The sequence below is a fragment of the Bos grunniens genome, chromosome 10, assembly GCF_055505025.1.
Source record: "Bos grunniens cultivar Pamir isolate PY7600 chromosome 10, Bosgru_T2T1.0, whole genome shotgun sequence".
In the NCBI taxonomy this organism is placed as follows: Eukaryota; Metazoa; Chordata; class Mammalia; order Artiodactyla; family Bovidae; genus Bos; species Bos grunniens.
Window position 1 is genome coordinate 30762616 of NC_141174.1, and position 72089 is coordinate 30834704.

The following is a 72089-nucleotide window of genomic DNA, read 5'->3' on the forward strand; positions in this document are numbered from 1 at the left end:
ATGGTAAAGAATCTGCCTGTATTCAGGAGGTGTGGGTTCAATTCCTGGGTCAGGAAGATCCTCTGGAGAAGGAAATGGCAACCCACTCCAATATTCTTGCCTGGGAAGTCCCATGGACAGAGGGGCCTAGCGGGCTATATAGTACATAGGGTCACAGAAAAGTTGGACACAACTTAGTGACTAAACAACAAACTATAGACAGAGATGAGAGTACTTAAACATAAGAGAACAGGATGAGAGAAAAGGGCTAGGATTGAGCCTCAAGAATTTAGTGACTGAGTAGAAGAAGATGAATCTGAAAGAGGAGATAGAGAAATTATTAGACGTAGGAGAAAAAAGAAAGTAAATACTGTATTCTAGAAGCCAAGATGTAGAATTATTAATTCTTACTTTACATTTGAGGAAGCTGAAGCTTTGGTTAGAAACTTGCCCAAAGGTTTGACTTCACAAATGACAGAACCAGAAGTTGAATCTCTGTCTAACTACAAAGACTATTTACAGAGTTGACTGGATGTGTACAAGAAGTGGGCTAGTGATAAAGAACCTTTCTGCCAATGCAGGAGATGTAAGAGATGCAGGTTGGATCCCTGGGTTGGGAAGATCCCCCTGGAGAAGGGCATGACAACCCACTCTTGGATTCTTGCCTGGAGAATTCCATGGACAGAGGAGCCTGGTGGGCTATAGTCCATGGGATCGCAAAGAGTCAGACATGACTGAATTGACTTCGCAGGCATGCACACATGCATAGATAATAGGATACAGCTGGAAATACAGATTTGGGTGTTTTAAGCACATTTTGAATGAATAATCCAACAAACATATAGAAGAGGGGTAGAGTTAAAGAAAAAGCAAAGATAAGAGTCTGTAGTTGGGAAGTGATGGTGAGAGGGAAAGAAGTAGAAGCCAAAATCAGAGGGGCAGCTAAGAGAAATGGGAAAGTAATTCTTTTAAGAAAGTATAGTGTCTTAGAAGTCAGGGTTAGGGTTACAGAAAATGTTAATGGGACCAAGTACAGGAAAGAGGAAAAAAGAAGGGAAGGGTAAGACTGAGAACATACCATTATATTTGGACTAAATTTTTTTTATTATCTGAAAAAGCAGTTAAATGTGTTAGGGTATAGTGGTTGGGTTGAAAATCAATGAGGAAAGGAGTGGAAAGGAATTGTAAGCAAGAGACATGTTTTTAATTGATAAATTTAGCAAAGTAAGAGTAGTACAGTGTAATTTTAAGAGGCAGCAGTTTTAAATTAAGAATTTCTTTAGATTCTGATTTGCATGGCGCAAGAGGGGAAGGTGCTAATAATAGGGAGAATTTTAACGATTTGTCAGGGAAAATGTTTACGTGCATCAACATTCTATAAATTTTCAAACAGAACATTATATTTCATTGAGATTTAGAGGGGAGAATAAAATTTATTATTTAAAACTCTTCAGTAGATGGAATATCTTCATCTTTAATGCTTTTCCAGAAGGAATTTCTGGAATGGAATAAGGGGTAGTGGAGTTGGTAGAACTCAGGTGTATTTTTATGAGAGTATATTTTATAAGGATATACATAGATGTGAGTGTAAGTAAATTGATTTCCAGATCTCAATAAGGTGGTTTTTCTAGGTCTCCACAATTTTACATAAGAAAATCTACTATTAAATTGAAGTGGATCAGCTTTTTTTATCTGTCAAGTTTTCTTAGCAGTCATAGCAATGCAGTGCCAGCAAGACTAATGATAATTTAGCCTTTATGTCCATTGTCTCATACTTTCCTAAAAAGGGATAACTAATAAATATAAACAAGTATAAGAACAAAGCTTCTAAATCTCTTATGTCATCAAATTTACATTAAATTAGCCTTGATGACTCACTATCATTGATACTAATAAGCACAGCATTATATCACATTATAATAAAACTGGTTATTGCATATATGATCTGAAGTACTTAAGAAAAATCTCTGAAAGTATCTTTTTCATTTTAATAATCTGTGAAACAATTTAGGTGTAGGGAATTGAGAAAATTATTTACATCATTTTCACCGGGAATAATCCCATTGGCTAAGGAGCCTGGCAGGCTACAGTCTATGGGATCGCAAAGGAGTACTTCGTGGCTAAACAACAATACAAATAATGAAGGCAGTTTGGGGGGACTATTTGTCTAAATCATTGTGAACAAGTTATAAACCATAAATAAGTTATAAGTTATAAAGTGAATTCTTTATTTCACCTTAGATATGCAAGGTCTAAGAGTATAAATTACAAAGACAGCATTTTGGAAAGAAAATATTAATGTACATTTTATTTGAAACTAAACAAATACCACTCTCAAAATGTTTGTTAAATGAAAATGTATTTGAATTCTTAGACTTGCTTTTCAGCGAGTTTTGAATCCTGAATGCGAAATTGAATTTTGACGATTGATTCGAGTGGTTTTTGTTGTCATGTTAAGGTTAATGTCAATTTTATTGCTCTTCTCCGAAATGCATTTTAAACTGTTATTTCACAAAAGGAATGGCTAGTCTTAGGGAAAGAAAACAACAGCTCCCGACGGGTTTCCTAGCCTGGGTCTAGGGCTTCTGATCCCAGCAGGTCTCGGGCGGCGGGATGCTTGATTCTCGCTTCGCGGGGGAGGGAGGCGTGAGCGCAGCCGCGCCGGTCTCGCGGGGAGTCGGACCTTGCTTTTCAGCGCGATCTGGAGCTCCGGCGGTGGGCTTCGCGCGGCTGGGTGGGGCCGAGCAAGGTAGAGGCGGGGCTCGGACCGGTCTGTGTGGCGATCTGCTGTCGCGTCCTCGGCTCTCGCCACCCAGAGTAGAGTGTGGGATCCGGGAAGGAAGGGTGGGCGTTCGGGTCCCAGAGGGGGTCACTGTGAGGTGCATGGGGAAGAACTGTGGATGGCGGTTATTCCGAGGGCAGGCGGCCATGAAGGGTTTGTGAGGCCGGAGGGCCCTGTCCCCGGAGTGTGACTGGAGGTTGCGTTCTGGGGGCTTTCCCGGCCCGTGGCCTCGCTTTCTGCCGCACTGCAGCTCGAGGCTTCGGGGGTCGCCGGGAGGCTGGAGTGTCGGGGACAGTCTCGGGTGAAAAGAAGCGAGTAGTCTCTGAAGGGAGTCGGCGAGCAAACTCCCCGCTTAAGAACGCGCGGGAAGAGTAGTAGCTCTTCGACTCTGTGGTGAAGAGTGGTCCAAACCCCGCCTCAGGCGTTTGTTTGTTTGTTTGTTTGTTTTAACGCGACTTGGTAGTCCAGTAAATACCTCCACTTTTAGATTCTTGGTGGTAAATTCGCAAGTGTCAAATTGCACGGTTCCTGTAGGTTTTACCTAGCTGTTGGTGAAGGAATTTCAGAATTTTGCTACACGTAGTACTCACGCCGAGAAAGGACATTCAGAGATGACCGTTTATTGTAAAGAGCATGTCCTTTGGAGAAATCTGGGTGTCTGTGGACTCCAGATTATTCAGTGACTTATGGCACTACCATGTATAAACAATTGTGAACTTTTAGTAATGCAACGACATTCAATTTACTATGTATAATTGTATATATTTATTTTAATATATATAACGACATTCATTTTTTTAAATGCCTGCCCAGTACCGAGATGAAGGTGTCTCTTCCATCCATATTTTTCTGTAATAATACTCTGTCAAAAGGTTTTTAGAAAATCCTTCCTTATTATTATTATTTTTCTTTTTAGCAAAGTGTCCAAGATGAATGACAGCCTATTTGTCAGTCTGGACAGACTTTTGCTAGAATTTGGTAGGTATAAAATGAAAATAAAGAAGTAGGTAACAATTTGTATTATTATTTGACATTTGAACAATGAAATGAAGTTACAAAAAAATTATTTATTTTAGTTTTCCAGTATGAACAAGATATAAGTACTAAAGAAGATATAGTTCAGCGAATTAACAGTAAGTAGTTTTGCATGACAAAGATGTTTTACTTTTTTATAGAATATAAGATGTTATGCAGTTGCTTGGTTTAGGGTAATTTATAGTTGGCATTAGAGCTCCCCCTTCTATCTAGTGAATAATAATAAGCTATTTACCCTAGCTAGTTTTTCAATAGTACATGTCGGTATTCTGTATTCAGCATTTAATTATTTTGTGTTTAGGAATTTTAAGTAGAAATCACTCATAATTACATAAAATTGAAAATATTTTTTCTTCAATACAGATTATTTCAAACATTTGAGTAAAAAATTTTAAGTATTTTTAGAAATCATCAAAAGTCAGTGGCCAGGATTAATGGATGCCACATTTTCAGGATTGCTAATTATTAAAATTAATATTATGAGTAGAATGATAAAGCAAATTATATAAATGTAGTGTTTTAAGATCCTACATAAAAACTATCAAAAGAAGCTACAATCATTATTTCTAATAGTTCTGAAAGGTTTAATAAATTTGTTTATCTTTTCTGTAACAAAAGAGAATAGGGAATTAAGAATTTGTTTTAATTTTTTAAAGAAATTACATTTTATTTTTATCTTGTGTTTACTCACTAGTGACAAAGAAATAAGTGAATTGAAGATATATTAAATAATGACTTGGAATTGATTAATAGAAATTTCACATTTGTCAAAAACAACTCTTAAGTTAGTATCATGTGAATAAATGTTTACATGAACTCATAACATCATAAGATACCATTGATCTTAGACATTTCTTAATCTAGCCCTCTTACATTAGAGATGGAACGGGGGACATTTCTCTTCAATCTCAAACACGACTTCTTAGCTTCTGGGTCTAGGACCAAGCCTGACTGGTCCTGTGCTCTTTAGGGCCCTTCCCATCTCAAGCTTCACTTCCTGTCCATTCTTTGGTTCTCCTTTTTTAGGTCAGTTGCCATATCTTTTTTCCTACTGTATTTGTTTATTTTTAATTTATAATTTCTCCTTAAGAAAATAAATATTTCTGTTTTCTAGAATGCTTTGAAGATATTAAAGAATACAAAGCTACTGTTTGTAAGATACATGAAACTATAAATACGACAGATGAGGAAATTGGTCATTACTGTAAACATAGTAAAGAGATCAAAGACAACTGTAGTAAGTGAGTATTTTAAAGAAACTTTCAATAATTGTCATTAGATTCTCTTATTCAGGAGTATTGAGTTCATAGTTGAAGACACTGTTGCTTGAAAGAGGTATTTTATATTGGACTTCCCTGGTAGCTCAGACGGTAAAGCGTCTGTCTACAATGTGGGAAACCTGGGTTCGATTTCTGGGTCCGGAAGATTCCCTGGAGAAGGAAATGGCAACTCACTCCAGTACTCTTGCCTAGAAAATCCCATGGACGGAGGAGCCTGGTGTCCATGGGGTCGCAAAGAGTCGGACACGACTGAGCGACTTCACTTCACCAATATTAGGAAAATGATGAATCAGGTCTTCAAATTTCCTTGTTACAAGACAATGTAAAAGGGAAAACAGAAGGTTCAAAAGAAAGAAGTAAGTGTTGTAAGTGAGGTGAAAGTCACTCAGTCATGTCTGACTGTTTGTGACTTCATGGACTATACAGTCCATGGAATTCTCCAGACCAGAATACTGGAGTGAGTAGCCATTCCCTTCTCCAGGGGATCTTCCCAGCCCAGAGATTGAACTCAGGTTTCGTGCATTGCAGGCAGATTCTTTACCAGCTGAGCCACAAAGGAAGCCCAAGAATACTGGAGTAGGTAGCCTATCTCTTTTCCAGAGGATCTTTCTCACCTAGCAATTGAAGTGGGGTCTCTTGCAATGCAGGCGGATTCTTTACCAACTGAGCTATCAGGAAAGCCCTAAGATCTCTCTAGTTCAAATCCAGTTAGTATAAATATAATATTTTGAATAATCTAGACTCAGTATAGAAAATTCCTATTAGATAAATGGATCTAAAATAATTTTCATCTTTGAATTTTCAAGATCTTTTTGTCTAAGGGAACTAGCCCAAAATTAGTAGCTTTTCAAAATAAAACTATTTAGTATCTTAATTCTTTCAGTATAGTCTCACATCCTATTCTAATATTTATATCTATTAATATTATTTAAGACAAACATTTTGAAGCAAAGACTTGTTGTTTTTTTTTTTACTAAGACTTGTTAATGGAACCTAATTGTATGATCAGGTACTTACAAAAATAAAGTGTGTTAGCTTTCTGTATTTAATTTTATGTGGGCCACTGTCTTTGTATTAAGTACTAAAGAATCATACCTGTTTTAAAATGTTTTGTTATTTTAAAATTTCATAAGCTTTTTGGTTTCCCTTATTACTTTTTCATAGTCGTTTTAAATAAAAGTGACACATGCCTAGTATAAAAATTCAAAGAGTATACAAATATATGGAGTAAAAAGTCTCTCCCTGTCTGTAGTCCCCACCCCGACCCTGTCCTCTTTCTTATAGGTAATCACTCTTAACAGTGAGCACCCTTTCAGACCTTTTAAAATATACATTCAACACCATTACTACGTATGCTTATTTATATATCTACCTGTATTTCTGACTTTGCTTGTATCAAAAATGCAATCATACTGTTCTGATTTTTCAACTTGTTTTTAAAATTTAACAATATGTAATGTAAATGGTACTATACATGTGATGATTGTGTATAGATTTCATTCTTTTTTTAACAGCTCCATAGTATTTTATAGTATTGATGCATCCTAAGTTACTTAATCATTCTCCTATTAATACACATTTTGGTTATTTACAGTTATTTCCTATTATAAGCAATATATACAGGTCTCCTTCCATATTTCTAGAACTGCTGCTATAGAATGAACTCCTGGAAATGGCATTGCTAGATCAGAGAGTATGCATGTTTAAATATTTGATAAATAATTCTAAACTTCTCTCCAAAAAAATTATACTAACTTATACTTTCACCAACAATATATGAGAGTTTCTATTCCTCACAACCTTGCTAACACTGAAATTATCAATGTTTAAATTTTTTTTTTGGCAGTATCATTAACAAAACACTATGTACTGTTCAACTTTTTCTTTGAGGTATACTGCAGTAGGTTTTACCAGTTCAGTTCAGTTCAGTCGCTCAGTCGTGTCTGACTCTTTGCGACCCCATGAATTGCAGCACGCCAGGCCTCCCTGTCCATCACCAACTCCCGGAGTTCACTCAAACTCACTTCCATTGAGTCGGTGATGCCACCCAGCCATCTCAGCCTCCGTCGTCCCCTTCTCCTCCTGCCCCCAATCCCTCCCATCTGGGTATTGTTTTTGCTTTGGCTCCATCCCTTCATTCTTTCTGGAGTTACTTCTCCACTTATCTCCAGTAGCATACTGGGCACCTACTGACCTGGGGAGTTCCTCTTTCAGTATCCTATCATTTTGCCTTTTCATACTGTTCATGGGGTTCTCAAGGCAAGAATACTGAAGTGGTTTGCCATGCCCTTCTCCAGTGGACCACATTCTGTCAGACCTCTCCACCATGACCTGCCCGTGGTTTCCCTCAATTAGCTGCAGTGGGTTCTGGAAAATTACTGGTAGTTTCTCCTTAGAACCTACTGTGTTCAAGATGTACTTTATACAAGATTATTCTCTGCTGGGTTCTGAGGACAGTTAGTAGGATCTGTTGATTTTAATGCACAAATACCTCTAGTTCATGATTTCAGCTTGTGGCTAAGTGATTTAAATGTGAAATATGAATTCATGAAAGTATGAGAAGACAATATAGGTGACTATAATCTTTGAGAGAAGATCTTTCTATGTCATCAAAGGTAGAAATCACACTGGGAAAAAATGGTAAATATACATAGAAATTAAAAAGAAAAACACCTCAAATTGATACAAAAAGCAAAAAGATAAAGTAGAAAAACATCAAAGAAGGGTTAATTTTAAAAATATAAAGTGCTTGTAGAAATTAGTAATAAAGAGCCAAAGCCCCATTAGAAAAAATGGGCAAAGACAGTAAATAAGTAAATACCAAAGTGAAGAAATGTATGTCTAATGAACGTGTGAACAAATGCTCAATCTTACTAACGATCAAAGACATCCAAATTAAAGCAATAATATTATATATTATTGTACATTATTTTGCCTTTAAGTTTTACAGAAATTTAAAGAAGGTTAATACCTGGTATTGGCCAGGAAATAAGAAAATCACCTTGCTCACACAATGTAGGAATATGTTGTTGTTGTTGTTCAGTCACTCAGTCGTGTCTGACTCTTTGCAATCCCATGGACTGTAGCATTCCAGGCTTCCCTGTCCTTCACCATCTCCTGGAGCTTGTTCAAACTTATGTCCATTGAGTTAGTGATGCCGTCAACCATCTTGTCCTTTGTTATCCCCTTCTCCTCCTGCCTTCAGTCTTTCCCAGCTTCCCAAGAGTCAACTCTTCACATCAGGTGGCCAAAGTGTTGGAGCTTCAGCCTCAGTTCTTCCAGTGAATATTCTGGATTGATTTGTTTTTAGGATTGACTGGTTGATCTCCTTTCTGTCCAAGGGACTTTCAAGAGTCTTCTCCAACACCACAGTTGAGGCATCAATTCTTCAATGCTCAGCCTTCTTTATGGTCCAACTCTCATATCCATACATGACCACTGGAAAAATCATAGCCTTGACTAGACGGACCTTTGTTGGCAAAGTAATGTCTCTGCTTTTTAATATGCTGTCTAGGTTAGTCATAGTTTTTTTTCCAAGGAGCAAGTGTCTTTTAATTTCATGGCTGCAGTCACCATCTGCAGTGATTTTGGAGCCCCCCAAAATAAAGTCTGTCACTGTTTTCATTGTTTCCCCATCTATTTGCCATGAAGTAATAGGACCAGATGCCGTGATCTTCATTTTTTGGATGTTGAGTTTTAAGCCAGCTTTTTCACTCTCCTCTTTCACTTTCAAGAGGCTCTTTAGTTCTTTGGTTTCTGTCATAAGGGTGGTGTTATCACATATCTGAGGTTATTGATATTTCTCCCTGCAATCTTGATTCCAACTTGTGTTTCATCCAGCTCGGCATTCCCAGTGAAGTAATCTGCATATAAGTTAAATAAACATGGTGATAATATACAGCCTTGATGTACTACATACCCAATTTTAAACCAGTCCATTGTTCCATGTCCAGTTCTAACTGATGCTTCTTGACTTGCATACAGGTTTTGCAGGAGGCAGGTAAGGTGATCAGATATTCCCATCTCTTTAAGAATTTTCCACAGTTTGTTGTGATCTACACAGCAAAGGATTTTAGCACAGTCAATGAAGCAGATGTTTTTCTGGAACTCTCTTGCTTTTTAGATAATCCAATGGATGTTGGCAGTTTGATCTCTGGTTCCTCTGCCTTTTCTGAATCAGAAAGTTCCCAGTTCACATACTATTGAAGCCTTGCTTGGAGAATTTTGAGCATTACTTTGCTAGTGTGTGAGATGAGTGCAATTATGCAGTAGTTTGAACATTTTTGTCATTGCCTTTCTTTGGGATTGGAATGAAAACTGATCTTTTCCAGTCCTGTGGCCACTGCTGAGTTTTCCAAGTTTGCTGGCATATTGAGTGCAACATTCACAGCATCATCTTTGAGGAATTCAACTGGAATTTCCAACACCTCCATTAGCTTTGTTTGTAGTGATGCTTCCTAAGGCCCACTTGACTTCACATTCCAGGATGTCTGGCTCTAGGTGAGTGATCACGCCATCGTGGTTATCTGGGTCATTAAGATCTTTTTTGAATAGTTCTTCTGTGTATTCTTGCCAAGTCTTCTTAATGTCTTCTGCTTCTGTTAGGTCCATACCATCTCTCTCCTTTATTGTGCCCCTCTTTGCATGAAGTATTCCCTTGGTATCTCTAATTTTCTCGAAGAGATCGCTAGTCTTTCCCATTCTATTGTTTTCCTCTTTCTTTGCATTGATCACTTAGGAAAGCTTTCTTAACTCTCCTTGCTTTTCCTCGAAACTCTGCATTCAGATGGATATATCTTTGCCTTTCTCCTTTGTCTTTCACTTCTCTTCTTTTCTCAGCTATTTGTAGGGCCTCCTCAGACAACCATTTTGCCTTTTTGCATTTCTTTTTCTTGGGGATGGTCTTGATCACCACCTCCTGTACAATGTTCTGAACCTCCATCCATAGTTCTTCAGACATTCTCTCTATCAAATCTAATCCCTTGAATCTATTTTTCACTTCCACTGTATAAGTGTAAGGGATTTGATTTAGGCCATACCTGAATTATGGCTAGTGGTTTTTCCCACTTTCTTCAATTTAAGTCTGAATTTGGCAATAAGAAGTTCATGATCTGAGCCATAGTCAACTCCTGGTCTTGTTTTTGCTAACTGTATAGAGCTTCTCCATCTTTGGCTGCAAAGAACATAATCAGTCTGATTTCAGTATCGATCATCTGGTGAAGTCCATGTGTAGTCGTCTTTTATGTTGTTGGAAGAGGGTGTTTACTATGACCAGTGCATTCTCTTGGCAAAACTCTGTTAGCCTTTGCTCTGCTTCATTTTGTACTCCAAGGCCAAACTTGCCTGTTACTTCTTGACTTCCTACTTTTGCATTCCAGTCCCCTATAATGAAAAGGACATATTTTTTTGGATGTTAGTCCTAGAAGTTCTTGTAGGCCGTCATAGAACTGTTCAGCTTCAGCTTCTTCAGCGTTACTGGTCGGGGCATAGATTTGGATTACCGTGATATTAAATGGTTTGCCTTGGAAACGAACAGAGATCATTCTGTCGTTTTTGAGATTGCACCCAAGTACTGCATTGTGGACTCTCTTGTTAACTATGAGGGCTACTCCATTCTTCCTAGGGGATTCTTGCCTACAGTAGTAGATGTAATGGTCATCTGAATTGAATTCACCCATTCCAGTTCGTTTTAGTTCACTGATTCCTAAAATGTTGACATTCATTCTTGCCATCTCTTGCTTGATCATTTCCAATTTAACTTGATTCATGGTCCTAACATTCCAGGTTCCTATGCAGTATTATTCTTTATAGCTTCAGACTTTATTTTCACCACCAGACACATCCACAACTGGGCATTGTTTCCACTTTGGCTCAGTCTCTTCATTCTTTTTGGAGCTATTTCTTCACTCCTCTCCAGTAGCATATTGGGCACCTACTGACCTGGGAAGTTCATCTTTCAGTGTCATATTTTATGCCTTTTCATACTGTTCATAGGGTTCTCAAGGTAAGAATGCTGAAGTGGTTTGCCATTTCCTTCTCCAGTGGACTGAACTCTCCACCATGACCAGTCTGTCTTGGGTGGCCCTACATGGCATGGCTCATAGTTTCATTGAGTTAGACAAGGCTGTGATCCATGTGATCAGTTTGATTAGTTTTCTGTGATTGTGGTTTTCATTCTATCTGCCCTCTGGTAGATAAGGATAAAAGGCTTGTGCTGCTGCTAAGTCGCTTCAGTAGTGTCTGCTGTGCGACCCCATAGACGGAAGTCCACCAGGCTCCCCTGTCCCTGAGATTCTCCAGGCAAGAACACTGGAGCGGGTTGCCATTTCCTTCTCCAGTGCATGAAAGTGAAAAGTGAAAGTGAAGTCGCTCAGTCGTGTCTGACTCTTAGCGACCCCAGGGACTGCAGCCCACCAGGTTCCTCCATCCATGGGATTTTCCAGGCAAGAGTACTGGAGTGGGGTGCCATTGTAGAAGCTCCTTGATTAGAGTTACTGGCTCTGGGGCAAACAGGTCTTGCTCTGATGGGCACGGCCATGCTCAGTAGATTTTTAATCCAATTTTCTGCTGATGGGTGGGGCTGTGTTCCCTCCCCGTAGTTTGGCCTGAGGGCAAACTATGGTAGGGGTACTGTAGCCATGAAATTAAAAGACACTTACTCCTTGGGGCTTCCCTGGTGGCTCAGATGGTAAAACGTCTGCCTGCAATGCGGGAGACCTGGGTTTGATTCCTGGGTCGGGAAGATCCCCTGGAGAAGGAAATGGCAATCCACTCCAGCACTCTTGCCTGGAAAATCCCATGGACAGAGGAGCCTGATAGGCTACAGTCCATGGGGTCACAAAGAGTCGGACACAACTGAGCAACTTCACTTTCTTTCACTTTACTCCTTGGAAGGAAAATTATGACCAACCTAGATAGCATATTCAAAAGCAGAGACATTACTTTGCCAGCAAAGGCCCGTCTAGTCAAGACTATGGTTTTTCCAGTAGTCACGTATGGATGTGAGAGTTGGACTGTGAAGAAAGCTGAGTGCCGAAGAATTGATACTTTTGAACTGTGGTGTTGGAGAAGACTCTTGAGAGTCCCTTGGACTGCAAGGAGATCCAACCAGTCCATTCTAAAGGAGATCAGTCCTGGGTGTTCATTGGGAGTGCTGATGCTAAAGCTGAAACTCCAATACTTTGGCCACCTCATGTGAAGAACTGACTCATTGGAAAAGACTCTGATGCTGGGAGGGATTGGGGGCAGGAGGAGAAGGGGACGACAGAGGATGAGATGGCTGGATGGTATCACCGACTTGATGGACATGAGTTTGAGTGAACTCTGGGAGTTAGTGATGGACAGGGAGGCCTGGCGTACTGTGATTTATCGGGTCGCAAAGAGTCGGACATGACTGAGTGACTGAACTGAACTTAACTGAAAGAGTCTCTTGATGAGGGTGAAAGAGGAGAGTGAAAAAGTTGGCTTAAAACTCAGCATTCAAAAATCTAAGATCAGGGCACCTGGTCCCATCTCTTCATGGCAAATACAAGGGGAAAAGTGGAAGCAGTGACAGATTTTCTTTTCTTGGGCTCCAAAGTCACTGCAGACAGTGACAGGTGCTGCCATGAAATTAAAAGACACTTGCTCATTGAAAGGCAAGCTATAACAAACAGAAACAGTATATTAAAAAACGGAGACATCACTTTATCTACAAAGATCTGTAGAGTCCGTTTTTCAGTCGTCATGTACGGATGTGAGTTGGTCTGTAAAGAAGACTGAGCACCAAAGAATTGATGCTTTCAAATTGTGTTGGAGAAGACTCTTGAAAGTTGCATGGATTGCAAGGAGATCAAACCCATCAATCCCAAAGGAAATTGACCCTGAATATTCATCAGAGGGACTGATGCTGGAGCTGAAGATCCAATACTTTGACCACCTGATGCAAAGAGCCAACTCATGGAAAAGACCCTGATGCTGGGAAAGATTGAAAGCAAAAGGAGAAGGGAGTGGCATAGGATGAGATGGTTAGATAGCATCACTGACTCAGTGGACATGAATTTGAGCAAACTCTGGGAGATGGTAAAATAAGGGGAGCCTGGAATGCTGCAGTTCATGGGGTTGGTTCATAACCAACAAAGAGTTGGTTATGATTTAGCAACTGAACAGCAACAACTCTATAAATATTTACTCCAATAGAATTTCTTAACCAAGATCTTATAAGTATGATGAGAAAGATAGCCTGATGCCAACACTCTATACAACATAGAGTGTTGCAGAGTATATTCCGGAGATGTCATTGCAATACACAATCCAGGCATGTCAAATTTGTTCCTTCCCTAGTCATGGTTCCCAAACAAACTTTATGTGAAAATTAGTGGATGTTGACATTCAAACATGTATACAATTGCATGTATGGTCATAGTGGTGATGATGGGAAATGGGAATGTTTTTCTTGATGTAAGCTTATTTTCTCCATGAAAGGAAAGATTGTTTAAGTGGTTACATTCATTTTTATCATTTCTTCAATTTATTATTCTTAGATGCTAATTATAGTATTTTTTTTTCCATAGCTGGAAGCCAACATGTGATGTATTTCATAAACATGAAGACTACATGCAGGAGCAATTTATTATTTATCAAGAAACTATTGAAAAAGACAAGTACAGTATAAATATTAATTTAAGCTTATCAATTCTATAAGTTAGTTTTAATAAGACATTATTTGTAAAAATATTAATTGAAAAATGTACACAAAATTTTTTAAAAGTAAATCCACTGTTTTGGACTCTTTGGTTGTCATTGTTGGCCTACCTATTTGTTATAAAGCTCTTTCTAACCTTGGATATATTTAAACGTGTCCTTAGCATAGTAACTATCAGTAGGAATATAAAGCAGAGTGCTTCAATTAATGTTTTTTATGACTGAGTTGCTATGGTCAAACACCTTAAGGAGTAGCCTCTTATAAAGTTAGCTTATGAGAAAATTGGAATATTGGCTTTAAAAGGGTATTTTTATATAAAATTTGTGTTTTTCAGTTGGTTAGTGGGATATTATATTCTGATGGAGAAATATTAATATTTGTATGGGTTTATGATGTGTTAAATCACTTGGTTTGGGGAATTAAATGTAGTTAGTGAATATAATGAAACAAAGTGAGGAACTTGGAACACATTATATAATAATTTCACTTAATTAAAAAAAATTAAATGTTTTTATTTTTAACATAATTGGATAAGAACAGTATCAATTTTATTTTTAATTTTTATTTTATTTTTTTTTACTATTTCCACCCCCCCCCCCCAGCTTTATTGAGGTATAATTGATGTATGACCTAGTGGTTTTCCTTATTTTCTTCAATTTAGGTCTGAATTTTTCAGTAAGGAGCTCATGATCTGAGCCACAGTCAACTCCAGGTCTTCTTTTTGCTGACTGTATAGAGTTTCTCCATCGTCGACTGCAAAGAATATAATCAATTTTGGCATTGACCATTTGGTGATATCCATGTGAAGAATTGTCTGTTGTGTTGCTGGAAGAGAGTGTTTGCTATGACTAGTGTGTTCTCTTGACAAAACTCTGTTAGCCTTCGCCCTACTTCATTTTGTATTGCAGGGCCAAACTTGCCTGTTACTACAGGTATCTCTTGACTTCCTAATTGTGCATTCCAATCCTCTGTGATGAAAAGGACATCTATTTTTGGTGTTAGTTCTAGAAGGTGTTGTATGTCTTTACAGAACTGGTCAACTTCAGCTTCTTCAGCCTTAGTGGTTGGGGCATAGACTTGGATTACTGTGATGTTGAATGGTTTGCCATGGAAATGAATGGAGATCATTCTGTTGTTTTTGAGATTACACCCAAGTACTGCATTTCAGTACTCAAGTACTGGCCCAAGTACTGACCCAGCCACTAATGCTGAAGAAGCTGAAGTTGACTGGTTCTGTGAAGACATATAACACCTTCCAGTTTTGCCAAGAGAATACATTGGTCATAGCAAACACCCTCTCCCAAGAACACAAGAGAAGATTCTACACGTGGACATCACCAGATGGTCAATACTGAAATCAGATTGATTATATTCTTTGAAGCCAAAGATGGAGAAGCTCAATACAGTCAGCAAAAACAAGACTGGGAGCTGACTGTGGCTCAGATCATGAACTCCTTATTGCCAAATTCAGACTAAAATTGAAGAAAGGGAAAATCACTAGACCATTTAGGTATGACCTAAATCAAATCCCTTACAATTATATAGAAGTGAGAAATAGATTCAAGGGATTAGATCTGACAGAGTGCCTGAAGAACTATGGATGGAGGTTCATAACATTGTACAGGAGACAGGGATCAAGACCATTTCCGAGAAAAAGAAATGCAAAAAGCAAAATGGCTGTCTGAGGAGGCCTTACAAATAGCTGTGAAAAGCAAAGGAGAAAAGGAAAGATATACGCATTTGAATGCAGAGTTCCAAAGAATAGCAAGAAGAGATAAGAAAGCCTTCCTCAGTGATCAGTGCAAAGATATAGAGGAAAACAATAGAAATGGGAAGACTAGACATCTCTTCAAGAAAATTAGAGATACCAAGGGAACATTTCATGCAAAGATGGGCACAATAAAGGACAGAAATGGTATGGACCTAACAGAAGCAGAAGATATTAAGAAGACTTGGCAAGAATACACAGAAGAACTATTCAAAAAAGATCTTCACGACCCAGATAGTCGTGATGGTATGATCACTCACCTAGAGCCAGACATCCTGGAATGCGAAGTCAAATGGGCCTTAGGAAGCATCACTACAAACAAAGCTAGTGGAGGTGATGGAATTCCAGTTGAGCTATTTCAAATCCTGAAAGATGATGCTGTGAAAGTGCTGCACTCAATATGCCATCGAATTGGGAAAACTCAGCAGTGGCCACAGGACTGGAAAAGGTCAGTTTTCATTCCAATCCCAAAGAAAGGCAATGCCAAAGAATGCTCAAACTACCGCACAATTGCACTCATCTCACACGCTAGTAAAGTAATGCTCAAAATTCTCCAAGCGAGGCTTTAGCAACACGTGAACCATGAACTTCCAGATGCTCAAGCTGGATTTAGAAAAGGCAGAGGAACCAGAGATCAAATTGCCAACATCCGTTGGATTATTGAAAAAGCAAGAGAGTTCCAGAAAAACATCTACTTCTGCTTTATTGACTATGCCAAAGCCTTTGACTGTGTGTATCACAATAAACGGTGGAAAATTCTTAAAGAGATGGGAATACTAGACCACCTGACCTGCCTCTTGAGACATCTGTATGCAGGTCAGGAAGCAACAGTTAGAGCTGGACATGGAACAACAGACTGGTTCCAAATTGGGAAAGGAGTACATCAAGGCTGTATATTGTCACCCTGCTTATTTAACTCCTATGCAGAGTACATTATGAGAAACGATGGGCTGGATGAAGCACAAGCTGGAATCAAGATTGCTGGGAGAAATATCAATAACCTCAGATATGCAGATGCCACCACCCTTATGGCAGAAAGTGAAGAGGAACTAAAAAGCCTCTTGATGAAAGTGAAAGTGGAGAGTGAAAAAGTTGGCTTACAACTCAACATTCAGAAAACTAAGATCATGGCATCTGGTCCCATTACTTCATGGCAAATAGATGGGGAAACAGTGGAAACAGTGGCTGACTTTATTTTTGGGGGCTCCAAAATCACTGCAGATAGTGACTGCAGCCGTGAAATTAAAGGACATTTGCTCCTTGGAAGAAAATTTATGACCAATCTAGCCAGCATATTAAAAAGCAGAGACATTACTTTGCCAACAAAGGTCTATCTAGTCAAAGCTATGGTTTTTCCAGTAGTCATGTATGGATGTGAGAGTTGGACTATAAAGAGGGCTGAGCACAGAAGAACTGATGCTTTTGAACTGTGGTGTTGGAGAAGACTCTTGAGAATCCCTTGGACTGCAAGGAGATTCAACCAGTCCATCCTAAAGGAGATCATTTCATCTGAATTAAATTCACCCATTCCAGTCCTTTTTAGTTTGCTGACTCCTAAACTGTGGTGTTCACGCCTGCCATCTCCTGTTTGACCACAGCCTATTTACCTTAATTTGTGGAGCTAACATTCCAGGTTCCTGTGCAATTATTGTTCTTTACAGTGTCGAGGTTTACTTTCCCCATCAGTCACATCCACAACTGAGTGCTAATTCTGCTTTGGCCCAACCACTTCATTATTTCTGGAGCTATTAGTAATGGTTCATTGTTCTTCCCCAGTTACATATTGGACATCTTCCAACCTGGGGGACTCAGCTTCTGATGTCATATCTTTTTGTCTCTTCATACTGTTCATGGGGTTCTCGCAGGAGGAATACTGGAGTGGTTTGCCATTTCCTGTGGAACACATTTTGTCAGAAGTCTTCACTGTGATGCGTCTATCTTGGGTGGCCCTGAACAGCATGGCTGATAGCTCCATTGAGTTATGCCAGTCCTTTGCCACAACAAGGCTATGATCTATGAAGGGATGAGGCATATAAGTGTGCTCACAAATCCACCTGCATGAGAACCTGCCCAAGCCTCACCCCATGCCAAAGTGGGAGTGCAGATAATTGGCTCAGATTTCAGTCCTCCTTCAGGAGCAGTGGTTACATGGTAGTCTTCCTTGTAGCTTTAATTGAGATCTTCTGCAAGCTTTAAGTAGGTATTCTATAAGAATCATCCTACCTGTAGATGTAGTTCTGTTGTGTTTGTGGGAAGAGATGAGCTCCCTGTCCCTCTACTCTGCCATCTTTTTCTTCTCTCAAGAATATGGTTTTGCAGTGAACCTGGATTGAACATGTTCAATGTTGTGAGGACTGGCAAACTTTTTTTGGTAAAGGTCCCGATAGTAAATGTTCTAGGCTTTTTAAATGTTAAAGTCTTTGTCACAGCTACTCCAGTCTGGTATTTTGGTATAAGAGCAACTGTAGGCAATATGTAAGTATTGTGTTCTAATAAAACTTTATTTATGGACATTTGCAGCTTGATTTTCATTAATTTTGATCTGTCATGAAGTATTTTGGAGAAGGAAATGGCAGCCCACTCCAATACTATTGCCTGGAAAATCCCATGGACAGAGGAGCCTGGTAGGCTACAGTCCATGGGGTTGCAAAGAGCCGGACACAACTGAGTGACTTCACTTTAACTTTCATGAAGTATTATTATTATTATTTTGATTTTTAAAAATAATTTAAAAATGTAAAAATTGTTCTTAGCTGATAAACTGTACAAAAACAGGTAGCAGGTTAGATTTGGCCCATAGATCATAGTAACTGACTTGTCTTGTAGATTAAGCAAAGTTCAGGTAAGAAGGAAGAGTTAATACCTTTTTTACAAGAATTGACCGTCTCACTCAAGACTGGTTCTTGAAGAGATGATCATTCACCTCTACCTGAACTGTACTGGAGGAGTTCCTCCAAACAGTGCTGAAATTTTCTTATAAAACAGTTGTGGAATATGCAAGAATGATTGTGAACCCAAAGTTCTGCCACATAGAAAGTGATAATTTTAGCTTAGAAAACTTAAGGATATTTAAAGGCATAGTTATAAAGGTAGCTAAACTGGGAAGAATAGAGATTTAGAACTCAGGGAGAATAGAGATTCAAGAAGTAATCAAAAGAACTAGGTTCTGCATTGTCATGTAGGATGAGAAGTGAAAAGAGATCACTAAGTTGGACAAATTAGATCATTGGTAACCTTGGGAAGGGTGGATTCATTAGAATGGTGGAAGTAGAATTTTAATTGAAGAGGATTAAGGAGTGAGTAACTCAGGTAGTGAAGAAAAAGAGTAGAGAATTGGAAAGTTTAATAGAGTTAAGAAAAGTTTAAAGGGCAGACAGTATTGAGTGAAGCAAAAATAAGTAGATTTTTAACTTGTCTTTTATGCTTAATTTAGTAGTTTTTAACAAGTGATTTTAGAAAGTTTTTAGATGTACTTTTGTTATATTGATACCATTTCTTTTAACAGAAAAATGTACCATGGTTATATATGTCAGTATAAAGATGTTTTAAAGCAATACCAACTAAAATACTCAGAAACACCCCTCTCACGTGAATATTATGAGAAGAAAAGAGAATATGAAGAAATTCAAAACAGAGTGTTGGCAAGTACTGAACAACTGAAAGTGAATGAAACTATTTTTATGGAATTTTTAGGTATTAATTTTTTTATACATACTGTTTGATACATACATATTTTTGATACATACTGTTTTAATAACATTACCCTTGTAGTGAAAATAATATAACAAATCAATCTAAAATATGGTTTTGTTTTGCAGTGCCTTCTCCCTTTCCATCACTTACCAGTTGGACACTACATATGTATCCACAGTAGTATTTCTACTTAGAATTTTTATTTGATAAGTATTATTTCTGTATTCTAGCTGTTACTGTGTTTCCTTGTGACTATTACATTGATTTGGTTTTTTGTTTAATTAAAAAATTAAGAGATTACTTTAAAGGTCATCTGGAATTAGTTTTCATATATGTGCATGTCATCAGAAGCAAGAAATTTTAATGCAAATGAAGTGGTATATGTACTTGTCTTTAAGTGGCTTAACTTAGCAACCCAACCAATGAAAAAGTTATTTTGCTTTGTTTTACCAAAGAGTTTCAATTAAATCAGTTGATTATTTCTATTAGGATGGAAGGTGGTAAGGAGGTGAGTCACAATTCACTGGGTATCTACTTTGTGGCAGGAAGTACTCAAGAAGATACAGAGCTTTCTTATAATGAGCTCACAGTTTGGTAAGGAAACAAACATGTAAACAAGTAATTCTAATACAGTGGCATTGTATTAGATGCTTAAGTAATTTTTAATTGGTCTAAGTCTCATCTCTTTGTCAAGGAGATCTTCTCCCGTGATGAACTTGGAACTTTAATCCTCTTCCAACCTCCACAATCCTTCATATGCTTTCCTATCAGATTATAACTCCACTGTTTGCACTAAGTCTTCTTTATCCCTACATTCTACCTTGCTTCATTCTGCTTCATCCTAAATCATCCTTTTAACTCCTTTGCTGTTTGCTGTTTGCTGTCTTCATGTTTGGATTTTAGCTTATTCTATACTTAGTTGTTCATTTGCTGCTGATCTAATACATTGCCACTGCATTAGAATTACTTGTTTGCATGTCCATTTCCTCTGCTAAACTGTGAGTGTTTTAACTTTCAGTGGGAAGAGGCAGAGGTTGGTGGTAGATGCAGAAGGCACAGCAGGGGTTTAGGGACTTGGATTGTAGAAATGAGTGAGACATTATTTGATAGACATGAAGAGGTGATGAAGGTGGGGAGAGTTGAAGATTAGGAGTTAAATGTATCTAAAAAATTTAAATTGATATTATGATAATAGCATAGTGTTATAAATAATGTTCATTTGAAATTTTATACTCTAGCATATAAATCCTAAATTTTAGTGAAATAGGAAAGGTCTGGCAAAGATTTTCTCTGGAGTTCTTGTTCATTAGCATTAAACATTTAAAAATTTTCCTAATGGATTACAGAGTAACTTAGGAAATTGTAGAAACTACTACTCATGCAGAATGTTTGTTAGCAGTTGAGAGATTCTCTACTTCAAATTGAGTGTAAATCTAGTTCAAGCAGAAAGTTCAAACAGAAGATATAGCTCTCTTTTGAGTTCTCCTGGTGCACAGATGGACCATAAAGAGCAAGAAGAGGAAGACTGAGTGGATTTATAATGTTGATCTTGGAACAAATAAATTACAGAAACTGAAGCAGTTAAGTTTGGACTTGATTATGTTCATCATGCCGAATGACATGATAAACGGGTTAAAAATAAAAGTAAAAACTGCCCTGTGAAAAAATTTAACTGAAAGAAAAAATCCTAACATGTATTTTGATGAAATGTTATTTTTAAGCTAAGTATATAATGTAGACAAACAGTAAATTGACAGTTTGCCAGATGTTTGTACTAGTCTTTCTGCTGTTTTCAGATACTGTTATTCATATTGTGTATATGATATATATATAATTAATTTTATATAATACTAATTATTTTTATATAGTACTTATATTATAAATGTGAAAGTTATTTATATTACATAGTTCCTTAACATAAAAGGGTTAATTTGAGATATAAAACACAAGATATTCTTAAACATGCTAACCAGTTTTCCAAAAGATCATGTGACTTGAAGAAAGAAGTAGATGACATGGAAATAGAAATTAATTATTTAAACCAGGTATTAATTTTGTTACATGTTTCTAATATGTGTGTTAATGTATAAGTGTAATGGTATGTTAGATGACAGCCTAAGAAGAGCTATTTCTAAAGCAACTCAAAAATTTATTTGCCTCAGATTACCTTTGGAGCCAAAATGTTTTTAGGTATTGAGTATATTTGCTGGGAGGGATTGGGGGCAGGAGGAAAAGGGGACGACAGAGGATGAGATGGCTGGATGGCATCACCGACTCAGCAACTGAACTGAACTGATATTCAACTCTGAGTTTTGGGAAATAGTTTAACTTTCTTTGAGTGCTAAGAAAAGATAAAGAGCAAGTTGGAGCTTAATAATAGATATTTAAAGGCATTAACAGAGCTTACAGCAGTGCTCTCATAAAGGAAAACAAGTTATTAAATGATTTAAAAAACTTAACGTAGAAAATTTATGACTAAAGTCTTTATAAAGCTAGGACAGAACTAGTTTTTAGCCTTTAAGACTGATGATACATGATATTTTCTTGAATATATTTTTAGTGTTATCTATTGAAATGTGGCTTTAATTGATGAGTATGAGAGCCACCAAAGTCACTTCCAAATTTTGAGAAAAAGTTGAATGGCTAATTTTCTAAATTTTATGAAAATTGTGTTAAAGATGGTATATTTATCATCCGTAAGCATGAGGTTCCACATAACAGTAATATCATTTTAGTAAGAAGAAAGTGGGTGTCACTTTCTTTAAAATATATAGTAACTATTGGACATCTCTATGTAGGGAATCAACGTTTACATTGCTTCTGATTGTCCTTTTTAAAAAGAATGAAAGTTGATTGAAATCTAGGTTTCCTAATGGAGTTGTAAGGAAAAATAAAAGGAGTATGATTTATTGTTAATTTTGACTGTTTTAGTAACTTTCACTAAAAGATTGTTAGTACTACCCAAAATATAAATCTTGTGATTATGTAGAAAAAAATCATATTCATTAGTTAAGATAACCAAATGTTTCTTAATGCTTCGCAGGTATTTATTTTGTTTTGCTTTGTCATTTTTCTTTTTAGCAGATTGCAAGACATTATGAAATGAAGAATCTTCCAGAAACTCTAGAAGAAAAAAATAAAAACGTAGAAAAGAGAAAGGAATTGAAAGAAAGGTATGGTGGGGGTTTAGCCACTAAGTTATGTCGGACTCTTTGTGACACCATGGACTGGAGCCCGCCAGGCTCTTTTGTCTATGGGATTCTCTAGGCAAGAATACTGGAGAGAGTAGCCATTCCTTTCTCCAGTGGATCTTCCCAAGCAGGGTCTCCTGTATTGCAGGCAGATTCTTTACCATTTTAGCCACCAGGGAAGCCCCGAGAGAATGGTATAGGTAAACTTTAAAATAGGACTTTCTTTCAGATCAGATCAGATCAGTCGCTCAGTCATGTCCGACTCTTTGCAACCCCATGAATCGCAGCACGCCAGGCCTCCCTGTCCATCACCAACTCCCAGAGTTCACTCAGACTCATGTCCATCGAGTCAGTGATGCCATCCAGCCATCTCATCCTCTGTCGTCTCCTTCTCTTGCCCCCAATCCCTCCCTTTCTTTATATGAACAGATATTCTACATTTAAAATTGATTACATATTGTATACAATTTGAGGAGTTTTAGCTATATAATATCAAAATAGCTCTTCTAATTTTAAAATATGCTAATTTTTCCTTAGCTAATATTTAATATTATTCACTCTTATCTTTAGAATTTTTGAAAAAGATCCACAACCTGTACTTATGTTGAACAAAACCCTTCAAAACAGTCAATTATTTCTTCCATATGAATCTCAGAAATTAATAAAACCAATAAAGATGCATTCTTCAGAACCAAGAATTATAGGTACAGTATCTGTTTATTATTCAAAAACTTAGTTTTGTTTGAGAACATATAAAAGAAGAAATAGAAAGGAGCAATTTTAGTTATCACTTAGTGTAAGCAAGAGCTAACAATACTGGAGACTTATAGACTCATAAAGTGCCACTTTGGTTCTTTCTGAGAGCAAGCAAGATGTGCCTTCTATACATAATATTTTTCTTTTTGAGAGAGAAATCACTCATGATTTATTTTAAAAAAGAGTTTTAGTCTGGTTTCCAGCTATCAGAAGAGGATGAATAATTGTATATTTTTCATTTGAGAAGTTGTATTATCAGTATGTATGATTAAAGTCACTCAGTTGTGTCTGACTCTTTGCGACCCCATGGTGGTGAGACTTGTGGTAATGATACTGTGACTTAGTCACTGAGACATTTAAATCATGTTTTATTTGATGGATAGATTAACTACATTGTCCTAGGTTAACTACACTAGCTGTTTTATTCCCCAGTCATTTACATCACCACTGTTTGTTCTTTGGTTCCACATTATAAAGATGTAGTTTTGTCAGCTACTTTTTAAAATTTAATTTAAAAAATTTACTTATTTCTTTTTAATCAGCTGTTTTTCATTTTATATACATGGTTATTATAATAGCTGCTATATATTGAAGAATTAAGATTATGTAATAATTTCATAATTCTTTACTTTAAATTAAATATTTTGTAACTTGATTTTTTAAATTACAAGGTGAGGTTAAATGTTGGACATGACATTTGATTCTATTTCTGGAATTGATTTGAAGTTGTACAATTTAATAATCTAGATAAAAAAGAAGAAAGTTCTGTGAGTCAGTCAAAGCTTGCCAATATTGACTTCAAGCAAAAAGAAAATGATGCACATGTAGGTATTTCTTTTTTAATAGTATAAATGAAATGCTTGCGTTAAATGGTATAGTGAATATACTGCATTTAGGCTGTGTGTGTTTGTGTGTGTGTGTGTGTGTGTTATAAAATATATTAAACTAGCCATTAGTACAATCTCAGGATATGAAAAACTTAAAGAGTTTTGTATGGTAGCCTGAGCATATACTGTAGCCGTGTCCTTTACTTCTAAAAATAAAAGATATTTGAAAATATCAATCACTGTACCCAATAGACCAAAATCTAAAAGACATTTCTCAAGGAATTAGATTGAAGAGGGAAATTGTGGCACCATCTCCATAATGTCATCATTTCTTGAGTTCCACTGGTGTTTTCTTTTCCTGCTATCCTTATGCTAAACTTTTACCTCAAAGTTATTTCATGGTCAGAATAACCATTACAACTTGCTATCATATCTTCCTCCTAGGGAGGAAAGAAAAAGGGGAAAAAAGTCTTGTTGAGTCAGCCTCATTTTTAAGGATATTTCATGGAAGCTCCTTAAATAATTTATGTTAATGTTTCATTGACAAGAACTTTATAACATGGTTACCTCTATCTGCAGAGAGGTTGACAAACATGATGGGCTTTTTGTTTGTTTGCTTTTTAAATCAGAACATAAAGGAAATGTCGATTTTGAAGAAGATAGAAAAACTAGCAGTTTCTCCCAACAAGAATGAATCAAGTAGATGAAAAATAAGTAAGGATGTAGAGGATCTAACACAAATAGTAAGCTTTGTGCCCAACATACACATAATTCAGTTAAATTTTGTTTGCAGTATTCACCAAAATTGACTATTTTTAAAAACAAAAAGGATATGTCCTCCATTCTAAAAAGCTGCTATCTTTACTAACCACAACATCAAAAAAGTTAAACAAGTTAAACAAAAACATAGCCTTCTCCTCAAAAAACTATTTGGTTGAGTAAAAAGAAATTCAGTTCAGTCGCTCAGTCATGTCCGACTCTTTGCGACCCCATGAACTGCAGCACACCAAGCCTCCCTGTCCATCACTAACTCCCAGAGTCCACCCAAACCATCCAACCATCTCATCCTCTGTCGTCCCCTTTTCCTCCTGCCCTCAACCTTTCCCAGCATCAGGCTCTTTTCCAGTGAGTCAGCTCTTTGACTCAGGTGGCCAAAGTATTGAAGTTTCAGCTTCAGCATCATTCCTTCCAGTGAACACCCAGGACTGATCTTCTTTAGGATGGACTGGTTGGATCTCCTTGCAGTCCAAGGGACTCTCAAGAGTCTTCTCCAACACCACAGTTCAAAAGCATCAATTCTTCTGCACTCAGCTTTCTTTATAGTCCAACTCTCATATCCGTACATGACCACTGGAAAAACCATAGCCTTGACTATATGGACCTTTGTTGACAAAGTAATGTCTCTGCTTTTCAATATGCTATCTAGGTTGGTCATAACTTTCCTTCCAAGGAGTAAGCATCTTTTAGTTTCATGGCTGCAATCACCATCTGCAGTGATTTTGGAGCCCCCCAAAATAAAGTCAGCCACTGTTTCCACTGTTTCCCCATCTATTTGCCATGAAGTGATGGGACCGGATGCCATGGTCTTAGTTTTCTGAATGTTGAGTTTTAAGCCAACTTTTTCACTCTCCACTTTCACTTTCATCAAGAGACTCTTTAGTTCTTCTTCACATGTGAATTATTCTGCCATAATTCACATGCTTTTGAATTACTTTTGGGTTATAGAAGAAATCAAAATAGAATTTAAAAATTATTTAAAAGCATACTATAATCCCAAACCTGTGAAATCAGAGAGAAGTTTGTGTTTGAAAACAAGCATATTAGAAAATAAGGAAGATTAAAATCAGCCAAACATTAAGTATTAATCTGAAATGTTGAACTTAAAGTATGAAAAGCTTAACTTAAAATATAAAAATAAAATAATGCAAAAAAGTAGGAATTAACAGAGAAAAGCAGAAATTTATGAAATTTAGAAATTAGGTTAATTAATATAGCCAAACGCTAATAAGTTTCAGCAAGTGTACAGAAAAAAGAAGTCCCCCATCATAAAAAAAAGTATAAAGTGGGGGAAAAGTGTATATCAATACATCTATGAAAGAAATCTTTTCAAAGTCCTAAGATGATACTATGTAAAATTATATACCAACAAACTTGAAAATTTAGGTGAGATGGAAAATTTTTTGGACAATATAAATTGCTAGACTGAAAAAAACATGAATAGATCAATAACTTACAAGAAACAGAAATGTAAATGAAACTGAAATGTAAATAAATGCCTATTTCCTTCTTTTCTCCCTTATTTCCCTCCCTTTTCCCTCTACCACACATGCCCTTCAGAACACTTCAGACTCAATTTTTCAGGTGAATTCTGTCAAACCTTAGATCAGAGTTTCTCAATAGTGACACTGTTGACATTTAGATCAGATAATTAGTTCTTTATTGTGGGGTTGTCCACAGGAAAAATTAATTACTCTAGTGATCCACTAGAGTCCAGTAGCACCTCAGCTGCAATTTATGACAATCAAAAGTATCTCCAGATATTGTCAAATGTCGTCTGAGAGGCAAACAAAGATCATGGCATCTGGTCCCATCAATTCATGGCAAAAAGATGGGGAAACAGTGGAAACAGTGACAGACTTTATTTTCTTGGGCTCCAAAATCACTGCAGATGGTGACTGCATGCACAAAATTAAAAGACACTTGCTTCTTAGAATAAAAGCTATGACAAACCTAGACAGTGTATTAAAAAACAGAGACATTACTTTGCCTACAGAGGTCCGTGTAGTCAAAGCTATGGTTTTTCCAGTAGTCATTATGGATGTGAGAGTTGGACCATAAACAAGGCTGAACGCCAAAGAATTGGTGCTTTTGAACTGTGGTGTTGGAGAAGACTCTTTGAGAGTCCCTTGGACAGTAAGGAGATCAAACCAGTCAGTCCTACAGGGTATCAACTCTGAATATTCATCAGAAGGACTGATGCTGAAGCTGAAGCTCCAATACTTTGACTACCTGATGTGAAGAGCCAACTCATTGTAAATCAGACCCTGATCCTGGGAAAGATAGAAGGCAGGAGGAGTAGGGGATGACAGAAGATAAGATGGTTGGATGGCATCACTGACTCAATGGGCACGAATCTGAGCAAGCTCTGGGAGATGGTGAAGGACAGAAAAGCATGGAGTCGCAAAGAGTTGGACACAACTGAGCAACTGAACAACAACAACAAAAGCAAAATAAAAATGACAGAATTAAGACCAATCAAGTCGGTTATACCATCCAGCTATCTTATCCTCTGTCGTCCCCTTCTCCTCCTGCTCCCAATCCTTCCCAGCATCAGAGTCTTTTCCAATGAGTCAACTCTTCGCATGAGGTGGCCAAAGTATTGGAGTTTCAGCTTTAGCATCAGTCCTTCAAAAGAACACCCAGGACTGATCTCCTTTAGAATGGACTGGTTGAATCTCCTTGCAGTCCAAGGGACTCTCAAGAGTCTTCTCCAACAGCACAGTTCAAAAGCATCAATTAATTGCATCCAAATACTGCATCCAAGTACTACAACAGTACTTAGATGCAATCTAAAAAACGACAGAATGATCTCTGTTCATTTACAAGGCAAACCATTCAATATCATGGTAATACAAGCCTAAGCCCCGACCAGTAATGCTGAAGAAGCTGAAGTTGAACAATTCTATGAAGACTTACAAGACCTTCTAGAACTATACCATTTGAATGCAGAGTTCCAAAGAATAGCAAGGAGAGATAAGAAAGCCTTCCTCAGTGATCAGTGCAAAGATATAGAGGAAAACAATAGAATGGGAAAGACTAGAGATCTCTTCAAGAAAATTAGAGATACCAAGGGAACATTTCATGCAAAGATGGGCACAATAAAGGACAGAAATGGTATGGACCTAACAGAAGCAGAAGATATTAAGAAGACTTGGCAAGAATACACAGAAGAACTATTCAAAAAAGATCTTCACGACCCAGATAGTCGTGATGGTATGATCACTCACCTAGAGCCAGACATCCTGGAATGCGAAGTCAAATGGGCCTTAGGAAGCATCACTACAAACAAAGCTAGTGGAGGTGATGGAATTCCAGTTGAGCTATTTCAAATCCTGAAAGATGATGCTGTGAAAGTGCTGCACTCAATATGCCATCGAATTGGGAAAACTCAGCAGTGGCCACAGGACTGGAAAAGGTCAGTTTTCATTCCAATCCCAAAGAAAGGCAATGCCAAAGAATGCTCAAACTACCGCACAATTGCACTCATCTCACACGCTAGTAAAGTAATGCTCAAAATTCTCCAAGCGAGGCTTTAGCAACACGTGAACCATGAACTTCCAGATGCTCAAGCTGGATTTAGAAAAGGCAGAGGAACCAGAGATCAAATTGCCAACATCCGTTGGATTATTGAAAAAGCAAGAGAGTTCCAGAAAAACATCTGCTTTATTGACTATGCCAAAGCCTTTGACTGTGTGTATCACAATAAACGGTGGAAAATTCTTAAAGAGATGGGAATACTAGACCACCTGACCTGCCTCTTGAGACATCTGTATGCAGGTCAGGAAGCAACAGTTAGAGCTGGACATGGAACAACAGACTGGTTCCAAATTGGGAAAGGAGTACATCAAGGCTGTATATTGTCACCCTGCTTATTTAACTTCTATGCAGAATACATCATGAGAAACGATGGGCTGGATGAAGCACAAGCTGGAATCAAGATTACTGGGGAAAATATCAATAACCTCAGATATACAGAAGACGCCACCCTTATGACAGAAAGTGAAGAAGAACTAAAGAACTTCATGACGAAAGTGAAAGAGAAAAGTGAAAAAGTTGGCTTACAACTCAACATTCAGAAAACTAAGATCATGGCATCTGGTCCAATCACTTCATGGCAAATAGATGGGGAAACAGTGGCAACAGTGACAGACTTTATTTTGGGGGCTCCAAAATCACTGCAGATGGTGACTGCAGCCGTGAAATTAAAGGATGCTTGCTCCTTGGAAGAAAATTTATGACCAATCTAGCCAGCATATTAAAAAGCAGAGACATTACTTTGCCAACAAAGGTCCATCTAGTCAAAGCTATGGTTTTTCCAGTAGTCATGTATGGATGTGAGAGTTGGACTATAAAGAGGGCTGAGTGCAGAAGAATTGATGCTTTTGAACTGTGGTGTTGGAGAAGACTCTTGAGAATCCCTTGGACTGCAAAGAGATCAAACCAGTCTATCCTAAAGGAGATCAGTCCTGAATATTCATTGGAAGGACTGATGCTGAAGCTGAAACTCCAATACTTTGACCACCTGATGCGAAGAACTGACTCATTGGAAAAGACCTTGATGCTGGGAAAGATTGAAGGCGGGAGTAGAAGGGGACGACAGAGGATGAGATGGTTGGATGGCATCACCGACTCAATGGACATATGAGTTTGAGTAAACTCCAGGAGTTGATTACGGACATTGAGGCCTGGTGTGCTGCAGTCTGTGGGGTTGCAAGGAGTCAGACACGACTAAGCGACTGAACTGAACTGAACATAAATTAATTAGATTAAGAATTAAGATTCCCTTTATTAATCAAGAATAAGGAAGACAAAATTTTAAGTTTACCTTAAATGTATGTATACTATCAGGCATAGTAAGTATACTTTTCAAAAACATTGAATTCCTTGAGACTCTTAAGCCTTTCTGTTTCCCATTGTTTGACTTAATGTTTTGTATGCAGTGGTTTCATTTAATGTTTGTACTCGTCAGTGTTGATAATAATAGTGATGATGAGGTGGATGACAGTGTTCTTTGAGAGCCCTGAGTAGCCATGGCAAGCAAAACATTTTATTGTTTTGTATAGTCAATTCTAATGCTTAATTCTTTTGTTCAGGTATTGAATGACTCTGCTGTGAATAACCATCCAAAATGTACACATGTTACGGCTTTTAAAAATTCACAAAATGTTATGCAGTTCAGGTAACCTTTAAAAATAAGAAATTGACTTATTTTCTGAAATGCTCAACTCAGTAAATAATATAAAAATGTTGTTTATTGTATTTTAGATTAGTAACCCCACAGAAACAATCAAATTGCAATCAATGGTTGGAAAAGAGAGATACAGGTATTTGCCATTTATATTATTCCTAAGAAATGGGAGTAACAAGTTATATCAGATTTTTATACTAGTCAAATAAATTATTTGGATTATTTGCATCTCTGGCTAACTCACCGTGCATGCCTGGTTTTAAAATATGTTTTAAATATAAAACAAATACACTTATTGTAGAAAATTTGGAAAATGGAGAAAAATATAAAAGAAGCAAAAATACCAACCACCCAGATATAACTGATACTACATACACTATTGTATTTTTTTTTCTCTATGCATATGTGTTTTTTTTTCTTTTTGTTTGTTCCTTCAAATTTGAAGCATACTATGTATATTACTTTGGGTCTTTTTCTTTCCACTTGATATGCCCTTGAAGATATTTTTCCATGCCATTAAATATATTTTATTTGAGATGACTTATAATATGTCTTTGCATGGGTATGCTTTAATTTATTTAGTTTATTTAGCTCACACTGAATATTTTTGTTATTTCCAGATTTTTTTGCTGTTACAAATGATGCTACTATATTCTTTTATATAAATATTTTGCTATCTTAGATTATTTTCTTTGAATAAATCATAGAAAGGTCACAGGATATATATGTATAAACTTATTATCCTAGAATCAAGTAGCTCTTAGAACTTTGATGCACCTTTGACACAGACTCATTCTCTATGTGTGTGTATCTATCTGTCTATTATCTATGTCTATATATATATACTGTATGCATACATATATATGTATATATAAAATATATAATATATCATAGAGACACACACATACAAATATATATATAGTTGCCCCTGATGCGAAGAACTGACTCATTGGAAAAGACCCTGATGCTGGGAAAGATTGAAGGTAGGAGAAGAAGGAGACAACAGAGGATGAGCTGGTTGGATGGCATCACCAACTTGACGGACATGAGTCTGAGCAAGCCTCGGGAGTTGGTGATGGACAGGGAAGCCTGGCATGCTGCAGTCCATGGAGTCGTAAAGAGTCAGACACAACTTAGCGACTGAACTGACTGACTGATAGTTGCCCGGTAATAAGTAGCAATTAGGCTATATAAAAGTCTTTCTCTCTTCTTGACTTATTTTGAAATTTTAAAAAATGACTCATTCGGGTGGTAAATATATGCATATTCTGAATGGTCATATAATATACTATAAGCCTGTTCCTCACTCTCAATATAGGATTCAACCAAGACAATATACTTAATGGATATTCCTTACACTTTCTTCTGGAAAAAAGGATTATGACTTATCTATCCAGGTGATATATTTCACCTGTTTATAATCCTCTGTCAGAGAAGGCAATGGCACCCCACTCCAGTACTCTTGCCTGGAAAATCCCATGGATGGAGGAGCCTGGTGGGCTACAGTCCATGAGGTCGCTAAGAGTCAGACACGACTGAGCAACTTCACTTTTCACTTTCATGCATTGGAGAAGGAAATGGCAACCCGTTCCAGTGTTCTTGCCTGGAGAATCCCAGGGACGGGGGAGCCTGGTGGGCTGCTGTCTGTGGGGTTGCACAGAGTTGGACATGACTGAAGTGACTTAGCAGCAACAGCAGCATAATCCTCTGTATGTGCTAAGCTGACAGTGTTAGACAGGGAAGAATGGATAATCTCTAGGAACAATATACCCCCTAATACAGATACATGGGGAAATGTATGTATCTGGCATAGTCCTAGCTGCCATTGAGCCTATATGGTGAGGCTCCACACTCAAGAAGGTAAGAAGAAGAAAGATTCTCTTCAACAATCTCCAAGCCTATCTTTTGAAGAAGTTAATATATGGTGAAAGTAGTAGTATGATTAATGCAAGAGGCAAACCTATAAAGCTTTCAGATGACCAAATAGGGAAACTTCTGTTCAAGATAAGAAAGAATTTCCTTAAAAAAATGAAAAAACCCAATCATAAAAGAAGTATTGATAAATTTGGTTATATTAAAATTAAGAATTTCTATTCATCAAAAAACACTAAAAAGAATGGGAGGCAAGAGAATATATTTTTAATAAAACTGTCAAAGGACTAGTTTCCAAAAATGTGTAAAACCTTCTACAAACCAAGAGGAAAACTACAGACAACCCAATTAGAAACGTGCAAAATAATTATGAATAGGCACTTCAAATAGAAAAACTTTTGTGGCAGATAAACATATTAAAAAAATGTTCAGCAAATCAGGAAACTGAAAAATAAACCCAAAATGAGATATCATTATACCCCCATCAGATTAGCAAAATTTGGAAGATCTGACAATGTTCAGTGTTGATGAGAATGTAGGACAATTAAAACTCTCATAATTATTGGTAGAAACTTTTAATATGTCATTTATAAATAACTTATTGGCATATAACTAAGTTATAATTGGAGGTCATAATTTTTTCCTGTGAAATTGAATAATTCCCTAGGGTAGCTCAGGATGGCCAGTTGCCACAACAAAAATTGGTGAATAGTTTCAAAACTAAAATTGGAGAATAGTTTAACATCTGGTAAAATGGAAGATACACATACCCTGTATTTTGTAATTCCACTCCTAGGTATGTACCTAGAGAAATATAAGTACATACATACAAGTATATATGTAGAAGAGTGTTAAAATCATTGTTTGTAATAGCCTCAAAACAGAAACGCCCCAAATGTCCACCTGTAGTTGAATGGATAGTACTGTGTTACATTGTGTTGTGTTTGTATATTAGAATACTTTACACCTATAAAAGTAAGCAAACTATGTCTATATGCAACAATATAGATGAATCTCATGAGAGTGTACTAAACCAAAAAAGCATGACAAAGAGCACATACATTATTATTTCATCATATAACATTTAAAACAGGAAAAAGTATATTGCTTAAGTGATAAACTGATAAATCAGGGTAATGATTATCACAGAAGTCAGAATAGTATTTACCATTGAGAAGGAGGCTATGGGGAATATGGGGCCTTTTGGAGAACTCATAATGTTCTATTTCTTTATCAAGGTAGCAGTTACATGGGGTGTTCTCTTTATAATTTTGTTTGTTAAACTGTTCATGTAGGTTTTATTCTATTATTTTTATGTATTAGATTGAAGTATCTAAAATTTCTATTTTTATTGACCAAGAACAGTTAAATATTGGCAGTTTCATATGGTTTTATTTATTTTATTTACAATTAAATTTCAAAAAGAAAAAGTAGTTTGTTCTCATATAACAAACAGATGCTGAGTGTGGAGATAAAGGGACAATAAGACAATTGCCAGAATCAAAATGTGCTTCACAAGTAAGTCAAATGTTTTGTTTTTAATTTCTAAATAGAATATTCTAATTTAAATATTGTTTTCATTTTAATTTCACATTTGGGCTAACAAAGCTTATTTATGTGAGGTCTGGATGTTATTAACTTAGAAATCAAGTTGCTGTGATGTTACAGATTCTATTCCTTGGAGGAGTTATAGATTTAAAAGTGAAACCACAAAAAGTTTACATGAAATATTTAAAAAATTGTCATTAATAATTGACTATATATATTGATACCACAACAACTAAATTATAACTGAATAAGGAAATTTTATTTGGTAAAATTGAATTATTAGTCAAGGCTGCCACAAAAATATCTTCAAAGTATTTTTTAATAGTAGATAGCTTTAGTGATTATAGGTGTAGGCAATGTACTATAGCTGCTGCTGCTGCTGCTGCTGCTAAGTCGCTTCAGTCGTGTCCAACTCTGTGCGACCCCAGAGACAGCAGCCCACCAGGCTCCCCTGTCCCTGGGATTCTCCAGGCAAGAACACTGGAGTGGCTTGCCATTAAGGGATAAAACAAGAGAAACAACAGTAGTATTCTACTATAAAGAAATACAGGTAAAAAGCACACTTAAATTTTTTTGCTGGAGGGACCCAAATAAATTGTTTCCAAATAGGATTTGGTAACAAACATTTGAGAAATCATATTCCTAGTTTACCAAATGATATAAAGGGGAGTTAGTATTCAAGTTCTCAATTTTGTAGGGAAACTAGTATAATGAATTTATAAGGGCAAAAAATGTAAAGAACATAACCAATGAGAAAAAAGATTGCCCTTTTCTTTCAAAGGGGTATACAAATCTTGACCCAGAGCACAATGTGGAAATTTTGAAAGGAAAATTATTTCTAACCATTTTCCTTCATCAATCTAAATATATCCTGGTTGTGAGTTAATTTTTCAGGTAGAGATAGGTGAGATAGAGCTGGGAAGAAAAAAATTAGAAAATTGAAAATAATTATTCTCCTGTTTGCTGACAGATATATTTTAGTATCACTTTCACTAATGATTCTTATTTCACTTATTTTGTTTATGAATTGATAACATATGTTAATACTGATGTTTTTAACCTCACATTTTTACATATATGAGTTTATTAATGCAATAATATTCCTTTTTATAGCTTACTGTTACTTTGACTTTGCAGATTACATATGCAGAACATTTTGGGAAGCCAATAGAAAGTAATAGTGATGAAGTAGAAGAAAGGGCTGGGATTTTTCCACGAACTCCTGAAATTCCTTTATTTTTAAGAACTCCTGAAGATGTGAAAGCACCTGATTCTGTGGGGAAATTACCTAAAACCCCCTCAATTGAAATGTAAGATTTTAATTAATTATTATAATGAAAGAATCTATATATTTTGAATTATGTAAATAATTGATAGGAATAGTAAAATGCTTAATACCTCTAACTTTAAAAAGTTTTCTATTATGGAATATTTCAAATATAAAAAGGAGAGAGATTAGTATAATGAACTGTCATATACCTACCACTCTGCCATCTCATTTCATAGACACTTTTCCCCATTTTTCCCTGAAATGTTTAGCTGAAGGTAACATGGATCCTGAGTACCTATCAAGTTTAATATTATAATATTTAAGATTTTCAGAAGAATAAAGATGTATGGAAAATATTAAATTGTCAAGCTAAAAAGTTACTATCACATTTGGTAGATTGTGGACACCACTGAATAATATTCCAGCAGTCATTTTGCCTTAATGTCGTAGTGTCTTAAACAAAAACTGCTATTATTTAAGTAACTTTGGTTGACATAAATGTCTCTAACATCATTATTTAACTTTGGAAACCACAGATTTGTAGTTTACAGCCAGAAAACTAATGCTATATTTAAGCTTTTTGTTTAGTTCAGTCTTTTCTTTGATGCTGAATCCTGGGATTCTTCTAAAATATGTGTCAAATAGATTTCACTTCATCAGGAATCTCTCTCTTGTGTTCTACTCTGTATTTTAAATTGCTAGTAAGATTTTTATGTATAAATGTCATGTTGTTGACTCAAAAACAGGATGTTCAAAATGGAATTTATCTTCAAATCTGGGAACTGTTAAAGGGTGTTGCGATCGTATACTAAAACCTCTCTTTATGGATGAGAAAACCAATCTGTAAAATGACTCATTAACAGTCATGGAGATAGTTATGGAGGTATCTTCAGACTTCTATTATTTAACACTTAATAGCACTGTTGGGCTGCTGTCTATGGGGTTGCACCGAGTCGGACACGATTGAAGTGGCTTAGCAGAATTTGAATTTGAGTGTAAGCATTTTATAAGTATTGCTCCTTTCATATTCACAACAGCTTTGTGAGATGTAAGTACATTATTATCCTTATTTTATAGATGAAGAAACAAAATCACAGATGCTGCAACTCATCAGTGATAAGAGTTGAGATTTAAACCCAGGCAGTTCTGCCTCCAGAATTCATGGTTTTAACCACTGTGTTGTATACTGACTTGTCTAACTTTTTTTCCCAAATCATTTTATAACTTAACTCCCTTATGAAACAATCTGTCATGGCTGGCTTTTCATTAAGACTAAAATTTTGTGACTGCTTTCAAGATCTTGGAGACAGTTTAGCATCAAGTTTAAGAACTTGGACTTTGAGTCTGTGTTGCTACATTCAGATCCCAACTCTGGCACTTATGTTCTTTCAAGCAAATCATTTAGTCTTTCTATGCTGCAAAATCCTCTTCTGTGAAATGAGGTGATAGTAATGGTAGCTATCTCAAAGGGTTGTTTAAGGAATAAGTAACTTAATGATGATGGAAATACATAGAATAGAGCCTGACAGTATATGCTTAGAAAGAATTCTTTATTATCATTTCATAATTGATTATTATACTTTGTTTAATATTATTCTCCACCCAAACCATAGGTTTTCTTCTCCATAGGTTTGACACTTCAATAACTACTTCCTCCTTTTTCCTGCTATGCTAATTCTTACCTTTATGGCATAGTGCCTGTGGTGCTTACCAGTCTGCAATATTTGATAATATGTATTTAACTATTTGATGATTTTCTTATTTCTCTGTATCAGAAATAGAAATACAGCTACTGAGAGTCAAACACAAAAGGACTCCCCTGGATTTTCTTTTTTAATGAGTTATACTTCTCGATCCCCTGGATTGAATTTATTTGATTCTTCTGTATTTGATTCAGAAATCTCATCACATCAGGTAATATGAGAAGCTCATTTTATTTCTAAAAAATTGTTCACTAGGACCTCAAAAAGTTTAATTCTTTAATATCAAAATTTCTTGAAGCAGAGTACAAAACAGAGACTATTTTTAAAAAATTTTATTGAAGTATAACTGATTTACAATGTTATATAATTTCTGCTGTTAATTTTTGCTATACAAAGTGATTCAGTTATACATATATTCTTTTTCATATTCTTTTCCATTATGTTTTGTCCCAGGATATTGAATATAGTTCCCTATGCTATACAGTCAGACCTTGTTTATCCATACTGTATATAAAAGTTTGCCTCTGCTAATCCCAAACTCCCAATCCTTCCCTCCCCTTCCAGTCTACCCTTGGCAACTGCAAGTCTGTTCTCTGTATCTGTGTCTGTTTTTATTTTGTAGATACATTGATTTATATTGTATTTTTAGATTCCACATATAAGTGATATCATATGGTATTTGTATTTCTCTTTCTGACTTATTTCCCTTAGTATGATAATCTCTAGGTCCATCCATGTTGCTGCAAATGGCATCGTTTCATTCTTTTTAATGGCTGAGTAATATTCCATTGTATATATAACATATAACACACCTTTATCAATTCATCTGTGAATGGAAATTTAGGCTATTTTCATATCTTGACTATTGGAAGTTGTGCTACTATGAACACAGGGGTATATATATCTTTTTGAATTACAGTTTTGTCTGGGTATATGCCTAGGAGTGAGACTGCTAGATTATATGGCAACTTTATATTTGTTTTTTTGTGAAATCTTTGTACTGTTTTCCATTGTGGCTACATCAGTTTACAGTCCCACCAGCAGTGTAAGAGGTTCCCTTTTCTCCACAGCCTCTCTAGCATTTGTTATTTGTAGACTTTTTAATGATGACCATTCTGACTGGTGTGAGATAATTGCTCATTATAGTTTTGACTTGCATTTCCCTAATAATTAATGATATTAAGCATCTTTTTGCATATGCCTGTTGGCCAACTGTGTGTATTCTTAGGAGAAATGTCTGTTTAGGTCTTCTGCCCATTTTTTTGGTTGGGTTATTTGTTTTTTTGTTGTTGAGCTATATGAGCTGTATGTTTTAGAAGTAAAGCCTTGTTGGTTGTATCATTTGCACATATTTTCTCCCAGTATGTAGGCTGTCTTTTCATTTTGTTTATGGTTTTCTTTGCTGTGCAAAACCTTGTAATTTTCATTAGCTCCCATTTGTTTATTTTTGTTTTTATTTCCTTTGCCTTGGGAGACAAGAAGACATAGGTGCAATTTATGTCAGAGACTGTTTTGCCTGTGTTCTCTTCTGGGAGTCTTATGATGTTTTGTTTTATATTTAAGTCTTTAAGTCATTTTGAGTTTATTTTTGTGTATGGTGTGAAGATGTGTTCTAAGTTTGTTGATTTATGCAGCTGTCCAACTTTTCCACCACCACTTGCAGAGGTGGTTTTTAAAAGATTCTGAGTATTGATAGTTTAAAAAAGTTCCCCCATTGTCTTTATGCTTTTAACTTCAAGTGTCTCACATTGATTCTGTTTGTAAAAACAGAATCTCAGGATTTGAAGTGCAGTTAAAGGCAGTTTAAAAATTAGTTTGGCTTTATAGTTCTAAACAAGCTTCACATATTCTCAATGTGGAAAAATTTTCAGGTAATTAGTTGGTCTTGTCTTCTCCATGTGCACGTAGAAACAAAAACTGACAGAATTAAAGAAATAGATGAAAACAAGTTTAGTTAGAGAGTTTTAACACCCCTTTCTAAGCAATTGATAGAATTAGATGACACAATCAAGAAATATCTTACATAAAATCCAAACAACCCCATCAACCCCCTTGACCTAATTGACATTTGTAGAATTCTACATCCAACAACTGCAACATATTTATTCTTTTCAAGTGGTGATGGTACATTTACCATGATAGATATATCATATTCTGGGCTATTAAATGGTTCTTAATAAATTGAAAAGGATATAAATCATGTAGAATATTTTCTCTGATCTCAGTGAAATTAAATTAGAAATCAATAAGATATTAGGAAATTCCTGAATATTATGCCATGGATCGAAGAATAAATTAGAAAAGATTTTTAAATGAATTATGAACATTCAGCATATAAAAATCTGTGGGTTCCTGCCAAAACCAGAACAAAATAACTTTAAATAATTAATAGAAAACAAGAAAGGTCTGTCATCAGTGACCTAAAGTTCTACCTTGAAAAGCTAAAAAAAGAAGGTAAACCCAAAGTAAGTACAATTAAAAATAAGAAAGATAAGAAGTCACTGAAATAGAAAACAAACAATAGAGAATATTAGCAAAGCTAAAGTTGGTTCTTTGAAAAAAACTAATAGAATTTATAAACTTCCTAGATTGATAAAGAAAAAGATTAGACAATTTACCTATATTAGGAATAAAAGCAATGGCACCCCACTCCAGTACTCTTGCCTGGAAAATCCCATGGATGGAGGAGCCTGGTGGGCTGCAGTCCATGGGGTCGCTAAGAGTTGGACACGACTGAGCAACTTCCCTTTCACTTTCCACTTTCATGCATTGGAGAAGGAAATGGCAACCCACTCCAGTGTTCTTGCCTGGAGAATCCCAGGGACGGGGGAGACTGGTGGGCTTCTGTCTATGGGGTCGCACAGAGTCGGACACAACTGAAGTGACTTAGCAGCAGCAGCAGCAGCAGGAGAAATGAAAGAGAGAATATTATTATGGCTCCTACTTATTTTAATGATAAGACAGTTTTCTGAAATAGAAGACTGGTAAGGGGAAACTTCAGTTTCTACATATTAAAATATCCCATAAACCTTTGAGCAATCAAAATAGTGTGATAATGGTACAAGGATTGATTAATTGATCCATGGCATGGACAGTGTCTTGAAACAAAAGAATTTAGACTGTGGTATGAATAGGGCCACAAATTAGGAGGGATAAATTAGGTGTTTGTTGTACACGTGCGCAAGTAGATTCTATGTGCTTAGTCACTCAGTCATGTCAGACTCTTGGCAACCCCATGGACTGTAGCCCTCAAGGCTCCTCTGTCCATGGGATTCTCCAGGCAAGAATACTGGAGTGGGTTGCCATTTCCCTCTCCAAGATGCTATAGATGCATTAAATTTTAAAATGTTAACTATAAAATATTTCAGAAGAAATATAGGTGAATATTTACCAGAGCTTAGGAAGAAGAAGGATTCTCTAAACATGAAACAGTAGAAGAAGAGGCAAAAGAAAATAAAAATGGTTTTGGTTTGGTTACATACAAAATTTTTATATGTCAAAAAGTTTTAAAGGCAAAGCAATAATGTGATATAAAATATTTGCAATAATATGACAAAGAATTAAGATCTTTATTATGTAAAGAGCTTATATGTACCAGCAAGAAAATTACTGCCCCAATAGAGATATGGACAAAGTCCATTTGGTGACTAAGTAATTCACTGACAAAGAAATTCAAGTGACTTAAAAAAAAAAATCTCTGGGAAAAACTGCTTTCCTTATTAATTGTCAAAGTATATAAATCTGTGCATAATAATATTTATTCAAGTGTTATTTATATTAGAAAAAAGGAACAGTCTAAATGTTTAAACAGAAGAATGATTGAAACTATATGTTATGTCCATATAGAGGAATATTAAAATGACATAAAAGGAATAAAGTTTTAGAAGAATAGTTACATGGAAGAATGCTCATAATGTAATGTTAAGAGGGGAAAAAAGAGAACAGAAAACTATATTTAATGATCATAGTTTTTGAAAAGCCCATTTTATAAATAAAACAGATTCTTTTGGCACCAAAAGTTTATTTGAACTGACATGAAGCTATCAAACTGTATTATTTTATTATATAATACAACCGATTTGTAAAAGGCCTTTAGAATAAAACAAAGTTAATTAGAATTTTAGGTTATATTAACATTCCAAAGTAGGAACTATCCTTGGTACAATATGTATTGCCTGTTAATATTTTATATATTGCCAGAGTCAAATCAATAAGCCTTATTTTAATATGTCAATGATAGTTTTAAAAATAGACCTCTTTTTAATTGCAGTCATATTCTATATAGAATGTTGCCACTTTGTCTACTCTAATTATGCTTATTAGAAGAACTAGGCTTCAGAGTCTAATATAAATGCTATGCCTACTGTTCTGCTGATTTCATGAGTAATATTTAATGGAAATTATTTTTCAGTTTGGTGAACATTATTCTTCAGGAAATTTAAATCCTCTCTCATCACAACAAGAAATTGGTAAGTGATTTGAAGTTTGCTATATATAAAACTTTAACCATTTGTGTTTAGCTTGTCTGTGATTTTCTTAGACACTTAGTTAATATTCTTTAAAAACTAATGGTACTTCTGCACCACTCACTAATTATTATTTTTAGCAATTTATCTTCTTCTCTCACTTCTCTCACTTTACCAAAACTTGCTTTTTCCAATATTTATTAATAACTTCAGTTCAGTCAGCTCAGTCGCTCAGTCATGTCCAACTCTTTGTGACCCCATGGACTGCAGCACACCAGGCTTCCCTGTCCATCACCACCTCCCAGAGCTTGCTCAAACTCATGTCCATCGAGCTGGTGATGCCATCCAACCATCTCATCCTCTGTTGCCTCCTTCTTCTCCTGCCTTCAATCTTTCCCAGCATCAGGGTCTTTTCCAGTGAGTCAGTTCTTCACATCAGGTGGCCCAAGTATTGGAGCTTCAGCTTTAGCATCAGTCCTTCCAATGAATATTCAGGACTGATTTCCTTCAGGAGTGACTGGGTTGATCTCCTTGCAGTCCAGGGGCCTCTCAAGCATCTTCTCTAACCCCACATGTAAAAGCATCAATTCTTTGGTGCTCAGCTTTCTTTATGGTCCAACTCTCACATTAATTGGTATTAATAACCTACCAATTATCAAACATTATGAGTATTTTATATGTATTATCATTTGAGTCTCTTCACAGCATTTGATATAGTTGAATATTCTTGTCTTCCTTCTGGAGTTTCTGTATTTCTTCTTTTTAAAAACATTTTTGGCTATAGCCTGAAGCATGTGGGACCTTAGTTCCCCTAGCAGAGATCAAACCCAAGCTCCCTGCATTGGAAGACAGAGTCTTAACCACTGGATTGTCAGGGAAGTCCATGGATTTCTTCTTATCTTGCCGGAGCTTACTTTTTATTACATTTTCTTTCTTCTTTTATCTCTTTATTAATTCATTTATTCAACATATAAATATATATGTATATTACATATATAGTATAGTTGATATCCCTGGAAGAGGGCATGGCAACCCACTCCAGTATTCTTGCCTGGAGAGTTCCCATGGACAAAGGAGCCTGGAGGGCTGCAGTCCATACAGTCCAGGGAGTTGGACATGACTGAGTAACTAAGCATAGCTCAGCACAGCAGCATACTTGATATCAGATACTGCTTCTGGTTGTGTAGAATAATGGACAAAAATGCAAAGTTCTCATAGGGTTTATTTATGTTCTAGTGGGAGAAGCTGAAAATAGACAACCTTTATATGTCAGGTAATGCACTAAAAACAGTTGATATGGGTTTAAATTGGCAGCCAGACTCATGTGTCACAAATTTTAGTCTTAGGTTTAATTAGCTTTATAGAAAGATATGGGATAGATGATAATAGCATGTACAGCACCTTTGTCTCATTAAGAGACTCACTAGCTACCAAAATGATAATAAACTTTCTTTTGCTACCTCATCCACAAGGGACATGTAAAGCCACTATGAATAAGAGGAATGGCACAGGTAAGTCATCTTGACACACAAAAGCAGCAGGCTCAGTTTCCCACCTGTCTTTTAATACTATTCTAGTCATGAGGCCCGGAGAAGGCAATGGCACCCCACTCCAGTACTCTTGCCTGGAAAATCCCATGGACGGAGGAGCCTGGTAGGCTGCAGTCCACAGGGTCATTAAGAGTCAGTCACGACTGAGCGACTTCATTTTCACTTTTCACTTTCATGCATTGGAGAAGGAAATGGCAACCCACTCCAGTGTTCTTGCCTGAAGAATCCCAGGGACGGGGGAGCCTGGTAGGCTGCCGTCTGTGGGGTTGCACAGAGTTGAACGTGACTGAAGTGACTTAGCAGCAGCAGCAGCAGTCATGAGGCCCAAAGACTTTGTATAAACTCACAGCTCCTCTAATTCAGGTATCATCCCATCCAGTAGACTAGGCAGACACATCATTCTACATTTACCATAATTCTGTATTTTCTAACAAAACAGTGCTATGAGGAGTCAGACTCCAAATTCATTCTTCCAGGTGGGCCTAGATCAGCATGGGCTTGATGTTAACTCTAATCACTTGTAGGGATAAGCATTATGAAGAAAAGTTAAGCAGAGTAAGGGAAATAGGGAGAATTTGGATTGGGAAGATAGTTGCTATGTTATGAGAGAATCAGAGAAGGCATCACTAAAAGGCAACATTTGAGCAGAGACCTGAAGGAGGTGCACGTTCTAGGCACAGGGTGCAGAGATCTTGAGATAGGACTGTGCTCAGCATGTTCATTGAACAGCAGCTAAATTTATATGATTAGGATAAAATAAGGAAAAACCGGTAGGAAATTGAATCAGAGAGGTTGGAGGGAGAACACACCATACTAGCCCCTTAGACCATTTAAGGACTTTGAGGGGTGGGGTTTCTGTTTGAGATGGGAAGCTATTAAAGAGTTCAGCAAGGACTAAAATGATCTGACAGGTTTTTTTTCTTTTAATTGGAGGCTAATTACTTTACAATATTGTGGTGGTTTTTGCCATATATTCACATGAATCAGCCATGGGTGTACAGGTGTTCCCCATCCTGACCCTCCCTCCCTCTTCCCTCCCCATCCCATCCCCCAGGGACATCCCAGTACACCAGCCCTGAGCACCCTGTCTCATGCATCAAACCTGGACTGGCGATCTATTTCACATATGGTAATATACATGTTTCAATACTATTCTCTCAAATCATCCCACCCTCTCCTTCTCCCACAGAGTCCAAAAGTCTGTTCTTTACATCTTTGTCTCTTTTGCTGTCTCGCATATAGGGTCATCGTTACCATGTTTCTAAATTCCATATATATGTGTTAATATACTGTATTGGTGTTTTTCTTTCTGACTTACTTCGCTCTGTATAATAGGCTCCAGTTTCATCCACCTCTTTAGAACTGATTCAAATGCATTCTTTTTAAGAGCTGAGTGATATTCCATTGTGTATATGTACCACAGTTTTCTTATCCATTCGTCTGCCAATGGACATCTAGGTTGCTTCCATGTCCCGGCTATTGTAAACAGTGCTGCAGTGAAATTGGGTTACTCGTGTCTCTTTCGGTGTATATGCCCAGCAGTGGGATTGCTGGGGCGTATGGCAGTTCCATTTCCAGTTTTTTAAGGAATCTCCACACTGTTCTCCATAGTGGCTGTACTAGTTTGCATTCCCACCAACAGTGTAAGAGGGTTCCTTTTTCTCCATACTCTTTCTAGCATTTATTGTTTGTAGACATTTTGACAGCAACCATTCTGACCGGCATGAGATGGTACCTCATTGTGGCTTTGGTTTGCATTTCTCTGATAATGAGTGATGTTGAGCATCTTTTCATGTGTTTGTTAGCCATCTGTATGTCTTCTTTGGAGAAATGTTGGTTTAGTTCTTTGGCCCATTTTTTGATTGGGTCGCTTATTTTTCTGGAGTTGAGCTGTAGGAGTTGCTTGTATATTTTTGAGATTAATTCTTTGTCAGTTGCTTTGTTTGCTATTATTTTCTCTCATTCTGAAGGCTGTCTCTCACCTTGCTTATAGTTTCCTTCACTGTGCAAAAGCTTTTAAGTTTAATTAGGTCCTAAATAATTGCTTGGCTGCTTTATGGAGAAACAGACCTTATGGAAGCTTGGGGGAAATCAGGGAGATTTATTAGGAAGCTATTGAAATAATACAGGTGAAAACTGATAATGGTAAGATTGAAGTCAGTGGAAATGATGAGAAGAGGACAGATTTAGTTATTAAAATTTTATAGTTATTTAGTTTTTAGTTTAGTTTTAGTTTAGTTATATAGTTATAGAGATTTTAGTTATATAGTTTTCTGAAGATAAGAGTTGTTAAGGATTTACTTATGGACTGGATGTAAAGATTAAGAGGAAGATGGATGATGCCAAGATTTTGATATGAATAATTATAAGAATAGAATTAACATCTATTGAAATATGGAAGGCTATAAAAGTTAATTTGAGATTGCCACTGTCTTATACAGTGTTAGGTGCTCAGTCATGTCCAACTCTTTGTGACCCCATGGACTATAGCCCCCCAGGCTCCTCCATTCATGGAATTCTCCAGGTAAGAATACTGGAGTGGGTTGCCGTTTCCTTCTCCAGGGGATCTTGCCAACCGAGGGATCAAACCCGGGTCTCCCGCATTGCAGGCAGACTCTTTACTGTCTGAGCCACTAGGGAAGCCCTTGAGATTGACAGGAGTTTAATTTTAGAAGTGTTATCATTGAAAAGTCTATAGTAGACATTAAGTGAAAGTAAATGGGAAGTTTTGTATTTGAATCTGAAATTCAGTGAGGTGAGACGTATGTTTTGGAATTGTCATAAATAGTTATTAAATACCACAATACCAGAATGAATCTACCAATTGTAGACATGCTTTAAATGCCTACTATCTAAAATATTAAATCTATTTACATTCTCCCCTTTGACTTTTTCATTCATTTGACACTCATTCACTTTAGCATTTTCAAATATTTTAATACAGGTGATGACCAAATTCATATCTTCCCTCCTAACTTCTTCCAATTCTCTTAAACTCCCATACCTTACTTTTTTAGCCTCCCCCTAAGTTTTATTGAGATAAAATTGTCATATACCACTTAAATAAAAATTTAAGATGTGTGACATAATGATTTGATGTATGTATATTATGAAATGGTATCCCACAGTAAGTTTAGTTAGCATCCATCATCAAATTAGATAAAATAAAAATAAAATTTTTTTCTTCACCATGAGAACTTTTAGGATTTACTCCCTTAAGAATTTTCATATATATAGCACGATAATGTTAACTATGGCATCACGTCATTCTATCCCTAGTACTTATTTATCTTATAACTGGAAGTTTGTACTTTTTTACATCATCACCTCTGGTAACCATTAATCTGATCTCTTTTTCTGTGAGTCTGGTTTTCTTTCTTTTCCAATTTTTTAGATTCCACTTATAAATGAAATTATATAGTGTCTAACTTATTTCACTTAGCATAATGCCCTCAAGGTCCACCCATGTTGTTATAAATGACAGGATTTTTTTCCTTTTTTTGTGGCTGAATATTTCCTTTTTTATGGCTGATATGTCTATATGCATTTTTAGATATCTGATGACTTCTTTATCCATTCATTCATCAGTGTACACTTAGGTTATTTCCATGTCCTAGCTGTTGTAAATAATGCTGCTATGAACATGGAGGTGCAGAAATTTTTCCAAGTTAGTGCTTTATTTCTTTTGGATATATTCCCAGAAGTAGAATTGCTGGATCATATAGTAGTTCTATTTTAAATTTTTTTTTAGGAACTTCTGTACTGTTTTCCATAGTAGCTTTAGCAGTATATAAACCCAACAACAGTGCACAAGGGTTCCCTTTTCTGTACATCCTCACCAACATTTGTTATTTCTTGGCCATTCTGACAGGTATGAGATGATATTTCATTGCATTTTTAACTTGCATTTCCCTAGTGACTAGTGACATTGAACATCTTTTCATGTTCTTGCTGGCCATTTGTATATCTTCTTAGGAAAAATACCCATTCAGACTGTTTGTCCATTTTTAATTGAATTACTTATTTGTTTGCTGTTGAGTTGTATGAGTTCTTTATATAGTTTGGATGTTAACCCTTTATTGGCTATATAGTTTACAAATATATTTTACAATTTTGTAAGTTGTCTCTTCACATTGTTGATTGTTTCTTTTGTTGTGCAGAAGTTTTTTCTTTTGCTTGTGCTTTTAGGTGTTATATCCAAAATATTATTGCGAAGACTCAAGTCAGGGATCTTTTTCATTTATTTTCTTCTAGGAGTTTCATAGTATCCAGTTTTAAATTTTAAGTCTTTACTATGTTTTGAGTTAATATTGAGTAGTATAAGAGGTCTACTTTAATTCTTTTTCATATGAATATCCTATTTTCCCAGCACTGTTTATTGAAGAGGCTATCTTTTCTCCATTGAGTATTCCTGGCTTCTTTATCAAATATTAGTTTTATATGCTTAGGTTTATTTCTGGGCTCTCAGTTCTGTTCCATTGAGACAGTTTTGTCTCTTCATTTCCAATTTCGAGGCCTTTATTTCTTTGTCTTGCCTAAATGCTCTGACAAGGACTCTTAATACATGTTGAATGGGAGTGTTGAGAGTAAACACCCTTGTCTTGTTCCTGATTGTAGAGGAAAAGCTTTCAGTCTTTTATTATTGTGTATGATGTTAGCTGTGGATTTATTGTATAATGGCCTTTATTATGTTTATTATGTTAAGGTGCATTTGTTCTATACCTAATGTTTTAAGAATTTTATCATGAATGGGTTGAATTTGTCAAATGTTATCTGTGCAGCTACTGAGATGGTCATTTGATTTTTCCTTTCATTCTATTAATGTGATATATCACAATGATTGATTTGCATACATCAAACCATCCTTGCATCCTAGGTATAAATCCCACTTGAGCATGATGAGTGATCCTTTGTTTTGCAAGTATTTGGTTAATTTGATTTGCAAGTATTTTGGTGAGAATTTTTGCATCTGTATTCATCAGAGGTATTAGTCTGTAGTTTTTTTTTTTTATGGTAGTATCCTTCTCTGGCTTCGGTATGAAGGTAAGCTAGCCTTGTAAAATGTGTTTGAAATGTTCCATCTTCTCTGATTTTTTTTGAAGAGCTTGATAAAGATTGATAAATACTTCTTTAAGTATTTGGTAAAATTCACAAGTTATCTGATAGGACTTTATTTGTAATTATATAATCGATATCTCTTTATATCTAAAATGTCTGTTGACATTTAAAACTCAGCATATCTGAAATCAAACTGGTTCTCTTTCTGATGTACCTGATGGTATCTCCATTTTCTAGTTGCTAAGACTCAGAACATCAGTCATAATTGTAACTTTTTTCTGTGCCTGTGACTACATTCAACAGGTCATCAAGTTGTGTCAGTTCTCTCTTTGAAATACTTTTCTTTTCTATTTTCATTATATGGAAATAATTAAATTTAGGACTCTTATTATCATTCACTTGGGCTATTTCAGTAACATTGTAATTGATCTTTTTATCCTTTTAAGTTACTTATAGATCATACCCCAGTTACTCTTCCTTATGCACAGTATTGACCATCTCATTGCCCTGGTTAAATACCTTTAATGTATCCCCTAGAGTAGAAAATTATGCTCCCAGTTTTCTAACCTAAGCCTTTTCTCCTATTAAAATAATTTATGCTTTGGCTATACTGAAGAACTCACTGCGTCCCTAATCTGCCCACACTTTCTTACCTACTTTTTCTTCCTGAAATCCTCAACTTCCATCTCTTTCTAACCATCTTTTCAAGACCAAGGCTCTTCCATAAAACCTTTTATTTCCCCTTTGACATTCCATTCCAAAAAAAGTGTCTCCCTAAAAGGAACTGGATGAATAATATTCTCTAAACTATAAAACTTGGGGCCCTGGTTGGCTGCTGCTGCTGCTGCTGCTAAGTCACTTCAGTCATGTCCAACTCTGTGCGACCCCATAGACGGCAGCCCACCAGGCTCCGCCGTCCCTGGGATTCTCCAGGCAAGAACACTGGAGTGGGTTGCCATTTCCTTCTCCAATGCATGAAAGTGAAAAGTGAAAGTGAAGTTGCTCAGTTGTGTCTGACTCTTAGCGACTCCATGGACTATAGCCTACCAGGCTCCTCCATCCATGGGATTTTCCAGGCAAGAGTACTGGAGTGGGGTGCCCTTGCCTTCTCCCCTGATTGTCTAACAGTAAGTAAAGAAGATATTATCTGAAGACTGAGTTACTTAGTTTATGAAAACTTCCCAGATTGACAAGACAGGCAGCAGTTGGAATTGACTTTCCATTAGTCATTTTTAAAACATGGTAAAAGCAGAGTTTTGTTGTTTAGTTGCCAAGTCATGTCCAACTTTTTTGCAACCCATGGACTGTTGCCCGCCAGGTGCCTCTGCCCATGAGATTTCTCAGGCAAGAATACTGGAGTGGGTTGCCATTTCCTTCTCCAGAGAAAAGCAAAGTAGCCATATTTAATTAGATTATTTCTAGATATGAGACTGCTGTGCATCCTATCACAAATTATAAATTTTAAGACATTTTTCTGAATTTTTAGTTATATCGAAATAAAAGTTATTTTCTATTTTGAAAAAGCTCTCCCCTTTACTTTTCTGATTCTCTTTTTTAAATACATTTTCGTACCTGTACTATTATTATGCTGTAATTACTTATGAATATATACAAAATCTTTTCTAATCATAGGTTCTTTGAGGGCAGGACTCTGTTTTATTCACCTTTGAATTCTCCCCAGCACCTGGACTACACAGTAATCTTGAATAGTAATCTATTATTTTATTTATAGTGATCATAGTTTTATGAATACTTCATATGAACTTCTTTTCTTCTGAAATTAAAATAATGTCAGACTCATTTTTTTAAAGGGAGATTTAAGATTTTTAGTTCTTCCTGGATCTTTAGCTATGTTATAGCTATTTTCTTTTGTTTAAGTCTTACGTATGTATACCAAAGACAGTGGAAAAATGAAGTGAGAAAGGGAAAGAGGAAGAACTCAAGATCAGTCTATCCATCTGTCCATCCCTCTGTTCATCCATCCACCCACCCAACCTATTGCTGGTTGGATCAACTTTACTTAGGGTAAAGTAACGGAGATATTTGAAAATATATGAAATTTCAAAATGACACAAAGTGAATTGTTTTGCTTAATGTATTAATTGAATTGGTTCTCTGTGGAAAAAATATAGATCCTTTAAAAGACTTATTTCAAATAAGTCTTTGGATTGCTATACATTTTAAATTGTTAAATAGTAATTAAAGTTATAATTAAGATATTGAAATTTTATTTTACAATTATAGTCTTAATATACTGAATGAAAAACAATATTTTTCTTTAATGGCAGTTCTTGGAATCATTAACTAAATAATTCTTTATGAAGTTGATTTCAAAAGTTCCTTATAAAACTATAAAACTCTTTTCATTGTTCTGTCAATTTCCTTAAACAATGTCATGAAAAGTATATTGTAGTTACTCAATAAATAACAATTGAATAAACCTGAATTATATAGTATGTTTCAGATCACTGGATCTTCCTCCATTCTTTTTCTATGATTTTAGGTAATGCCAAGCATTTATCATCTCTTTCCTGTTTAGCCCCATTTCTAAACATTTTCCTATTCCAGTCTTTCTTATTATCTCTTGAGAAATTCTTATAAAGTAGTTCAAATCATTTCATATCTTTGCTTGAAAACTTTTAATGGTTTCATCTTATCTACCAAATAAAGTACAGATTCGGTAGTTGGATATTCATTCATTTTCAAGCTCATCTTTGTTAATTCCATTTTAATAACTCTCTGTTATTTCTCAATGCTTCTGGTAAGTTGAATTGATTTCTGTTTCCCTTATATTTCTTATGCACATCTGTTTCTGTTCCTCTGTGCTATTCTCTCCATCTGAGATTTTTTATTCCTTTTTCTACCTTATACACTAGCTTTCATGGTGGCTCAGATGGGAAAGAATTCAATTCAGGAGACCCAAGTTCAATCCTTGGATTGAGAAGATTCCTCTAGAGAAGGAAATGGCAACCCACTCCAGTATTCTTGCCTGGAGAATCCCAGGGACACAGGAACCTGGCGGGCTGCAGTCCATGGGGTCACAAAGAGTCAGACACAACTGAGTGACTAACACAACACTCTTTATATACTTGAATTAAAATTGCATCAAAGTAGGGTTTAAGTTTGAAGCTGTTTAACCTTCCATAGTACAAAAGACAAAGCTTTGCACATAAGAGGAAAACAATTAAATATCTGATTTAATGTTACCCTATTTATTGTATGCTCTGTACTGAAATTTGGTAGGTTGTAGAGTTATGTAACATAAATTGCATGACTTTGTAATATTTATCTTCCTCAGGAAACTTATTTGGGAAACCAGAAAGAGAAGATGCCTTTACTTTTTCTTTTCCATCAGACTCTTCAACTCATACATTTGGAGCTGGAAGAGATGATTTTAGTTTTCCATTTTCACTTGAACAGGATCAAAACTCAGGACTTTCTTCTGTAAAAGGGTTTTCATCTTCCTCACAAAATACCACACAATTTACTTTTTTTTGAACTAGTTACTGATTTATTGAATTATTTTACTGCTCTGCAATTATCTAGGGCCTAAATTTATGTTGTTACTTAAACTATGAAGACCACTTTCTTTTGTTGATTAAAGAAATAATGGGTTACCATAGTAACATTATTTGATTATATTGATTTAATATTGAAGGAAATTAAGCCTGGGTCATCTACATTTATTTTTATTTGCAGCATTACTATCATTATTTATTTTGGTTTTGGTTTTGCAAGCTATATTCTTTGAGAAACTATGCTTCACTGCTACAGTAAAGAGAGTGATACTTTATAATGATCTTGAAGAATTTATACTATTGATATTGAATAAAATGTTATTTTTTATAATACAACAAAAATTTAAATATTACTCATTATTTTAAGATGGTATCTTTACTAGAAGAAAATTAAATGTGAATGGCTAGAGTAATTTATGAAAGTTGAGTGGTTGCATTAATGGTGATACTGTTAATATTTATTTTTGCTTAAACCTTTTTGAAGAACATTTAAAACTTTGATTCCTGTCTTCAAACAAAAAATTCACCTTTATGTTTTGTATTATTAATAATATTTGCTTGTCAATCATTTATATAGCTTAAGAATAAATTTTGATGAAATTGTATAAATTACTCAATATCTTTGTACCTGTGCTGTTTAAAATTAATTGTATTGAGTTATGAAGTAATAAAGAGTCTGACTTCATAATTTGATCTGTGACTGCTGAAAGATTTTGAGCCTCACCTGTTTTCTTCCCCTCCTGCCCCACATCTGGTCAAGCTGGTTAGAAAGCCCAGGAGTTTCCTCCTTTGCCATCAGTGGAATGTTCAAAACCATGTATAGGAACTTTTGTCGTGGCCTATCCCTAACTGCTGTAAAAACCCAAAGCTAGTATCTCCTTTCTCTGCCATTTTCAGACTAGGTTTTCAGATCGGGTCTGTTCTCCCCAGAAAATGTTATTCTGTAAGTAATAAGCCTTGTCATACCTTTTTGGAGTGTGTGGTGTCACCAGTCTCAATATCCAAACCAAATTTTGGGTGAAAATCAATCTCACTTCTTCAGGATGTCTATATATATCACAATTGTAGTAACTAAACCTTCCCAATCTTTTTAGAAGTCAAAAGGATGGTATTACTAAGGGTAGAAAGAATTTAAGGAAACTTTGGACTGTTTTAAAAATCTTCAACAGCTGGTTGAATGATGAAAATTTCAGTTAAAAAGCTGGAATTTTTCTTTTTATATCAACTATTAATTTTATTGTGTATGATTTAATTAATTGGTGGTTTTGACATAATAAAGACACTAACTATATATGAGGAAGGATAAAAATGTTGTAACTGCCTTGTTACTTAGAGGTTCAAAACTGGTTTTAGCTTTGAGCAACACACTGATGGCATGGTTTATTTTTACTCTTAAATAGAGAAATGTCTAGCAAACAAGTATGGTTAGATTTACCATGTAAAGGTAAAATAAATGTTTTTAAAGTATCTACACTGTGTGTGACATTTTGAGGACACATAAAATTGCTAAGGATATAGTATTTAAATTTTTAAAAATATTTATTTATTTGGCTTAGTTGAGCATGTGGGATCTTTGTTACAGCTCTTGTACTTCACTCTAGTTCTGCTGCTCAGGCTCCAGAGTGCACAGGCTGTCTCCCCGCTGTATGTGGGATCATAGTTCCCTGACCAGGAATCGAACTGTGTCCCCTGCATTGGAAAGCAGATTCTTAACCACTAGACCACCAGGGAAGTTCCTAAGTCCTTATACTTATGGAACTTAAAATTTAGTTGAGACAAGTGTAGGAATCAATATAGCATATTAAAATAAAATAGTTAATAATCACATTCTATAGCTTATAACTTGGTCTCTGCAAGGGAAGAGATTGAGGGCTCAAGAAACCTTTCTTTTCTAATTCTGTCATCATGGACTGGAAAGCCTGGGAAGAATTCGTTGAAGAGGTAGGACGTGAATTAGGATTTTAAAGGTATGTAGATTATAAAATTCTTCCGTAGAAGGTTGCCTATTTTTAGTTTTACATTTTTTATTGCATAATTTTACTAGCTAGTGTTTAGTACAATTTCATTAAATGCTTGTTGGATTTATAGGATTGATCTGAATTTGTAAAGGAGGCAGTGAGGACTTTCTATCCAGAGGGATGGTATGGGGAGGGAGGTGGGAGGGGGGTTCAGGATGGGGAACATGTGTACACCCGTGGCGGATTCATGTTGATGTATGGCAAAACCAATACAATATTGTAAAGTAATTAGCCTCCAATTAAAATAAATAAAAACAAAACAAATAAAACTACCACTTAATAGAAAAACCTGTAATCACTTTTTAAAATCCAGATGCATAAAAAAAGTAAATAAAAATGTTCAAACCCTTAAAAAAATAAAAATAAAAAATTTCTTGGAGTCTAAAAAAAAAGAAAAATGCAATCATAAATTAAATTGTGTGGAGGAAATTAAAGAGTAAGTGTATACAAATTGTAAAAATTTTTTTTGGTTATGTGAAAAATGCCGTTGGTAATTTGATAGGGATTGCATTGAATCTGTAGATTGCTGTGGGTAGTATAATCATTTTCCCAAACTATTTGTTAAATATATCTTTCAACTTCTTTGACCTATGAATTATTTAGAAGTGCATTTAATTTCAAAATATTTGAAGTTATGTAAATATTTTATTTTTACTGGTACTTAATATGATTGCATTGGGATTATTTAACATATGATTTCTATTCTTTTAAATCTGGGTCTTCTGTAGCCCCATGTATATGTGCTTAGTCACTCAGACTGTCTGACTCTTTGCAACCCCATGGACTGTAGCCCGCCAGGCTCCTCTATCCATGGGGATTCTCCAGGCAAGAATAATGGAGTGAGTTGCCATGCCCTCCTCCAGGGGATCTCCCCAACTCAGGGATCAAACTCAGGTCTCCTGCATTGCAGGTGGATTCTTTACCATCTGAGCCATCATGTAGTTTCTTTGTAAACAAATTATACGTATTTGAAAAAAGTGTATATTTGGCAGTTGTTGGGTGTAATGTAGTAGTCTTATTAGTTAGGTCAAGGTGTTTTGGTGGTGTTCAGATCATCTTTATATTTGCTCTTAATTGCTAAGAAAAGGCTAGTAAAAACTATGACTGGGTCTGCCCTGGAAGTCCAGTTGTTAAGACTTCGTCTCCCCAGTGCAAGGGGTGAGAGTTCAATCCCTGGTCAGGAACGAAGATTCACATGCCTTGTGGCCATAAAAATCCAAAACATAAAACAGAAGCAATGTTGTAACAAATTCAATCTCTGCACATACTCCCTCTAATAGTCTCATATGATATTGTGACTTTTGTCTCTTTGGCCAGAATGAAGTTGAGAAATGTGTGCTTTTAGGTGAGCACATTACCTGGGGTTTTATTACTAAGAAAGAGGAAACTAGATATTGAGAAGTAATTAGTCCCATATTATGTGGTTTTTGTTTTGCTTCTTTATTTATATAATAGCAAATTTTAGGACTTGATGACATGTATTCTCCTTTACTTACCATATTCATAGTATATTCCTGGGTACATTTATTTTTATGCTCAAGTATGTCTTCCAAGAGTGTTTCCCAAGATGATTCTTGAGTAGTAAACCTTCTGAGGCCTTTTATGTCTGGGAACATCTTTATTTTTCTCTTTTATTAAGTTTTAAAACTCAATTAAAAAAAAGTTGAAGTATAATTGACCTACAATACTATATGCATTTCAGGTATACAACATCAATATACATTGATGTCTATGTACATTATGAGTTGATCACCATGATAAGTCTAGTAACCACTAGTCATCATACAAAGTTATTACAGTATTATTAACTATATTCCTATGTTGTATGTTATATCTCATCTCTGTGACTTATTTTATAACTGTAAATTTGTATCCTTTGATCCCCTTCACCTATTTTGCCCACTCATTCTCCTTTCTGGCAGTCACCAGTTTGTTTTCTTTATATCTGTTTCTATATTGTTTTGTTTTATAGATTCCACATACAAGTGAAATCATACAGTATTTTCATTCTATGTCTGACTGACTTCTTTCACTTAACATATTGCCCCCTAGGTTCACTCATGTTGTTGCAAAGGGCCAGATTTAATTCTCTGGAGTTATGTTCCATTGTGTATGTATATGTATACACACACACACACACACACACACACACGGGACCATTGTGTGTTCCACATCTTTCTTATCTGTTTATCAGTGGTACCTTAGGTTGCTTCCATATCTTAACTATTACAAATGGTGCTGCAATGAATATTGGGGTGTTTTCATTATCTTTGGATGTATACCTAAAGGTGGAATTGCTGGATTATATGGTAGTTCTATTTTAATCTTTTCATTAACCTCCTTATTGTTTTCCATGGAGGCTATACGAATGTGCAGTTTCACCAACAATGCACAAGAGTTCCTTTCTCTCCACATCCTTGCTAACACTTGTTATTTCTTGTCTTTCTGATAATACCCATTGCAAAGTGTGTAATGTGATGTTTCATTGTGGTTTTGATTTGCCTCTCTGTGATGACTTTAATGATATTGAGCATATTTTCATGTGTCTCTTGACGATCTTTATATCTTCCTTGGGGAAAAAAGATCCTCTGTCCATTTTTAAATTGTATTTTTTTATATTGAGATGTATGAATTCTTTATATATATTTGATACTAACCCCAGGTCAGATGTATCATTCTGTTCAGTTCAGTTCAATTGCTCAATTGTGTCTGACTCTTTGTGACCCCATGGACTGCAGCACGTCAGGCTTCCCTGCCCATTACCAACTCCTGGAGCTTGCTCAAACTCTTATCCATCAAGTTGGTGATGCCATCCAACCATCTCATCCTCCGTCATCCTGTTCTCCTCTAGCCTTCAACCCTTCCCAGCATCAGGGTCTTTTCCAATGAGTCAGTTCATTGCATCAGGTGGCCAAAGTATTGGAGCTTCAGCATCAGTCCTTCCAATAAATATTCAGTGTTGATTTCCTTTAGGACTGACTGGTTTAATCTCCTTGCAGTCCAAGGGACTCTCAAGAGTCTTCTCCAACACCACAGTTCAAAAGCATCAATTCTTCAGCACTCAGCTTTCTTTATGGTCCAACTCTCACATCCACACATGACTACTGGAAAAGCCATAGCTTTGACTAGATGGACCTTTGTCCACAGAGTAATGTCTCCACCTTTTAATATGCTGTCTAGGTTGGGCTTCCCTGGTAGCTCAGGTAAAGAATCTGCCCGTAATGCAGGAGGCCCAGATTCAATTCCTGGAACAGGAAGATGTCCTGGAAAAGGAAATGGCAACCCACTCCACTATTCTTGCCTGGGGAATCCCATGGACAGACAAGCTACAGTCCATGGGATTGCAAAGAATTGGACTGTTAGGAATTGCACAGTTAGGAGACTGTGCAACTAACTCACCTCAGGTTGGTCATAGCTTTTCTTAAAAAGAGCAAGTGTCTTTTAATTTCATGGCTGCAGTCACCACCTGCAGTGATTTTGGAGCCCAAGAAAATAAAATCTGTCACTGTTCCCATTGTTTCTCCATCTATTTGCCATGAAGTGATGGGACCAGATGCCATGGTCTTAGTTTTATGAATGTTGCATTTTAAGCCAACTTTTTCACTCTCCTCTTTCACGTTCATCAAGAGGTTCTGTAGTTCCTCTTTGTTTTCTGCCATAAGGGTGGTGTCATCTGCATATCTTATTGATATTTCTCCTGGCAATCTTGATTCCAGCTTGTGCTTCATCCAGCCTGGCATTTCACATGATGTAATCTGCTTAAAAGTTAAATAAGCAGAGTGACAGTATACAGCCTTGATGTTTTCCTTTCCCAATTTGGAACCAGTCTGTTGTTCCATGGCCAGTTTTAAATGTTGCTTCTTGACCTGCATACAGATTTCTCAAGAGGCGGGTAAGGTGGTTTGGTATTCCCATTTCTTGAAGAATTTTACCCAATTTGTTGTGAACCACACAGTCAAGGGCTTTAGCATAGTCAATGAAGCAGAAATAGATGTTTTTCTGGAATTCTCTTTGTTTTTTCCATTTTCCAATGAATGTTGGCAATTTGATCTCTGGCTCCTCTGTCTTTTCTAAATCTAACTTGAACATCTGGAAGTTCTCGGTTCACACACTGTTGAAGCGTAGCTTGGAGAATTTTGAGCGTTACTTTGTTAGCATCCAAATGGTGCAATTGTACGGTAGTTTGAACATTCTTTGGCGTTGCCTTACTTTGGGATTGGAATGAAAACATCTTGTCCAGTCTTGTGATCACTGCTGGGTTTTCCCAATTTGCTGGCATATTAAGTGCAGCACATTCACAGCATCATCTTTTAGGACTTGGGATAACTCAGCTGGAATTCCATCACCTCCATTAACTTCATTTGTAGTGATGCTTCCTAAGGCCTATTTGATTTCATACTCCAGGATGTCCGGCTCTAGGTGAGTGATCACACCATTGTGGTTATCTGGGTCATGAAGATCTTTTTTGAATAGTTCTTCTGTGTATTCTTGCCACCTCTTCTTAATATTTTCTGCTGTTAGGTCCATACCATTTCTGTCCTTTATTGTGCTCATCTTTGCATGAAATGTTTCCTTGGTATCATAATTTTCTTGAAGAGATCTCTGGTCTTTCCCATTCTATCATTTTCCTGTATTTCTTTGCATTGATCACTTAGGAAAACTTTCTTATCTCTCCTTGCTATTCTTTGGAACTCTGCATTCAGATGGATATATCTTTTCCTTTCTCATTTGCCTTTCACTTCTCTTCTTTTCTCAGCTATTTGTAAAGCCTTCTCAGACAACTATTTTGCCTTTTTGCATTTCTTTTTCTTGGGTATAATTTTGATCATGGCCTCCCATACAATATTATGAACCTCTGTCCATAGTTTTTCAGGCACTCTATCTATCAGATCTAATCCCTTGAATCTATTTGTCACATCCACTGTCTAATCGTAAGGGATTCGACTTAGGTCATACCTAAATGGTCTAGTGATTTTCCCTACTTTCTTCAATTTAAGTCTGAATTGGCAATAAGTTCATGATCTGAGCCACAGTCAGCTCCCAGTCTTGTTTTTGCTAACTGTATAGAGCTTCTCCATCTTCAGCCACAAAGAATATAATCAATCTGATTTTGGTATTGACCATCTGGTGATGTTCATGTATGGAGTTGTCTCTTATGTTGTTCGAAGAGGGTGTTTGCTATGACCAGTGTGTTCTCTTGGCAAAACTGTTAGCCTTTGCTCTGCTTCATTTTGTACTCCAAGGCCAAACTTGCCTGTTACTGCAGGTATCTCTTGACTTCCTACTTTTGCATTCCAGTCCTGTATGATGAAAAGGACATCTTTTCTAGGTGTTAGTTCTAGAAGGTCTTGTAAGTCATCATAGAACTGTTCAACTTCAGTTCTTCGGCATTAGTGGTTGGGGCATAGACTTGGATTACTGTGATACTAAATGGTTTGCCTTGGAAATGAACAGAAATAATTCTGTCATTTTTGAGACTGCACCCAAGTACAGTGCTTTGGACTCTTTTGTTGACCATGAGGGCTACTCCATTTCTTCTAATGGATTCTTGCCCACAGTAGTAGATGTAATGGTCATCTGAATTAAATTTGCCCATTCCCGTCCATTTTAATTCACTGATTCCTAAAATGTCGATGTTCACTCTTGCCATCACCTGTTTGACTATTTCCAATTTACCTTGATTCATGGACCTAACATTCCAGGTTCCTTTGCAATGTTGTTCTTTACAGCTTTGAACTTTACTTCCATCACCAGTCACATCCACAACTTTTGCTTTGGCATAGCCTCTTCTTTCTGGAACTATATCCCCATTCTTCTCCAGTAGTGTATTGGGCACCTACCAACCTGGGGAGTTCACTTTCAGTGTCATATCTTTTTACCTTTTTATAGTGTTCATGGTGTTCTCAAGGCAAGAATACTGAAGTGGTTTGCCTTTCCCTTCTCCAGTGGACCACGTTTTGTCAGAACTCGCCACCATGACCCGTCCGTCTTCAGTGGCTCTACGTGACATGGCTCATAGTTTCATTGAGTTAGACAAGGCTGTGATCCATGTGATCTTGGTTAGTTTTCTGTGATTGTGATTTTCATTCTGTCTATCCTCTGATGGATAAGGATAAGAAGCTTGTGGAAGCTTACTGATGTATCATTGCAAATATCAATTTTATAGGTTGCCTTTTTTGCTTTATGGTTTTCTTCATTATGCAAAGTTTTTTAGTAGTTCCATTTGTTTATTATTGCTTTTGTTTATCTTGCCTGAGAGATCCTAAGTATTGCTAGTCCAGTATCAAAGAGAGTTCTGCCTACGCTTTTTTTTCTGGAAGTTTTATGGTTTCAGGTCTCATATTTAAGTCTTTAATTCATTATGAGTTTATTTTTGTGTATGATGTAATGTCTAAGCTGATTCTTTTACATGTAGCTGTCCTGTCTTCCCAATACCATTTATTGAAGAGGCTATATTTTCTCCTATTGTGTCTTCTTGCCTCCTTTGTTGTAGATTAATTTGACCAGTATGGGTTTATTCCTGACCTCTCTATTAAGTTCCATTGATTTATGTGACTGTTTTTGTGCCAGTATTGAATTGTCTTTATTACTGCAACTCTGTAGGATAGTTTGAAACAGGGAACATGATACCTATAGCTTTGTTCTTTCTCAAGATTATTTTGGCTATTTGGGGTTTTTTGTGTTTCCATGCAAATTTTGAAATTATTTATTCTAGTTCTGTGAAAAATGCCAGTGGAATTTTTATAGATATTGCACTGAATTTGTGGATTGCTTTGGAAAGTATGATCATTACAGTATGGTTTCTTCCAATCCATGTTTCTTCCAATTCTATTCTTCCAAATAGAATTATTTTCTTAATTTCTCTTTCTGATAGTTTGTTGTTAGTGTATAGAAATGATTTTGGTGATATTGAGCAACAGATTTCTATATATTAATTTTGTATCCTTCAACTTTACTGACTTCATTGATGAGTTCTTTGAGTTTTTTGGTGGTGTATTTAGGATATTCTATGTACGGTATCATGTCATCACACATAGTAACAGCTTTACTTCTTCTTTTCCAATTTTCATCCCTATTTTTTTTGTCTAATTCTGTGGCTAGAACTTCCAATGCTATGTTGAATAAAAGTGGTGAAAGGGGACATTTTCTTTTGTTTCTGATCTTAGAGGAAATGCTTTCAGCTTTTTACCATTGAGTATGATGTTGGCCAATATCAGCTGGATCATGGAAAAAGTAAGAGAGTTCCAGAAAAACATCTATTTCTGCTTTATTGATTATGCCAAAGCCTTTTACTGTGTGGATAACAATAAACTGTGGAAAATTCTTAAAGAGATGGGAATACTAGACCACCTGACCTGCCTCTTGAGAAACCTGTATGCAGGTCAGGAAGCAACAGCTAGAACTGGACATGGAACAACAGACTGGTTCCAAATAGGAAAAGGAGTACGTCAAGGCTGTATATTGTCACCCTATTTATTTAACTTATATGCAGAGTACATCATGAGAAATGCTGGGCTGGAAGAAGCACAAGCTGGAATCAAGATTGCCAGGAGAAATATCAATAACCTCAGATATGCAGATGACATCACCCTTATGGCAGAAAGTGAAGAGGAACTAAAAAGCCTCTTGATGAAAGTGAAAGAGGAGAGTGAAAAAGTTGGCTTAAAGCTCAACATTCAGAAAACGAAGATCAGGGCATCTGGTCCCATTACTTCATGGGAAATAGATGGGGAAACAGTATCAGACTTTATTTTTCTGGGCTCCAAAATCACTGCAGATGGTGACTGCAGCCATGAAATTAAAAAATGCTTACTCCTTGGAAGGAATATTATTACCAACCTAGATAGCATATTCAAAAGCAGAAACATTACTTTGCCAACAAAGGTCCATCTAGTCAAGGCTATGGTTTTTCCTGTGGTCACGTATGGATGTGAGTTGGACTGTGAAGAAAGCTGAGCACCGAAGAATTGATGCTTTTGAACTGTGGTGTTGGAGAAGACTCTTGAGAGTCCCTTGGACTGCAAGGAGATCCAACCAGTCCATTCTACAGGAGATCAGCCCTGGGTGTTCTTTGGAAGGAATGATGCTAAAGCTGAAACTCCAATACTTTGGCCACCTCATGCAAAGAGTTGACTCATTGGAAAAGACTCTGATGCTGGGAGGGATTTGGGGCAGGAGGAGAAGGGGACGACAGAGGATGAGATGGCTGGATGGCCTCACTGACTCGATGGACATGAGTTTGGGTGAACTCCAGGAGTTGTTGATGGACAGGGAGGCCTGGTGTGCTGCAATTCATGGGGTTGCAAAGAGTTGGACATGACTGAGCGACTGAACTGACTGAACCGAACTAATGATGTTGGCTGTAAGCTTGTCATGTATGGCTTTAATGTTGAGGTATGATTCCCTGTACACCCATTTTCTTGAGAGTTTTTAAAAATTGTAAATGGATGTTGAATTCTGATTAAAATTTTTTTCTGTATCTACTGAGATGATTATATGATTTGGGGGATAAATCCTGCTTCATCATGGTATATAATCTTTTCATGTATTATTTAATTTAATTTGCTAATATTTTGTGAGTAATTTTGTATCCATGTTCATAAGTAATGTTTGCCTGCAGTTTTCTCTTTTTGTGGTGTCTCTGATTTTGGTGTCAGTTTGATGCTGGCCTTATAGAATAAGTTCCTTCCTCTTCAGTTTTTTTAAATTGCATGAGAAGGACAGGAGGTAACTATTCTTTTACTGTTTGGTAAAATTTACCTTTGAAGCTATCTGGTCCTGGATCTTTGGTGGGAATTTTTGGTTATTGATTCAGTTTCATTGCTGGTAATTTGTCTGTTCATATTTTCTATTTTTTCCTGACTTAGTCTTCAAAAGTTGTACATTTCTAGGAACTTAACCATTTCATCTTGGTTGTCTATTTTCTTGGCTTTTAATTATATGTGGTAATCTCCTATGATTCTTTGAATTTCTGTGGTGTTGTTTGTAACCTCTCTTTCTTTTCTGATTTTATTTGGGCTCTCTCTCTTTATTTGATGAATCTGGATAAAGTTTTATCAATTTTGTTTATCTTTTCAAAGATCTAACTTAGTTTCATTTATCATGTGGTTCCTTCTTTTATCTTTAGTTGTGGGAAATCTTTTCTGCTAGTCTTCAGGTTGTTTTATCGATAATTTCTGTGTAAGTAATTGTAATTTTCCTGTGCTTGTGGGAGAAGGTGTATTCAGGGCTTTCCTGTTCTGCCATCTTCTCCATTTCTTGATGATGACTTTTTAGGTGCAATACTGAAGACATGAAAGAAATCCATGAAAGAAATAATTGATATGCTGAACTTCATTAAAGTAAAAACTTCCTGCTTTGCAAAAGACACTGTCAAGAGAATAAGACAAGCCACAAACTGCAAGAAAATATTTGTGAAAGATATACTATTATCCAAAACATACAAAGAACTCTTAAAACTGCACAAAAAGAGAACAAACCACTCAGTTGAAAATATCTGAACAGACACCTAACCAAGAAGATGTACAGCTGGCAAATAGCATATAAAAAAATGCTCCACAATGTATGTTATCAGAGCAATGCAAGTTAAAACAATATGGTATCACTGTACACCTATCAAAATTGCCAAAATCCGGAACATTGACAACTGACCAAGATGTGGAGCAACAGGAGCACTCATTCATTGTGGTGGGAATGCCAACTGGGATAGCCATTTAGGAAGCTAGTTTAGCAGTTTCTTATAAAGCTAAGCATACGCTTACCATATGATCCAGCAGTAGTGTTTCTTGGCAGTTACCCAAGAAGGTACAAATTCTGTCCACACAAAAACCTGTTCTTGGATTATTTGTAATTGCCACAACTTGGAAGTAACCAAGATGTCCTGTAAGGAGTAGGTGAATGGATAAGTAAACTGTGGTATATCACGACAATGGAAGATCATTCAGTGTTAAAAAGCTATGAAAAGATATGGAGGAAACTTAAATGCGTATTACTAAGTGAAAGAAGTCAGTCTGAAAAGACTATGTACTATACAATTCCAACTGTAATACATTCTGGAAAAGGCAAAACTGTGGAGATAGTAATCTTAGTGGTTCTGTGGGGTCTGGAGGTAGGGAAGGATGAATAGGCAGAGCACAGGATTTTTAGGACCATGAAGAGACTCTGTATGATAATACAATGATGGACACACGCCATTATGACTTTGCTCAAACAAGTAGAATGTACAACACAAAAAGTGAACCCTAATCTAAGTTATGGACTTTGGGTGATAAAGATGTATCAATGTAGGTTCATTGATTAAAATAAATGTACCACTCTAGTGGTGGATGTTGATAATGGAAGAGGTCATGCATGTGTTGGGGTAGGGAGTGTATGGAAATCTTTCTGCCTTTTGCTCAGTTTTGCCATGAACCTAAAAGTGCTCTAAAAATGTCTTAAAAAATCAATAGAAAATTTAAACAACATATACATGTGCCTGTGCACACAGACACAGCTTTAAGCTTTCTATTATCTTACTGATTACAGGATTATATAATCCTTTGTGGGTAATGGAAAATTTAAATATTAATTTTTTATTCATTGTGAATGAATAGGTACTATAATTTCAGGAATCTAAATAGGTCACTGACTAGAGCTTTAATAACTGTTAGCTGAGAAGAGATTGTTAATTTTGAAGTGGTATTATTACTGTTTTAAATTTTTTTTCTGATATTTGAAGGAATGAATGAACAAGCAAGGTATAAACCTGGCTTGCGTGTTGATGCTTTCCCTTTGAATTGCAACTGCTGCCATATAACTTGCCTTAGAGGCTGAATGGCTCATTTAGAAACATTCCCATTGCCTTGCTTTTATATTTTACTCTTGATTTCTCCAAAGCTGACACAAGTCACATGCAATCAAATCTATATCCCTGGTGGACAGGCCTGTCCTAATATTCTCTGACTCACACCCAGGTTGTGTGCAGCTCAGCAGTTCTTCTAGATACATTACTTTGTATTCTGATGTTAATATCCTTCTGAGAATTTGTCTCTCAAAACATTATTTAATAGTGTACCTTTTTGACTTAATATGAATATGATACTCTTTTTAGAACTTTAAACTACTCTACTTTTTAGGTTATTTTGCCAAAGTATCAGTTCATGTTTTAAGATTTTTTTTTGGTGTGTTTTACAAAGTGTTTTCTCACAATGTATTTGTAGCTCCAGACTGATGAATCACAGAGAGTATAGCAGAGGAATTATGGATGCAGTATTGCATTATGGCTGAGAGTGTGGACCCTGGAGTTCCTCTCTGGATTTAAACACTGAAAGATTCATGCCAAAGTGTGACTCTGAGCAACCATTTGTCATGTTTGCTTCAGTTTCCTCATTTTTAAAATGGGGCTGATGATCCTACTCAAATAGAGTTGGGAATATTAAAGTGTTTGGTTTGGTGTTTAGCTCATGGTAAGTGCTTGAAGAATGGTGGTCTAATTTGTTTAGATGTAGAAGATAACAGATTATAATGTAAAATGTGATAAGGAAATTTGATGTTCTTAAAAACATGTATTAAGAAATGCTAAACACATAAAATGATAGAGACAAAAGATATTTTAAATTAACTTTTCAGTTCAGTTCAGTCGCGCAGTCGTGTCCAACTCTGCGACCCCATGAATCGCAGCACGCCAGGCCTACCTGTCCATCAACAACTCCTGGAGTTCACCCAGACTCACGTCCATCGAGTCAGTGATGCCATCCAGCCATCTCATCCTCTGTCATCCCCTTTTCCTCCTGCCCCCAATCCCTCCCAGCATCAGAGTCTTTTCCAATGAGTCAACTCTTTGCATGAGGTGGCCAAAGTACTGGAGTTTCAGCTTTAGGATCATTCCTTCCAAGGAACACCCAGGGCTGATCTCCTTTAGGATGGACTGGTTGCATCTCCTTGCAGTCCAAGGGACTCTCAAGAGTCTTCTCCAACACCACAGTTCAAAAGCATCAATTCTTCGGTGCTCAGCCTTCTTCACAGTCCAACTCTCACATCTGTACATGACCACAGGAAAAACCATAGCCTTGACTAGACAGACCTTTGTTGGCAAAGTAATATCTCTGCTTTTGAATATGCTATCTAGGTTGGTCATAATATTCCTTCCAAGGAGTAAGCGTCTTTTAATTTCATGGCTGCAGTCACCATCTGCAGTGATTTTGGAGCCCCAAAAAACAAAGTCTGACACTGTTTCCACTGTTTCCCCATCTATTTGCCATGAAGTGATGGGACCAGATGCCATGATCTTCGTTTTCTGAATGTTGAGCTTTAAGCCAACTTTTTCACTCTCCACTTTCACTTTCATCAAGAGGCTTTTGAGTTCCTCTTCACTTTCTGCCATAAGGGTGGTGTCATCTGCATATCTGAGCTTATTGATATTTCTCCCGGCAATCCTGATTCCAGCTTGTGTTTCTTCCAGCCCAGCATTTCTCATGATGTACTCTGCATGTAAGTTAAATAAGCATGGTGACAATATACAGCCTTGATGGACTCCTTTTCCTATTTGGAACCAATCTGTTGTTCCATGTCCAGTTCTAACTGTTGCTTCCTGACCTGCATACAGATTTCTCAAGAGGCAGATCAGGTGGTCTGGCATTTCCATCTCTTTCAGAATTTTCCACAGTTTATTGTGATCCACACAGTCAAAGGCTTTGGCATAGTCAATAATGCAGAAATAGATGTTTTTCTGGAACTCTCTTGCTTTTTCCATGATCCAGCGGATGTTGGCAATTTGATCTCTGGTTCCTCTGCCTTTTCTAAAACCAGCTTGAACACCAGGAAGTTCACGGTTCACATATTGCTGAAGCCTGGCTTGGAGAATTTTGAGCATTACTTTACTGGCATGTGAGATGAGTGCAATTGCGCTCAATGAGTTTGAGCATTCTTTGGCATTGCCTTTCTTTGGGATTGGAATGAAAACTGATCTTTTCCAGTTCTGTGGCCACTGCTGACTTTTCCAAATTTGCTGGCATATTGAGTGCAGCATTTTCACAGCATCCTCTTTCAGAATTTGAAATAGCTCCACTGGAATTTCATCACCTCCACTAGCTTTGTTCCTAGTGATGCTTTCTAAGGCCCACTTGACTTCACATTCCAGGATGTCTGGCTCTAGGTCAGTGATCACACCATCGTGATTATCTGGGTCATGAAGATCTTTTTTGTAGTTTTTCTGTGTATTCTTGCCATCTCTTCTTAATATCTTCTGCTTCTGTTAGGTCCATACCATTTCTGTCCTTTATCGAGCCCATCTTTGCATGAAATGTTCCCTTGTTTTCCTGCCAAGGAAGTGATAATTCTGTCCTCTAACGTGTAATAAAAGGGTGACATTAAAAGATTTACTCCCTAATCTCATGTTATTCTTTTGCCCTTCATAAATAATTCTAATTTTAAAATATTTGAATTATATATTGACTTTTTTATAATTAATAATTGCCTACATCTTTTGAATTTGTCTCTGAATTTGTCTCTTGCTTAGTGTCTGTACTTGCTGGATAGAAAATAAAAAGATTTCAATAGTGAAAATGTGCAAACCTAATAATAATTAATTCAAGAAATGTTTATTCTGGTCTACTGAGTGGGATATCAATAACCTCAGATATGCAGTAGGATATCAATAACCTCAGATATGCAGATGACACCACCCTTATGGCAGAAAGTGAAGAGGAACTAAAAAGCCTCTTGATGAAAGTGAAAGAGGAGAGTGAAAAAGTTGGCTTAAAACTCAACATTCAGAAAACCAAGATCATGGCATCTGGTCCCATCACTTCATGGCAAATAGATGCAGAAACAGTGGAAACCGTGTCAGACTTTATTTTTGGGGGCTCCAAAATCACTGCAGATGGTGACTGCAGCCATGAAGTTAAAAGACGCTTACTCCTTGGAAGGAAAGTTATGACCAACCTAGATAGCATATTCAAAAGCAGAGACATTACTTTGCCAACAAAGGTCTGTCTAGTCAAGGCTATGGTTTTTCCTGTGGTCATGTACAGATATGAGAGTTGGACTGTGAAGAAAGTTGAGCGCCGAAGAATTGATGCTTTTGAACTGTGGTGTTGGAGACTCTTGAGAGTCCCTTGGACTGCAAGGAGATGCAACCAGTCCATCCTAAAGGAGATCAGCCCTGGGTGTTCCTTGGAAGGAATGATCCTAAAGCTGAAATGCCAGTACTTTGGCCACCTCATGCAAAGAGTTGACTCATTGGAAAAGACTCTGATGCTGGGAGGGATTGGGGGCAGGAGGAAAAGGGGACGACACAGGATGAGATGGCTGGATGGCCTCACTGACTCGATGGACATGAGTCTGAGTGAACTCCAGGAGTTGTTGATGGACAGGGAGGCCTGGTGTGCTACAATTCATGGGGTTGCAAAGAGTCGGACATGACTGAGCGACTGAACTGAACTGAACTGAGTCGGAGTGATAGCCAGTACACAAAACCTGCATACTTTAAATGTTCTAGGTAATGGCTATAGGACATAGGTCTTGAGGTAGAGACTTGGCATTTCTTGGAGGTGGAATTCAGTCTGGCCAGAGTTTGGTGAATGAGAGGAAGAGAAGAGAGGGAAAAGAGTAGTGTATTTTATCCAAGTGAAACAAAAAATAATCCTCCACAACTATAGTAGTACCTCTTTAAGAACCTGAGTACACAAAACTAACCTGATATTAAAAGCATAGTTAAGACTGTAATATGAATGTTTTTTTATTTCAACATTACACAAGTCATTTACTAAGAGATAGCTTAAAACAGAAATGTAATTAATATTCCATGCCTACAAAAACAAAATCAATACAATAGTGTATATCTTCTTCTTTGTGATCAGAAATTTATGGGGGAAATTTTCTTATTTGTTTCCATCGATTAAAATAGCACCTGTATGCTACTTGGACTTCCACAATGACTCAGCAGTAAAGCATCCACCTGCAATGCAGGAGCTGCAGGAGACGTGGGTTCAATCCCAGGGTAGGAAGATCTCCTGGAATAGGGCATGGCAACCCACTCCAGTATTGTTGCCTGGAGAATCCCATGGACAGAGGAGCCTGGCAGACTACAGTCCATAGGGTCGCAAAGAGTCAGGCATGACTGAAGCAACTTAGCATGAACGCATGCTACTTCTACTTATTCTCTACAACTTAGCTCAAAGACATCTCTGCAAAACATTCTCTAATTTCAGTAAGCATATCTCAGCTTGTAGACTCCAAAAATGCTTTGTTCATACTGTTAAAATAACTATTAAAATATTCACTTATCAGTTATTTATTTGTAAATTTAGGACTTGAGTTCCACAAGGACAAGGATTATTTGGGTATCTAAGGCAATGGCACCCCACTCCAGTACTCTTGCCTGGAGAATCCCAGGGATGGGGGAACCTGGTGGGCTGCCATCTATGGGGTCGCACAGAGTCGGACACAACTGAAGCGACTTAGCAGCAGCAGCAAGGATCCCCAAACACAGTAATGCTTTAATTATTTTTGTAATTCTTGAGTGCTTCCTATTTCCCTCACTTGACTATATCTAATTTGTTTGCCACTGCTACCTCAGACATAATCTAGCGTGGTTTGTATCCCTTGTAGGTGCTCAATAAATATTTGTTGCAGAAAGGTGAATGGCATAAGCTAACTCTGCCAGTATGCTAGTCAATCACCAGTGTCTAGCACTACTGTTTTATAGAATTTAATTTTTCCTGAGAACTTCTCTCATAATCCTAGATATGAGCTTGAGAGCAGGACTTGGTCTTTAATCTTTATAGCCCTAAGGCCTGGTTCTTAATAAATGATCTATTGTTGTTCAGTTGCAAGGTTGTGTGTGACTCCTTGTAACCCCATGGACTGCAGCATGCTAGGCTTCCCTGTCCTTCACTATCTTCTGAAGTTTGCTTGAACTCCTCTACCAGCCAATGCAGGAGACATAAGAGGCACAGGTTTGATCCTTGGGTTGAGAAGACCCTCAAGAGGAGGGCCTGGCAATCCACTTCTGTATTCTTGCCTGGAGGACCCCATGGACAGAGAAGCCTGGCAAGCTACAGTCTATAGGGTTGCAAAGAGTCAGACATGCCTAAAGCAACTTAACGCACACACATGTCCACTGAGTTGGTGATGCCATCCAACCATCTCATCCTCTGTCGCCTCCTTCTCCTGCTGCCCTCAGTCTTCCCCAGCATCAGAGTCTTTTACAATGAGTTGACTCTTCACATCAGGTGGCCAAAGTACTGGAGCGTCAGCATCAGTCCTTCCAGTGAGTGTTCAGGGTTGATTTCCTTTAGGACTGATTATGATCTATAAGTGTTTACTGAAGTGCTTTGTAGCAGGTAGTATATACATTTGGTAACTGTATATGAAGATGATAATTTGAGAAGTATTCTTAGGTGTTCTTTAAAGCTATTTATAAATACTTAAAATTGAAGTATTTATGTCAATGGATAATTAGCTATATCTTAAGTATACTTTTTCACTTTTTCTGTTTTGTTTTTTAAGCAAAAAAATGTGTAGCTCTGATATATATCACCATTGAATTATTACATTTTCTTTAGGGAATGAACTTGAAACAAATTACCTGAGAGAAATGAATTGCAATCTGAAATTAACTTAGAATAGCAGCCTAAACTCTAATAGCTATGGCCTTTTCTCTAAGTATCTTGAACAAAACTGATTTTCCATCTTATTTGGTATTTAAACAGAATCTTGGAATTCTCAGATGTAAGAAACAGACACCCAAGTCACACTAACTTAAACACAAAATAAACCATAGATTTGGCTTCAGAGTTGATTAGAACAGCAGACTTTCTTACTAGTATTCTCATTGATTCATGTCTCCTCCTCAAAGATGCTTTCTCTCCTTCCTGTAAACTATGAGGATACCTCCCATAACATCTTGCATACATCCTTCATATAACATCACAGTTTTAATTATATAAAGAATTATATACTTTATGTAATTATATAATGTTCAATATTTGGTCAATATGTGCCACTAGACTATAGGTTCCAAAAGGCGATGGATGAAGTCTGTCTTATTACATGCTGTCTCCAGGACAGGACTTTTTACATAATACTCCATAAGTTTTTGTTTTGATTAAATAATTAAAGTTCTTTTTGAAAACAACCAAAATTTATTGGTCCATAAAACCTGGGGAAATAAACCCCAGACATTGTCATTATATTTTTTATTGATTAATGAACCAGCCTCTTCTGCCCCAAATAAAAACAAAAAACTGTGATTATGCAACAAGTCTTTTCTTTATATTAGGAGAAAAGATATTTCTGGAAGGCACAGGTGGCCTGAAACAAGGGTTACAAAATTTTACCCCAATGCGCTAGCTCTGTTGATAGACAGTAGTGCTATTTTACTTCTTAAGAATTTTCACCTGTCCATAAACATAGCTGAGTATTCTTTGCTGTAAAGAATAAGGAGGAATACCAAAAAAAAAAAGCTGTACAAGAGGAACAATTCTTTAATTTACATAACTGAACATGCTTCATGATCAGTTTCTTCCTGATTGTAAAACCAGGACCAATCCAACTGTTCGGAATTTCATAGGACTTTATATATATTTTGCTTTAGTTCTTAAAGGAAATGATATTGTTTCATGATAGATACTTTAGAATTAAGATCAAAGAATAAGCAGAGCAGCTAGATCAATTGTAAGTGCTGCCATAATGCAAAACCACTATTTGTATTCCTAGTTTATCATTTATTGCTTCTTGTTAGTCATGATGATTACTTTGACAAGAGAATGCTGAAGGCTTAGCAATTGTTTCCAGGATTTCAAATAGAGTTACCTTTTCTCTAGGCTATCAATATATGAGAGATGACATCTGATGGTCAATGCTTACCACATCTTTGTAAGCTAAGATACGAAACTGGATGCAAATGCATGTATTTTTATAATAATGTTAATAAATATGGATTTATAAAAAACGAATAAGGCATTCTATACTATAAGCACATAAGAAAATAATGCAAAATGTGTTTAGACTTACTCTTATAAGCAAGTAGTTTACTTTAAATGTGTTAATTTTTTCTGTTATGAGTCAACTATGAGAGCTGCTGTAGAGTGGGTTATTTTATAAAATAGTGGATCAGCTATTACCAAGAAATTAGAGATAAATTTTTTATAATGCTTTTTTCATATTAACACAGTATATATTTAATAAATATTAAATTTTGTAAATATTAACCTAGCAACTTGAGAACTGTCTGATCATTGTTTACCAAAATGAGCTATTTAACTTTTTTTATGAAAAAATAGACAATGTTGTATCCTTTGCTATATCACATCTCACTATTCTATTAAGATATACATAGTTGCTAAATTTAATATATGTAATATTTATTAGGGGCTCTCCAGGTGGCTCAGTGGTAAAGAATCCACCTGCCAATGCAGGAGACACAGGTTTGATCCCTGAGTCAGGAATATCCTCTGGAGAAGGAGATGGCAACTCACTCCAATATTCTTGCCTGGAAAATCCCATGGACAGAGGAGTCTGGTGGGCTACAGTCTGACTCCCAAAAGAGTCAGACACAATTTAATGACTAGGCAACAATATTTATTTTAATATATAATTTCACAATTATATCAATGTTATATGTAATATAAATTTATTAATATCTGTCATATAATCATCTATTTGATATATGAACATCATATTATTGGTAGTTTTATGTGAAACATGTGATTAGGTTATATATGGAAGAAAGGAGCACTTGAATTTTATAAATCATACCTTTCCTTTTTGTGAATTTCCACTCATTTTGAGAAATAAAACAAACTGCATACACATATCTATATATCTTTGTTTCTATATCTATCTATAATCAAATCCAGTAAGTTGAATTAAATAAGTTAAAAAGGAAATGTAGGAAGAGAAAGGAAAGAAGGAAGAAGAAGAATAGAGAGAGAAAGAAAGAAGAGGGAGAGAGGAAGAAAGAAATAATTTGATCATAATAATTACAAAATCCATTAAATATTTAGGAATAGAAGCAAAAAAATGTGTGGGCTAACATGAAGAAAAGCATAAAACTTAATAGAGACATAGAAATCTGGAATAATAAATACTATAAAGATCTCAATTCTCCCTAAGTAAACCTATAAAATGGATGGAATTCTAAA

General features: G+C 36.3%; 1 protein-coding gene across 8 annotated transcripts; it reads left to right on the forward strand.

Annotated features, from left to right (window-relative positions):
* Positions 1-2512: 2512 nt before the first annotated feature.
* On the forward strand, positions 2513-51640 carry C10H14orf39 (chromosome 10 C14orf39 homolog). 8 transcript variants are annotated; one of them, XM_086320408.1, is made up of 18 exons: positions 2513-2728; positions 3678-3739; positions 3838-3894; positions 4911-5037; positions 13629-13718; positions 19033-19220; positions 19346-19388; positions 21145-21265; positions 22302-22393; positions 22982-23115; positions 23915-23991; positions 29868-29953; positions 30040-30098; positions 33291-33352; positions 34520-34692; positions 36428-36566; positions 40767-40824; positions 50728-51640. In XM_086320408.1, exons 2-18 carry the CDS (start codon positions 3691-3693, stop codon positions 50925-50927), a joined length of 1755 nt encoding a protein of 584 aa, XP_086176534.1. In that variant the 5' UTR covers positions 2513-2728; positions 3678-3690; the 3' UTR covers positions 50928-51640. The 8 variants fall into 8 exon arrangements, with proteins under 8 accessions (XP_086176534.1, XP_086176536.1, XP_086176539.1 ...); XM_086320410.1 differs by having other exon boundaries at positions 22305-22393; XM_086320409.1 differs by having other exon boundaries at positions 2691-2823.
* The last annotated feature ends 20449 nt before the right edge of the window (positions 51641-72089 follow it).

Excerpts from the sequence above, each read along its gene's own strand:
- C10H14orf39 (XM_086320408.1), top strand. The coding sequence starts at position 3,691 with ATGAATGACAGCCTATTTGTCAGTCTGGACAGACTTTTGCTAGAATTT. Across the intron at positions 19,221-19,345 it reads TATTTTTATGGAATTTTTAG|TGCCTTCTCCCTTTCCATCA; the intron begins GTATTAATTTTT and ends TTTGTTTTGCAG. Across the intron at positions 36,567-40,766 it reads CAGAAATCTCATCACATCAG|TTTGGTGAACATTATTCTTC; the intron begins GTAATATGAGAA and ends ATTATTTTTCAG.